This window comes from Clinocottus analis, unplaced genomic scaffold, assembly GCF_023055335.1.
Source record: "Clinocottus analis isolate CAN_PGR_092001 unplaced genomic scaffold, fCliAna1.0.p SCAF_24, whole genome shotgun sequence".
Lineage (NCBI taxonomy): Eukaryota > Metazoa > Chordata > Actinopteri > Perciformes > Cottidae > Clinocottus > Clinocottus analis.
Window position 1 is genome coordinate 9,724,161 of NW_027175976.1, and position 72,089 is coordinate 9,796,249.

Consider the following 72,089-nt stretch of genomic DNA (forward strand, 5'->3'; position numbering starts at 1 on the left):
TCCAGAAGAGCAGGTTCCACTCACAGAAGTGTTCCCACCACCAACGCTTCCCGAGTCAGGCAAGAGAGTATTGACTAACAGAGCAAAGACAAGAAGTAAATAGATTAACGTCCTAAAGGTTGATGCCATCTGGTTCAGCTGCCATGAATGTGTCAGCACCACGGAGAGCGACACGGCTGAGTAGGGGAGGGGAAGCTGTTCACTGCGCTGTCCATGGTTCTGTCCATGGTTCTGTCCATGGTTCTGTCCATGGTGCTGTCCATGGTTCTGTCCATGGTTCTGTCCATGGTGCTGTCCATGGTGCTGTCCATGGTTCTGTCCATGGTTCTGTCCATGGTGCTGTCCATGGTGCTGTCCATGGTTCTGTCCATGGTGCTGTCCATGGTTCTGTCCATGGTGCTGTCCATGGTGCTGTCCATGGTTCTGTCCATGGTTCTGTCCATGGTGCTGTCCATGGTTCTGTCCATGGTGCTGTCCATGGTGCTGTCCATGGTTCTGTCCATGGTTCTGTCCATGGTGCTGTACATGGTTCTGTTCATGGTTCTGTCCATGGTGCTGTACATGGTTCTGTCCATGGTGCTGTCCATGGTTCTGTCCATGGTGCTGTCCATGGTGCTGTCCATGGTGCTGTCCATGGTTCTGTCCATGGTTCTGTCCATGGTGCTGTCCATGGTGCTGTCCATGGTTCTGTCCATGGTGCTGTCCATGGTTCTGTCCATGGTGCTGTCCATGGTGCTGTCCATGGTTCTGTCCATGGTTCTGTCCATGGTGCTGTCCATGGTTCTGTCCATGGTGCTGTCCATGGTGCTGTCCATGGTTCTGTCCATGGTTCTGTCCATGGTGCTGTACATGGTTCTGTTCATGGTTCTGTCCATGGTGCTGTACATGGTTCTGTCCATGGTGCTGTCCATGGTTCTGTCCATGGTGCTGTACATGGTGCTGTACATGGTTCTGTTCATGGTACGGTTCATGGTTCTGTCCATGGTGCTGTACATGGTTCTGTCCGTGGTGCTGTACATGGTTCTGTCCATGGTGCTGTACATGGTTCTGTTCATGGTGCTGTACATGGTTCTGTTCATAGTACGGTTCATGGTTCTGTCCATGGTGCTGTACATGGTTCTGTCCGTGGTTCTGTCCATGGTTCTGTCCATGGTTCTGTCCATGGTGTTGTCCATGGTTCTGTACATGGTTCTGTCCATGGTTCTGTCCATGGTGCTGTCCATGGTTCTGTCCGTGGTGCTGTACATGGTTCTGTTCATGGTACGGTTCATGGTTCTGTCCATGGTTCTGTCCATGGTGCTGTCCATGGTTCTGTCCATGGTTCTGTCCATGGTGCTGTCCATGGTTCTGTTCATGGTTCTGTCCATGGTGCTGTACATGGTTCTGTTCATGGTTCTGTCCATGGTGCTGTACATGGTTCTGTTCATGGTACGGTTCATGGTTCTGTCCATGGTGCTGTACATGGTTCTGTCCGTGGTTCTGTCCATGGTTCTGTCCATGGTTCTGTCCATGGTGTTGTCCATGGTTCTGTACATGGTTCTGTCCATGGTTCTGTCCATGGTGCTGTCCATGGTGCTGTCCATGGTGCTGTCCATGGTTCTGTCCGTGGTGCTGTACATGGTTCTGTCCGTGGTGCTGTACATGGTTCTGTTCATGGTACGGTTCATGGTTCTGTCCATGGTTCTGTCCGTGGTGCTGTCCATGGTTCTGTCCATGGTGCTGTCCATGGTTCTGTCCATGGTTCTGTCCATGGTTCTGTCCATGGTTCTGTCCATGGTGTTGTCCATGGTGCTGTCCATGGTTCTGTCCATGGTGTTGTCCATGGTTCTGTTCATGGTACGGTTCATGGTTCTGTCCATGGTTCTGTCCATGGTGCTGTCCATGGTTCTGTCTATGGTGCTGTCCATGGTTCTGTCCATGGTTCTGTCCATGGTTCTGTCCATGGTGCTGTCTGTGGTTCTGACACCGTGATCAAGACAGATCAAAGCAGAAAGCTGATCATTTAGTTTCTTGTTTTAAATCATCGTCTCATGTGTATTCTTATTCTCGGCTAAATGTCTGCTTCGCGTAAACTAAATATTATTATTAAGGACATTATTTGAAGATTATAAATTTCTATGTAAGTATGTTACTATTATAACTAATTTTACTCAAAAATCAACAAAAGGTGCCAAAGGCACTTCAAAAACACTTCCTCAGTGAAAAACATTGTGGGAATTAAAATGTTTCTGTTTACTTTGCAGAATCAGATTTGACAATTAAAATGCTGAATAATTATTCATAAAACTATTCAACATCTGAATTGGAATTGAAAGCTATCCCTGAACAGACATTAGGTAACTTTAAACACGTCATGTTGAGAATTCTTCTCTTTATATATATATATATATATATATATATATATATATATATATATATATATATATATATATACATATATATATATATATATATATATATATATATATATATATATACATACTGCTGTCATTGTTTGTCACTCATGACGTCATCCTTTCTGATCAGCTGGTCTCTCTCCAGCGGCTGGATGAGCCTCTCCTGGTGTTATGGTCTCTTTTTGAATGGGACTGTCTCTCTGCTTTCATTACGTTCATGGCGCCGCTACACGCGTCCCTCAGCCTCCTCATCACCTTCATCATCAGTCTTCAGAGTCATCATTTCATCAGTAGGATCTGGACTCCACGGGGTTCAAGTTGCTGCTGCTCTGGGCTCACGCCCATTGATTACATTCTCACACCATCAGCTTCACTTTGTTTTACATCTCATGTTTTAATAAACAAGTATCTGTTCCCAGTCACCAGCACTTTACAGTTAAAGTTACTGCAAACAACACATGACGAGGTCATACTGTGACATGAACCCAGTGTGAAGATGTTTTATGGGGAGTTCATTTGGCGTTTTGTGGCATTTGACTTTAATAAACACAGCAAAGGTGCATGCAGTGTTGTTTATGTGTTTTTTTTTAAAGAGGAAACTGTCTGTCAGACACACACTAGTGTGTGAGCTGCCTAGTTTTCCCATAATGCAGCTCAATAGCATCTTTCATTCGACCCTCCCTGCTGCCTGCTACTTCCTCATGTCTCCTAAACCAGATGTAACCATCGACGCTCTCGCCGGCTGAGAGATTGTCTCTGTAGAGAGTAAACGATATTCATCATCATTTATAAATATTCATCCTCAGCTTGCGCCTGAACACTCCGTCATTGTTCTGTGTGTGTGACAGGTGGTTAATTTTTCTGTCTGACTCAAATGGGTTATGATGTTAAGGAAAAATAAGCCACAGGATTTATAGTCATCCTGAGAGGAGGTGGCAGAAAAAGTGTATTAGCTGCAGCAACAAAAACAGGTTGGAGTTTATTTGTGCAGCCTCTGAGTGACAATAAAGACAAATACAGTTGATAAAATGCGATGGCAGAAAAACAAGATGAGAGAAAAGATGCAATCGATCATCTAAACAAGTGAAATTAAAAAAGGAACAATGTGCCTACATAAACCTCTTCAGAGGAGAATCAGAAAGCAGGATGACGGAGACAGAATCCACAGAATACAGAGAGGCCGAGGTCTGAAGAGTCTTCAGAGAGCAGAGGAGAGTCAACATCTCCACTGAACCACCTCAGAGGGAAGGACTGACGTGTGAGAGAGAACGTAACGTTCTGGAGATAAAGCATCAACTCATTTCAATGTTGCTCACAGGTGGGTGCACCAAATGCTGGAGGAATACAGAGATCAAGGGCCTCATGTTTCCTCCTCACTCGCACATCACACTAGGGGGTGGAGGAGGCCGATGGGGGGTCTCTCTCTTTTGTTTGACTGTGGTTGGAGGTGTGACTCTCCTCATGTTCAGGCGGGTGGAGACGGTTGTTTCATTGAATCTTGTGTCGCAGGCTGCTCTGAGGAGCTCCTGGAAGTTTCCTTCCTACAAGAAGTAAACAGACGAGAGACATCTTTGAGTCAGAGAACATCTTCCATCATAGAATCCTGAATTACATAAAGGATCATCTTCATAAAAGCAACATCTTGGTAGACCAGAACTCCACAGACCTGCGTATGTGTAGATTATATCATCTCTCTCTCTCTCTCTCTCTCTCTCTCTGTCTCTCTCTTCAACTGCCATGTAGGACCATGTAGAACCCTGTAGAACCATGTAGAACCCTGAAGAACCCTGTAGAACCCTGAAGAACCCTGTAGAACCCTGAAGAACCCTGTAGAACCATGTAGAACCCTGAAGAACCCTGTAGAACCAGAAAGAACATGACAGTCAAGACCAGAAGTATTCGCTAACTCGTGTTAGAATCACTCAAGAAGCAAGTATGTAGATTATACAAAACAATATTTGAGATATTCTAACGTTCCAGTAGGACTGGTGCAGACTGACAACGTTCTGGAAGTACTGGGAGAATAATTTGGTTATGAGAGGGAATCCATTCCTTCTGACTGGTGGGTTTGTCATCAGCTGTTAATGAATTGTAAAGTCTGTATGATGATAACTGATAAATGTTTTACGAAGTCTTATCTTCACTCAGCACACTTTGTGATTAGTCTCAATATGCAGATCAGTAGGCAGACCTGTCATCACAAAGTGTCTCTGTGTGTTGTACTACACACTGCTACATGTTGTGATACTTCCTGTTCTGTGGCAGTTATCTTGCTCACGTGGCCGTACTGACGCAGTAGGAAATAAACTGTGAATGTGTGATTCATGTTATATGAATCACACATTCACATAAGTAGTGTTTTCTAATGAATCCTCTAATAAAAGACATAAGGATGGGTCACATGACTCAGCTCAGCTGTGTGAAGCCTGAAACCTGCTCACAGCTCTACCTCTAGGTCTTCACTGTAGCCCATGGTCCATGATGTTGGATCCCCAATAGCCCGAAAATGTGGACTGAAAGCCCATTTCTCCTCAAACGATCTGAAATTATGAAATGAGTGAGCCATGTGCTTCTGTTTGTGGAAGAGAAAGTGTGTCCTTTAGGAGCAGCAATGGGACTCCATGGTAACGGCAGTTTCAAGCCAATGGGACGTCTCAATGGACTCGTTGGATGGAGGGATAATAAGATGCCTTGACCAATGAAAACACACGTGTGACTGTATCATGAACATTGATTCAGTACAGTCCTCCGTGTGTTTGGCCTCTTGGTCCCTCCTATGAGCTGCTCAGTGTGTCAGTCGCCACAGGGTTGGAAAACATCCTTCAAACTGTGTGAACCAGAAGGACAGACCCAGATCACAGCGACAGCGACACCCACATGTGACGCGTCCTCACATCTTGTCCGTACAGCGTTCGACGTTCTTTACTTTGTCCTTGTTCATAAGAGTTACAGTTTCCGCCTTCTGTGCATCACATCGCTGCCAAGAAAATGGAGAAAAAAAAACACAGCAAAACTGTCAGTTGTCTCTCCCATTTGGAGTTGTGCACCTCAGGTATTGCACAACGCTGCTGACTGACAGGTGACGTCTGAGATGTGCGGCGTTGGAGCACTACATCTTAGCAGCCAGATGGAGACACGCGCAAAACAAAACGGGGATCTCAAGGACTCTGGCTTTCACGCTGTGCGCGTGTGATGTCGGCTAACACATCTCCGGGTAATAAAAAGCTCATCAGTATTGTATCCATAACCGAGCCAGGGAGAGCTGTCGCGTCTTCGTCATCGCTGGAAACTGCCTCTGTGCAACATCAGTGAGCTCTACTGACAGAAGCATCACAGGAAACACAGAGAGGGGATGAAGCCGGGATGCTGTACATTACAGCGCCGCCTTCATCGATGTACATCTGCATTCTGCAGAGACACTGAGCCATGTTCTGCCGCGGGCATACAGTCAGGTATTAAACGCTGCACACAGTTTTCAAACAAGTCTATTTTTAAACTCTCCTGCCAATTTGCAGTCTCTCTGGGTGATTACTACCAGAATAACTATGCTAATTGTTTAATAAGCGCACTTTGCTCGGCATCAAAGGAGAGATTTCTGCATATTATTTCCCACAAGTTCAAAGCTGTCGTTACGCTGAACAAATGGCCCTCACTGTGGAGGCTGCTTTTAAATGCACCAAAGAGAGCAGGGCTAGAAGACGGCCATGTAATTGTGTAATTAAAACAAGGTTATCAAAGTCGAAAGTAGCACTTTTGTCATATAGTTGCTATTAAAACGCTATAGGCTCCTCCAGCGCTCCGGGCCGACACATCTTAATTGGGCACCGGTGTCAAGTACTTAGGCGCTATCTAATGTGATTTCATTTATTCACTTTCTTCTCGACACAAAACCTCTGGCTACACAATGAGAAATCACTTAGGTGTGTGTGTGTGTGTGTGTGTGTGTGTGTGTGTGTGTGTGTGTGTGTGTGTGTGTGCGTGTGTGTGTGTGTGCGTGTGTGTGTGTGTGTGTGTGCGTGTCTTTTGGGTAAGTCCTTCAATTGTCCCTGATTTCTTAATTCAGAGGGAAAATTCAAGATGCGTCTGATTAAGTTGAATCTTTAATCTTTCTCTGCTTTCAGTGTGTGTGTGTGTGTGTGTGTGTGTGTGTGTGTGTGTGTGTGTGTGTGTGTGTGTGTGTGTGAGCCTTTCCGTCCTGCTGCCGACCTGCCATGCGGGTCTCCGGGGCCCTGCAGCAGGAGGTAACAGACACGGCGTCGGCCTCGGCTCAGGAAGCAGAAACCCTCGGAGGTCTGACTTGACTGGCAGTTAGTTGACAAGGTCACGATAGCAAAACTGGCTGCACGGTTCGGAGCCGCTGCATTAATCCGCTCACTCTGCCTGCCTGCACCCACTTTTGACATTTTAGCCCTTCCATTACATCACATCTGGCCCTGAAATGGGAAAGAAAAGGCCGGCGTTTGTCATCGGTGGGAACATTTTAGGATTAAACTCCTGAAAATAGCAAATCCTTGAGATCGCTAACCTTCCAAAATCCTATTGTGACAAAACCCAAACATACACAACGATAACCCCAACACAACGTAGCTTCAATAACCCTGACCACGAGCAACCAGCCCCTAACCTCTCCTCCTGTCGCTGTTGTGAACATTCTGAATTGATTGCTTGATAGTAGTTTTTTCTAATGATAACCAAGCACCATTCCAGTGTGTTGGGACCTCGTATATTTACAACACAACGGGGGCTGTTAGTAAAAGGTCTCAAGGCGCCAAAATATTCATCTTTTCCGGAATAGATCGTCCCTCATGAGCAATGAATCATCCACCCACTGTTATGTCAGATTTTGCAAAGAAAGAGAAAGTAGACGTTTCATGAATAGAATCTCTCTCTCTTTTTTTCTCTCTCTCTCTCTCTCTCTCTCTCTCTCTCTCTCTCTCTTTCTCTCTCTCTCCTTTCCTGTCGTCCTCCCGCTCCCCCTTTTCTCCTTTTCCTCCGTGTTTAATGTTTAATTTAAAGCTCCAGTGTAGAGCAGAATCAACAAGAGTGCCTCACACCTGCAGCAGCAGCAGCAGCTCCACAGCGCCCCCACATGGCAGCGAGGCCAGACAGGAGAGTTCAGCCACAGCCAGAAGGGCATCATTATTAGAGCTGCGTCCTTCCTCTTCAACACGATTCAATGGACGGCTTAAATAGGGACAAACTCAGTAATAAGATGTCTTTGTGTATATATATATATATATATATATATATATATATATATATATATATATATATATATATATATATATATACACACACACATATATATACATATATATATATATATATATATGTATATATATATATATATATATATATATATATATATATATATATATATATATATATATAGATAGATAGATATATCTAGATATAGATATATATATACAAAGACATCTTATTACCGAGTTTGTCCCCATTTAAGCCTTCTATATATATATATTATATATATATATATATGTATATATATGTATATATATACATATATATATATATATATATATATATATGAAAATATAGATATATAGATATATATACACACACTTTATCAATATTTAATGTGTCGTTTTTAGTGACAAAAATCACACAAAACAGATCAGCAACTCTACAGTTTCCTGACATTCACAGAGCCTTTAGTGTCGGGCTCATTGTTGTGTGTGCTTTACAGCAATTGCAGCAGTATTACAGCAGCAGTAGTTGCTCTACAGCAGCATTAGTTGCTTTACAGCAGCAGTAGTTGCTTTACAGCAGCAGCAGTTGCTTTACAGCAGCAGTAGTTGCTTTACAGCAGCATTAGTTGCTTTACAGCAGCAGTAGTTGCTTTACAGCAGCAGCAGTTGCTTTACAGCAGCAGTAGTTGCTTTACAGCAGCAGCAGTTGCTTTACAGCAGCAGTAGTTGCTTTACAGCAGCAGCAGTTGCTTTACAGCAGCAGTAGTTGCTTTACAGCAGCAGCAGTTGCTTTACAGCAGCAGCAGTTGCTTTACAGCAGCAGCAGTTGCTTTACAGCAGCAGTAGTTGCTTTACAGCAGCAGCAGTTGCTTTACAGCAGCAGCAGTTGCTTTACAGCAGCAGCAGTTGCTTTACAGCAGCAGCAGTTGCTTTACAGCAGCAGCAGTTGCTTTACAGCAGCAGTAGTTGCTTTACAGCAGCAGTAGTTGCTTTACAGCAGCAGTAGTTGCTTTACAGCAGCAGCAGTTGCTTTACAGCAGCAGCAGTTGCTTTACAGCAGCAGCAGTTGCTTTACAGCAGCAGCAGTTGCTTTACAGCAGCAGCAGTTGCTTTACAGCAGCTTCAGGGAGAGAAGCTCTGAAGCTCCTGCTCACCGTGACGAGTTGGGGAACATGGTCACTGTAAAAGCAGCAGTCACTGTAACACATTGGACATTTCACCTTCAACATCGATGGTTGCTGGCTGAGAGAAGAGTTTCAGTGTTTTCAGAGGACAGGGCTCCTAACCCTAACCCGAACCTTAACCTTAACCTTAACCCTAACCCTAACCCGACCCTAACCTTAAATTTAACCCTCATCCTAATCCTAACCTTAACCCTAACCCACGATGACGGGACGGTGTCCAGAGCCCCGGGTGTGAGGAACAACTCTACTGCGAGTAGAAGGGTTCAGTTATGGTAACAATAAGCAGAGTTAGCATCAACCAGACTAAAATAATGCAGCTTTGATGTTAACTATGATGGATCGCACAACCTGTTTCAAGACCACTAATAACTTTTCATATCTCACGGAAATGCAAAGCCAGTTGCTGAAGGGAAGTTAATTAAAATACAACAAAGCTTCCATTTGAAAATGCAGCATGTGATCCGTATTAAAGAACTAACCGTTGCACACACACATGAGTTATGGCCCCTATATATTATGTACACAGGTGGAACTTCAAGCACAGAACAAGTCCAGATGTTTCAGTTACTGACTCTGACGTGACGCAGTGGCTTGAATATAAAAACATGCAGTGAGAGACAACATGGATGCCGGTTCTCACAGACGCACTGGAGGCTTTACAACCACAGAGAAGTGATAATCCTGATAATATAACTTTCATGTGTGTAATAATCTGCTGCTTTTTGTCATAAACAACTTGAACACAATCTGTGATACATTTCCTCACATTTGGTAATAATGCATTACATATTCCAGTGTTATTACAAAATGTGGGAGTAACATTTTATAATGAACACATGATAATACGTGCATTATATAATAATCTACCACAATGGATGAAATCATCATAAACGATACAGCTAAATACACTTATATAATAATAATTTAGGTCATTAATACATTATGCTACTTGAGTCTAGACTGGTGGTTGACGTTATAGTTGACTATGAAAAAAAACAAGATCAGCTGTTTATCACGTTACAGATGTAAGATCAGGCAAACGCAGGGACTTCCTGTCAAGAGCAGACCTGGAGAACAAGATTCCCTTTCATTGGTCGCAGGGTGACTGCTGCAGCGTCACAGCGCTCTGGCTTATTCACAATGCAGTTTGCTGCAGTTGTTACAGGCAGCAAAAGGTCAGACACATCACTCCTCTTCCTCAGTCGCTACACTGGCTTCCTGTCAGCCGCAGAATTGAATATGAGGCAATGCTGCTTGTTTATGAATCAATACATAGAGTGGGACCGGGGTACATTGCAGACATGTTTAAGGAGTGCATGGCGGCCAGGCCTCCAGTCGGGGGCAGTGAGCTGAACCTTTTAGCATGCTGCTCCTGTCTGGAACACACTGCACATCCTCAAAGTGTCCAGATCTTTCAAACTTTTAAATCAGGACGGACCCATTGCTCATGGAATCTTTAGGTTAAAGCGACTGCAAGGGAGGAAGGTGGCCGTGTTTCTGTGCACCAGAGGCCCGCTAGAAACCTCTAAATAACCTCTCAACCTGTCCTTGATATGCTGAGGATTACATTTTATGTAAAGCACAAAGTACCTGAACCTACAAAGCCCCAGATTCATCTACAAACGAAGACCTTGTGATCCAGCACAAAGCATGCTCTACAACAAAGATGGAAATCATTTTTACTTTAAACTCCAACAATAAATAACCTATGGGACTTTTGTAATTGCAAGAATTTACATTTAATGCTGTTCATTTGACACAGCAACTACCGAGCTAATTCCTTAACAGTCCCATTCATCATTATGTGGTTGTGCAGCAGCAGCAGCAGCAGCAGAAAGTGGATAAAACGCATCCAAGCAACAGCTCCTATCTTAATCATCGGAGGATGACTCTGACAGCTTCCTGTTTGGAGCCGCGCCGCAGCGGATTAACTCGTTTTCTCAAAGAACACTTGGATATCTTCATCTCTCCGCTCTCAACAGGGAGCCCGGGCTCAGGCTCCTCTTGTGTCTCTTTTCTCGGAGACGTTGCACAGAGGCAGCGAGCAAATGTGTGAGAACAACATATTAGCATCATTAGTGGGACTTGTCCACATGTGCTCAAGATTATTGGACCGTCAAAGCGCCTAAAAGCACAAATCTGCTGAAGGATGCGTTTATCTGTTTGGCCTTTTATTGCCTGAAATGAATGCAGGCCAGGAAGCCGGGGCCAACTCCACCTGTATCGTCTCACTTTGGTCCTTAAAGATTGCAGGAACGATGCTGGCAACACAGGAAACCCCCCCCCCCCCCCCCCACACACACACACACCTCAGCCAACCCAGATGTGGACGTACTGAGGCACCCTTTAGTACCCCTTAGCACCCTTTAGCACCCTTTAGTACCCTGTTGCATCCTTTAGCACCCTTCAGCACCATTTAGTACCCTTTAGCACCCTTTAGAACCATTTATCACCCTTTAGAACTCTTCAGCACCCTTTAGCACCCTTTAGTACCCTTTAGCATCCTTTACTACTCTTTAGCACCCTTTAGTACCCTGAACACTTTTTAGTACTTTTAACACCCTTTAGTACCCTTTAGCACCATTCAGCACCGGTCAGTACCATTTGATACACATGTGGTACCCTTTAGCACCCAGGAGACCAACAGACCGTGTGAATCCCCAACCATGGCCAGGAAGTTATGTTGTGTGTGTAAACCGTACAAAGTAAACTTTTCTAAGTTTATTTGGGCAAAACAATGTACACATGGGGCAGCACGGTGGTGTAGTAGCACTGACGCCTCACAGCAAGAGGGTCTGTGGTTCAGATCCTGGTCTGCAGGTCCTTCTGTGTGGAGTTTGCGTGTTCTCCTCGTGGCAGCGTGGGTTCTCTCCGGGTTCTCCGGCTTCCTCCCACAGTCCAAAGACATGCTGCAGAGGTTAACTGGACTCTAAATGTCCCGTAGGTGTGAATGTGAGCGTGAATGTCTGTCTCTCTGTCTGTCCTGTGATGGACTGGAGACTTGTCCAGGTGAACTCTGCCTTCACCCCTTGACAGCTGGGATCGGCTGAAGCGGCCCGCGACCCTAATGAGGATAAGCGGTTAAGATAATGGATGGATGGATGTATACATGGAATGAGCTGAAATGAATCAAACTAGAAAAAAACAAGATGGTCGTCTATTCATACTTTGACTTTGGTTTCCAGCTGGAACTCCATTGGTTGCTGCAGTCTTTGGTCTTGGGAGACTGCGAGGTGACTTGTGATTGAAATACATTTGAATGCAACACTGTGTTATAGCCAGATGCAAATGTCTCAATGAAAGAACTTCTGGTGAAGGTCTTTCCACAGACAAGACACATTAAATGAAACTTTTCCAACCAATATGTCAACAGTCGTGTCCATGTCAGAGGTGATGACATTCAATGAAGCAGCTCAAGCTTCAAGCTGACAGATTTCTGACCCGAGAAACGTGAGTCATCCAGAAGCAGCGAGCCGAGTTTTAAAAACAGCTCTTTAAAGTAAAAAAAGACAAACCTTTTTGACACTTTGTGTTTCCCCCACAGTGTAGCCGGGGGCATCAGATGGCAGATTCAGGTCAGGCAGCCAGGCAGCCCTCTGTTCTCCTGGGGAGACGCTGTAAATGAGTGCAGCTAGTTTAGGGCTCTGGCTCTGCCTCACGACTACATCCTGTCATTCAGACAGAAGCTGCTGCTTCTGGAGAAACCCTCTGATGTTCCAGGGACGGAGGTGATGAGCATAGCCGCGGTGGGCCGCTAAGCCTTCTCTGCTGGCCTAAACACAATCTCAAAGTTCTAGCGATGTTTTAATTGACTTGTTTTTCACAAATACACTACATGTATTATAATTATGTTTCCCTATTAGCTTATTTTCTCATGTCACAGCTCCTGTCTGGTCTGTTCTTCAGCTCAGGCCAGCAGCTCGGCCTGACAGCTGGTTACGTAGAGCTCGTCCAACCAGATTTCACCTGTTGATTCTCTATGCAAGCGTAGTGCGTTAAACATGCTAACGGCCGGCTAGCTAGCGTTGATATCTGCTATCCTTCTGGACGTTGTGATTTGTCGTTGTGTCACAGTGTCACAGCGCAGTGACAAAAGTCCACGGCCGGTCACTGGATCACAGGGATGGTGACGTCATCTGACTTTGAGGTTTACTCTGTTGCCCCGTCGACCTTCAACCGCTGCGCCCTCGTGCGTGCTCATTGCATGGTTGAGGCCATGTGTTGTTTTCTTTTGCTCAGTCCCATTGAGCCTGCTGGGCCACAACAGTGTTCTCTGTTCTCTGAAGCCTTCAGTAGAGGATACATTTGACATACTGCAGTAAATGCTCAGCTAAGGACAGTGTAACGTAATGTTTTTTGTCTGGTTTCAACAAACTGTTTGGTCTCAGTGTTGTCGTTCACAATCAAGTCTGACAAAACTATGAAAATGATTTGTTACGTCATCTGAATTTTGAATGAATATTACTGACATTTCCTGCCACTAATAATTGACAGTAGTCATGACAGAAAAAATGCTTCTTGCTCTCATCTCAGTTCTAACAAGTGAAATATGTTGCAATGTGTTGGAACTCCTGATGAAAAGCCACATTAAGCCCCCCGCGCCTATTATCGAAAAAACAACAACAACACTTTGTTGTGGGAGTCTAACAAAGCAATACAAATTAATATCTTCCCACTATTAGTAACTCAAAAGTCACAAAATGGCTGGATATTTTTTTCTTTTTCTCAGTCCTGAGTCCTTCATGATCCGCCCATGTTTGTAAAACCGCGTCAAACCGCACATGCGGAACTCATTTGGGTTTCATACGACTTTAATTCTTTAGGATATTTCTGACACAAAATGTACAAAGTCTTATAACCTTGCCGTGTTTTCTGGCATCATGTTGAGCAAAAATGTAATGAATGATAAAGACGTGTCCATAACGGGTGACTGCACAGGCGAACATGTTTATGGACTCATACACTCTGGACGACGTGTGGAAATGACACAGGAAGCTGGTGCGCGTGTGCAGATGACCGGGCGTACGTTCATGCAGCCTGCTGCCACACGGATGTGCTGCTGTCAAGTGGGCTTGAAAGGAGCTCTTTAGGAAAGCAGTTTCCCTACAGTTGAATTATTCAAATAGCGTCCCCCGACTCTGATACTGAAACTGAAAAGATATTCAGGTGCCAACAACATTGCTAAAATGTATTCCACAGGAACAAGTTTGCACAGACCTCTGATAGAGGTTTAGAATTAAACATGATCCCTGAAAGTGCCATTGAGCGGCTCGATCGGGAGACGGATTCATTCAGCGTGTTCTCGGATGCCTTTGACCTTTGTGGTTCAGTCTGGTTTTATCTTTGCAAACCGCAGGCCTTCCCAATATGTCTTTCACGCCACCCTGGGCTCTCCACACCTTATCAGTTAGAGCACAGAATAATGGTGCAGAAAAAGCTCTCTGTTTGAGATTGATAAAGGAAGGGAGACGGTTTTCCCCATCAACACTCGGGGCTTATCTGAGACGCTGGTCTCGAGAGGTGGTTGGGCAGCTCTGAAGAGCACGTCTGGCCCCAGAGCATCCCGGCTGTTTGGCTGTTCACGAGAGGGGAGATGCATTCAGTATGAAGGGAGCCGCGCCTATTCATCACACATCAGGGTGAGGCCTCAGACGCTGGCTCCGCTCAGCGACAGATGGCCACACAATCACTGTGTTACTGCAACAAGGGCTACGTTCCGATGGAGCGACCAAGTGGTGCTCATCAGGAATAGCCCAACTATAATTGCCCTTAAAATGACACAGAGCGCCGTCATGGTGTGAAGCAAGGAAACTGTAGCTCAGATGCAGCCGTAGCCATGATTTAATTAATCAACCGCCAAGAACAACAATAAGAACGGAGATATTCAGTAAAAAAGAATGGAGTTGTAACTTCCAAAGCCGCCATTTCTAGTGCTTTCCCTTTGAATAGTAGAGTAGTGGAGGTAAAGGACAGATCAATGAAATGATGGCAAGTTTGTGATACATATGATAATATACTAATAATACACACACAAACGCACACACACACACACACACACACACACACACACACATACATGCATCTCACACACAGCAGCCCTTTGGACGGCATGTTGTTAATTAGTGAATTGGCTCCTTTACTTTTTCTGCTCGTTCACTTCAGAGGGTTTAATTAATATATTTGTATGGCTGTAGGAGGTAATGTGGCTCAATTAGTATTTAATTATGTGCTTTTATCATCTGCCTTGATTGTAAATAAGTAAATGTTCTGTGTTTCAATAGATGTGCAGATTGGTTTCTTGGGCGTCTGATAATGTTTTGAAATGGGAGCAAACTCAAAGATACATCATTGGCGTTGCTGTCTGGGGCTTTAGTCAAATGCACTTTAACACATCTACATCACCTAACCCCTCTCCTATACCCAAATAATTAAATCAACAGGGCCAATCCAAAATATGAATCGCCACTTAAAGAACTTGAGGAACCCGGCCGGTCACAGCTGAACAGAACCTTCAAGCGTCTTTCTGGGAGCACGACAGGAATGCAGTAACATATTCTTGACTCGTACTTGATCAGTGCTGCCCAGTGTGACAGTGTGATCCCCATCAGTGATTGGATGACAGGCTCCTCGGCTGTGATTGGCTGCGTCCCTTCTGGCACGGTGGATCCTTCAGCTTCCTTCGGGAGCCCTGAAGGAAGCTGATTGTGTCACAGACTGTCTGTCACAACAAAAAGTCATTTCATTATATTTACCAACTCTAGCTTGAAGAACATTGTTGAGTTACTTGTACTTTCCTGCTACTTCATACTCCAGTAAACAGAAGTAGAGACATGTACAGCCTTTATAGGACGAGTCTGATATTTGGTGGCGAGGCCAGCGCGTTCCGCGGCGCTCTCCTGAGGGACCGGCAGTATTCTGGATGAATCAGCTTCAGGGTGAGTGTCAGAGACAGCTTGTTCTCTGTATGCAGACTTCTTACCGATGGAACCAGAGCCTCTTTTGGATGATGCACCTCCCATCTGCAGCGAAGCTCTTTATTTACATCTCCTGCTTGGTATTTCTATAGATTTGATCAGAGAACTTTGGAGGAATGGGGATCTTATCTGCAGTCACCTTATCTGTGGGTCGTGAACAAACAATCCCTATATTGTGTACGTTCAGTCTGCTATGTATGAAACTGTTGTTGTTGCAGCTCTACTTGTTTGTTTGTAACAAAAGTGTTTATCAAAGCAGTTTGGGGCCAAGTGATTTCCCTGGGAGATACAAAAAGCCAGGCCGGGCAAAATGCAGGTTGAACTGGAGAAACTGTTAAAGACAGAAACTAAACTGCAATAGAAAGCTGCATATGAAACATTTTATAATACAATCATTAATACAATGGTGAGTAAATCTGACAGAAATAGTCTGTACGAATGTCCCAATCACTCTTACGTTCATCAAAGAGAAGTGAAGTGCCTTTTGGTCCTTTCCTCGTGCAACAAAGAGCTTATTAAACATGCAGCCACGCTGTATGCTGGTGTGCATTAAACAATGCCTTTAATGCCAAGAATCTGACAAGGGTCAACCCAAATAAAGTATAAATAACTGGGTTATTGTTCTACGACTCCATCAATCAGTTACCATGGAGCCCAAACTGTCACTAACTGCACTCCGAGAAGAAAGACTATAAATCTTTCTGAAAAACAAAAAAGCATCTTCAAAGAGAAGCAGACAGTCTGCATTTAAAGGACGACTTCAAGATGTCAAACAAAACAGGTGAAAAAGTTAAAGAAGGAAGCTAAATGGTAGAGACAGAACCACCATCACCTGATGGAGACAGAAGACAATCACATGAAAGGACAACGGTGATCCGAGTAGGTCTCAATTCACTGTCACGATCATTAAAGAGCAAAACGTTCATTAAAAAGGGTACTAAACGTTCATTCAGTATACCTTCAGTAGCTAGCCTAGCATCGAAGTGACAGGTATCACTTTGACAATTTAAAGATCTGAAACGATTGCCTGAGAGTCTGTGGAGCAGATCGTATCCTGACCGGAGCTGGATGACGCTACGCTATGATTGGCCTTCTGCATTCGATGGGCTGGACTTAGCAAAGGGTCAATTGAATTAATTGAATTTCACAACATTCTAACAGATTAAGAGTCTTATTTACAGCCGCTCTAGCTTCGGCGCTGCGTCATATGTTTGGCTAGCAAGTGTTAGCTAACAGGCTACATGACTCGTATGAATGTCAATCACAGACACAACCTGGAGGCTGTGTTACATACGCTCAGGTTCCATATTTACTTTACGTTTAACAGCCATGTCATTAACTTCAGCCTGGTCGCTACGGTAATAGATGTGATAATAGGTCGGACTGCCTCGTTGTGCATCATGTCGCTAGCTATCTTGGAGCTATCTCCCCTCTGATGTAACGGCCGTTCCTTACTAGTTTCAAATAAACGGAGACACATTTGGAATATGTAGGTTTAAAGCTGTGGAAGAAATAAACAGCTCCAGATGGACAAGAGTCATAACTACTACTGCTGAAGGCTTACTCTCATCAATACATAAACAGATGCCATTTTGGGGAAACTGTTGCTCTTCAGACTCATTTGAATTTAAGAGGTGCACATTTAATTTCAATGAAGTGGATTTTAATCATGTATCTGGTCCGTTTATGAGACTTAATTTGAGCACCAGGAGCTGTCGATGGTATGATCTTTAGGTCAGCTCCCTCTTTACATGCAGGCATGGATGCAAGCTCAAATATTGGAATTGCATGAGCCTCGTATGTCTAGTTATGTGCAGAAGACATTACATGTCATTTAGCTGACGCTTTTACCTAAAGCAACTTACAATAAGTGCATTCAACCGTGAGTACGAACTCAGAACAACAAGAATCAAGAGAGAACAATGTCTTCAATAAAGTCAAACGACTATCAGTGCTATCAGTAAGAGCACCGAAGTGCTGCTGCTACTGTCTTTATTCAAGGTGGAGTCGAAAGAGATGAGTTTGTAGACACTTCCTGCTGTCCTGATGTCAATGGGGAGCTCATTCCACCATCGAGGAGCCAGGAAGCAAACAGTCGTGACTTTGTCGAGTGTTTACTTCGCAGTGACGGAGCAACAAGCTGATTGGCTGAAGCTGAGCGGAGCGAACGAGCTGGTGTGTATGGTTTCACCATGTCCTGGATGCAGGTCGGACCCCATCTGTTCGTAGCACGGTACGCAAGTACCAATGTTTTGAAGCGGATGCGGCGGCGGATGCTTTGTACTTGTACATGTGTAATGACAATAAAGTTGAATCTAATCTGATCTAAAATCAGTCGAGCTGCTGCGTTCTGGATGAGCTGTAGAGGTCGAATGATGTTGGCAGGAAGACCTGCCAGGAGGGAGTTACAGTAGTCGAGGCAGGAGACGACCAGAGCCTGGACCAGAACCTGAGCTGCCTTTTGTCTGTGTGTGTGTGTGTGTGTGTGTGTGTGTGTGTGTGTGTGTGTGTGTGTGTGTCTGAGGTCTCTGACCCCATGCGGCTGAATCCACACTTAATTATTATGTTGAAAATGGCAAGCCCTATTGTATGACTTCTTTTCAGCTAATAATTTCATATGTCAAATGTTGTTCTTACCAATATTAATGATGGCCGAAACTATGAAAGAAAATAAGACCTATCTTGTGAATAACTGGAGTTCTGTGGCTCAGTATCGAGCGGGTTGTCCACTCTTCATATGAGCAACGTTTTCCATTTCCCGGCAGTCTCACTCGAAGTGTCTTTAGACAAGATACTGAAGCCCGAATGACTCCCTGAAGGCTGATCCTGTATGAATGTGTGTGTGGATAAGCGTTACCTTAGAGCCTGGCTCCTTGAATCGGTGTAATAATGTGTGTGTGTGTGTGTGTGTGTGTGTGTGTGTGTGTGTGTGTGTGTGTGTGTGTGTGTGTGTGTGTGTGTGTGTGTTGGCTTCTGTCCGTCCGGGGAGAGGGATCCTCCTGCTGCTCTCCTGAAGGTTTCATCCTTTTTTCCCTATGGAAGGGTTTATGGGGGAAGTTTTTCCTGATTCGATGTGAGGTCCTGGGACAGGGATGTCGTATGTGTACAGATAGTTCAGCCCTGCGAGGCCAATTTGTGAATTTGGGCTCAACAAAATACACTGAATTGAATTGGTGAATGTTGACATGTAGTGTACAGCGTGTTGAGTGGTGGAAGACTTGAAAGCCGCTCTGTAGAGGAACCATTGACCATTTGTCATTACATCCCACTTTGAAAGCCTTTACAACATCTTTAGGGCCCTTTGTAACTCATCCTACTTTCGCTCCTACGTTACCTCGACAACCAAAACCAGCTTAATGCTGAGCAAACACTCCCGCTGTCTCAGAAAGTTTAATGCAGTGGAGTCAGACAGACTGATAATGCAGAACATGTCCCCTATTATTGCTTTAATGCTAAAATGTCCCGCATTACTTCTGGAGCCAATTTTGAAGCCGGATTGATTTCACTTTCCAAGAGTGAGAGAAAGTCGTAATTTGCCTCCATTAGATTACATCTCTAATTTCTTTTCTGCTTGTAAAAAAGGGGAAAGTGTTTTTTGGGGGCAAATTGAGGCAGATGGATAATGAGAGCTGCTGGCTGGCCCCGGGCTCTGTCAGTCTGGATCCCTCAGTGGCTGCTGTCCTGCTGTGTTTGCTGTGCAGATGAGAGCAAGAAAAGACCAAATCCATTTGTTGGAGATCAAACACCTTCTGTCCAAATCAAGTCATCTCAGGGTACCAGCTCGTCGTGCTGGGTACTGTGGATGCTGGTGAAAGCACTACGACCATGTTGGCTCCGTCTTATTTGCAGTAACAAAACAAAACATTGATAGGAAGCTATTAGCCCTCACAAAGCCGCACAGTGGATGACACTTTTCTGACTCCAAAGCTGCATCCTGTTCAACTGGAGCCAGCGAGGAGGAAGCTAAGTCCACATCTGGATGTCAGTCCAGCATGAAGTCCATCCTGGCTCAGTGAACCTCACAGAAAGACCTGCAGAGTCTCTGTGAGTGTGTGCCTCGTGCTTTGCCTCCATCTTATAACTGTGGGTGTTTCTTTCACGGTGATGACAGCTGAATAGGAGCTTGAAGAAAGACCAGCTTCATATTCTACAACACTCAAACTGACAGAGTGACGCTGAGCGGCTGAACCTGTGGAGTAAATGTTTCAAGGCTGTCTAATAGCCACCGCGGAAACTCCATGAACCATAACTTATTATTGTGTATCCTGAGGACGTTTTTTATCGACTTCCACTTACTGCAACTAAATCAGTGCTTGGCAGGAAAATGTGAGAGACAAGTAACATGTGCACTGCTGCTGTCACTGTTGGGTCCTCTCTCACACCCATTTCTCCTTCAAGGAAAGTTATAGCGCACATAATCCAGATTAAATAGACCACATAGAACACACTTCTGACATTGTTTTTTAAAATAGTCTAATCTGTTACGTATGTTACGTTAATTGGCCATGGTAAAAAAGAATATTAATTATTTAATTATTATAAAATTATGTTTTTGTTTGTATTTGTTTTAATATGCGTTGGATTAAACAACATCAGATATTTTAGCTAAATATCATTGAATCAGCCATATCAACTGATCATAATTATTTAAATTCCCAATGTGATGACAACAACAGAAAGAAAGCTTTTTTTAATTGAGCACTTCCTTCAGATCTGTCACAACTTGGAGCAGCCATCTTGGAAAGGTTGTTATGGGAACACAAAATCACAGTTAATGCACAACTGCATGAATGTAGAGAGTATGAATGCACTTTGGCAGCAGTTTAGTCTAACAGCTGATCACGGCGTTAGCTCGCGAGCTAACGATGAGCTACAAAGACCTACTTTCCAGTTTCCATCGCACGTGTCTCACAAGCATAGTGAGATGCACCGCCAGTTTGTCCAAGTGTTACACAAAGTCCAAACTTTTTGCAAAGAGGGCCAAATTTGATAAAGTAAAGATGCCCGGGGGCCAATAGTTCCTTGTGACATTTTTCTAAAGCACAAATGTTACATGAAAATACACACTTTCACTATAACAATTATCTTTATTTGTTAAATGACAATGTAACCAAATGTAATATAATGTAACCAATTCTGCCTTTCATTCAGTCAGATGAACAAACTGTAAAGAATACCTTACATTTCTATGAGTTAAATAACATTGCCTCGTGAACATTTTTAACAAGAATTCAAAGTAATGTGCAGTGGTCTGTTATCATTAAACTTTAAAACAAGTGAATTTTGCCCATGTCTTTTACAAGATCTTTTCAGAGGGGAGGGGAGGTCTTACTCTCTCCGGCCAATCACAGGGAAGCAGCGTGCTTGTTAGCAGGGTTGTGGCCTGTGATTGGTGGAGCAGGGGGGGCGTGGCTTTGGAGGAAGTGCCGTGTGTTGTTGTTGTACGTGAGTGTGGGGGATGCTACGTGAGCCTGTTAGCTGTCCCGCATTGAGCTACGGTTAGCAAAGAGCCCCGTTACTTGAATGTGAACATTGCTGCAATAAACCTGCGAGTTAAGGAGACCAACGTCGTCATTACTGCGGACGTTACAGCAGTTACGTGTCATCAACAGCTTCAGAAACGAATACATCTGTTCCTCTGGTTTGCCCTTTAATGATTTTTAGGTCAAGTAGCTCCTCTGTCACGTTCATGTTGTCATTAACTCTTCTTTAAAAAATCTGTAGTTGTGCAATGTCAGATGCATCGGCGCTTTCATCGCAGGCTAATGAGAAATAATCAAAAGCTGCTCCTCCGTCCCCCAGTTGCTCCTGAATATCTGACGCTGTGTCCTCAACTCTCCGTGCCACGGTGTTGCGTTCCAGGCAGACTCATGAATTCTAGCTTCTTCTCGGGGCAAATGTTCTCCACTATTATCATGACACCGTTTTTAATAAACGTACCTTCATTAAAAGGTTTGCCATGTTTAAGAATTAACAACTTAACTAGCTTTGGTGATGTTTTCATTTGACTCACTGGCTCTCGTGAGGAGTCGCTGTTGCGCTGCCAGGCAGCTTGGAGTTGCTTCACTTTTTCATCAACCTCACTCCGTTAGCTTGTCGTACGTGTAGCATGTTTAGACTCGTAGTGTCTCTCTACGTTGAAATCCGTAAACAAGGCAACCGTCTCTTTACCAATCAGACAAACAATATTGCCTCGATTTTCATTGAAGTATTGTAATTCCCACCGCTCCTGAAGGCGGCGGCCCTCACCGCCAACTTTTCTCTTTTTTTGCCGCCGAGAAGGATTCGCGGCACAGACGCAGAGCCAGATGACATTAGAATGGTGCGGCCACCTGGCGGTGAAAGAAGGAATTACATCTGTTACGTTATAAGATCGAAGCTGCGGGTCGTATGAAATCTGTCCGCGGGCTGTGAATGGCCCGCGGGCCGGACTTTGGACACCCCTGAGCTACAGATTCTTCTTCTTCTTCTTCTTCTTCTTCTTCTTCTTCTTCTTCTTCTTCTTAAGTAAAAGTGGCGTTTCACAACCAGCTGTACTCGGTGCATAGAGAGCCACTTACAGTACCGGAGTGTGTGTGCAGGGTCTATGACGCTCTCTATAAGGAATCACACAGTGCCAGGCGTATAGGGAGAAGAGAGAAAGAAGAGACCCAAAGAGAGACAGACGTGAGATGTGATTGGATAAAGAGCGTTAAAGCAGCGTTCGACAGCAGAAGGCTTAGCGGGCCCTGACGGCCCGCCGCTGGTAGACGGTGTATCTGTGTTGGTCCCTGTCTCTGTTCTTTAGCGCTGACTCAGCTCTGCGGCGATACATCTGGCTGTGCGACACTACAGTATGTACTTAAGTACTACAGTATGTACTACATGTAATAATTAGTACAGTATGGACTTCCTCGCCATCACTCGAGGAAGTCCACCCGAGCTCCTTCTGGTCTCCCCTCAGGCAGGAGGCTCTTTCAGGCTCAGTGAGACACACTGCTGCTGTTTCATGTTCAGATGTGCGATTGGGTCTCACAGTCTGCACACGCTGGAGGCCTTAGTGAACAATAATTAAGCACTCAGCTCCTCGAAGCTGAATTACTGGTTCTGTGCCCCCTCAGAAAAGTCATGCAAGGATACCAAATGAGTCCATAATTATCTAATGAACGCATGCAAGTGAGTAAGCATCCATGGAAAGTTATTCACTATTATCTTTAATGATGATCCAAATATGGCAATTATTAACTAATGATTCAGACTCTCGGTAAGCTTGTGGTTCAGATCATTGATTCTGTTCACTGAGCTGAACCACCACACACACTGTCTGTGAAAGCCACATACAAACGGATCGTCAACCGCTCAGCTCCTGCTGTGCAGTGCATGTTGTGTTTGTCCTCTGATTAAATGATTCATGTCAGTCCCGCCCCTTATCTGTCACGCCTGGAGCGCACATATTCTGTTGTAGCTGTGACATAAAGGAGTCGGAGGTGTCATTGTATGAACGGTCTGTAACTGAGCCTGGAAAGGAGAAGTGAGACTGGAGGAGGCGGCTCCCTCTTCATTCACCATGGTTACCAGTTGGTCAGCAGAGAGAAACGTGTGACTTCTGGGTCTGGAGTGTGCAGATGGCATCATACACTTTGGGGAATACGGGTTATTGTTGGAAGTATCTATCTGATGTGAATTGTTTTCCTCTCCACTGTTTATGAATCACAAGAAAATGGTTTTGGCAGGATAATCCTTTACAATTCCTTTTTTTGTTTCGCCATTCGTGAAACCACAGAACGTTTATTCATTAATATTCATAACTGGCTCGGACACAATACATAAACCTTGTTTTAAATGCATAGAGAAATCAGACTTCACCTGGATGAAAACATGAATGCTTTTCGTCCCGTTTAGCGCATGAGGTAGTGGTGCACTTCTGCCTCTCGTGGCCAATGTGAGTATTACAACAACAAACGCTTTTCACCAGCCAAAACTTTCTTTTACAAATGAAAGACAAAAGCAAAAGAACGATCTTTAAGAAAACAATTCACAGAGATTGTGTTTTTGACTAATTGGTCAAAAACACCAATTTCATTTCCCAAACACAGCTTTGTAATGAAAGTTTATTGAATGTTCTAGAACTCATATGAAAAGAGGATTTGATATTTCATGTGTAATTCTTTATAAACATGTGTTCAATAGACCAAATATGGGAAACAACTTTTTACTTTAACAATCTGAGGAATTGTAAGCATTTTTTTAATCAGTGTTTTCTCTTTGAGAAGTTAAAAGTTCTGTCAAAACTGTCCAAAGTTATAATCTAATTTTTAGTTATTTTGGCATCCGTCACAGTTGTTTGGCCACATGTAAAAGCAAACTTCATCACTTAGTGTTAGCGTCTTGCTAATGCCACTCATTTATTAGCTCTGTTTGAAACTAGCGTTAGCGTCTTGCTAATGCTATTCTTTCACTAGCTGTTTGGGACTAGCACTTTCTATTGCAACCACATGATGAATATAGTTTTGTATTGTATTGAACATTTTGTCAACACTTAGAGTAATAAAATACACCTGTCTCAGTGTGTACATATTGTGATGATGAATACAAAACGTTTGTTTTATTGGTGACCACCAACGCGCTCTCAGAGAGAGTTCTGGGAACAAAATGCGACCACAATGTTCACAAACAATATTTACACAGACAATCACTCTCCTATGTTCACTTTCTCCTCCATGTCTTGTCATCGACTCACTTTGAAAGAGCAACAGCCAATGAGAAGTCCTCGACTCTCCTTCGACCAATGGCGTCCCTTCATCCCTCGGCCCCTCACTGGGACAGACTTCCACATCAAAGGGCTGCCCTGCTTTGGTGAGAGCGGGAAGATTTCTTCTTCTTAACAAGCTCTCATTAAAAATGAAAAAGTCAAACATAATATTTGGGGCAGGAGGTATCCTAGGGAGAATGCTATGGTTTCAGTCGATGGAACAGAACACTCTCCAGTTTCTTCATTTCAACAGAAGCCTTTTACATATTCATTTTGTTTGCAGCAGAACTGACGTCACTGGGGACCATCAGCAAACTGTTTATTGACATAATTAATCTATGATTTAGCACCATATGATTTACGGTAATGCCCATTTGTGAGATTGGCGGCCTCATGAAACTCTATGGAAGCATCTGTTCAGTAAACTTCTTATTCTTTTAATATATGATATAAATACTCACCAAATGTGGCTTTATTTATTGATATATGCTTTTGCCATCTGCTATAATCTTTTAGGAACTATTTTATCAAATAAATCTCATAATCCCAGACAGGTTGAGCGTCTCCATCTTCCTTTATACAGATGTAGTTTCCCCTCAGATCTGGAATGCCAGAGTACACATTATCAAGAGCTCGTTATGATTGAACATATAAAAAGAAATTGTCATAACATTGAATCCATAATTGGAAACAGAGTCGTGTCCATCATGTCAGAGTTAGCTGTCTTCTTATTAACAGCTCCATTCATGACTCCATCCATAATCCCCGTTGATATAGTCTCACTCTACTAAAGGCTTAAATTATGCAGTAGTAAAAAGGTATTTAAGTCCCTCTTATATCCTCTTCCTCTCTGATTCCTCCTTGAATACAGAGAAAGGTCATGTAAGGACAGGAACAAAGAGAATACATTTTTAGAACCCAGACAGGGATTCTTACCTCTGGGTAGAATTGTGAGAAGATGATTTTAATATTAAGCAGCTTAAGCCCACGTCCTCACTTCTCCGAGCCCGTCACCATCATCCTGATATCACGGCAGCTGAAACGCGGCCAGGAGGCGACGTGACGAGCAGGAGGGAAACTTCTTGAGAAGGAGGGTTGGAAATGAAATGTGTGCGGCGGTCAGAGGGGGAGCACGGTTTGCAAAGGCAAATTACATAGCTGGATGACCATATCACAGTATGGCTGACTTCAGCAGATGGGAGAAGCCTTTATGAGACAGATAATATGGTGGCAGCTCACTAAAACTCCCACAGAGGAGTCGCATTGGTGCATCGCACGACTTATGTTCGGGAAATACATAAAGACTTTAATGGTCAATGGACAAGGTTAACATTTAAATCTGCTGTTGCTCATGCTTCAGGGATAGCAGAGCACACGGTCACGTCGCATGGAGAGGCATCAGTCCAAAGACAGCTGTGGCCAAGCTACTGAAACTGCCATTGGATTTGGAATCATATTCATAATCTCCACAGGATGACTCTTGGTTATTTTAGTGTGCTAACAACCTTCCTCTAGTGGCAGCATGCGACACTCGCTCCCTCCCAACTCATCAAATACCAACTTGGTCGATATTCAAACTGGGATCTTCTCGGTTCCCCTCTCTCGGGACGTGTCAGACACAACGTCTCCAGTCCATAAAGACGTTATATCTTTTCTAAATGAACTTCTGTGTTCACCGGTCAATTTCTGCATACGTAATCTCTTTTTTTTTACTACTTTATTTTTACCTTTTCATCACAAACAGAGAACATATGAAAACCGAACAATAACTACAACAGAAAGGTTCTGGTTTGCTCTGTCCTCTCAAAAGCATGACGTTCAAGTCTTTTCTTGTTCTACTGTTGACGTGTAAACATCCTCCATTTCTAACACTTGTCGCGACATTGCTCCTCTTGAGTTTTTATTCTATGGGTTAACATTTCCATCTCATTTATTTCCGTCACAATTTTCAAGCATCCATCTTAAGATGGTGGTTCTATTGTGTAGCATCTCTTGGTGATAGCCTTTCAGCAGATACCTGTCTTCCCTTGAGACAATGTCTGCTGTTATGTTACCGAGATAAGAACTGCGTTCTTCCTAAAGTCCACAACCGTCTCAGGAGCGCTGAGCTACAGGTGGTTCTGGCTGCACCAGGTCACCAGGTGGGCCGTCCCCCCCCTGCAGGCGGGCCCGTCCCCACCAGAGATCAGTCCAATGAGATGTGGTTATTCCGTGTATCTTCAATGTATTGTGGTGTGTAATCAGCATTGCAGCCGGGACATTAGTTTGTTTGTCTTGTTTATTTATCTGAGAGCCTCTAAATGCCTTTCTTTGAAAATGTAGATTTCATTTAATAGATTTTTAAAGAAAATTAGAAAGGTTTACACATTCATAAACTAGAATGAAGTTTTGCAATCCTTTCTTTTCTTCTGATCACTGAAGTCATTTTAATGAACTTAGTTCATGGAAGCAGATTATTAGCTGATCTCACTGAACACATTCTTTGTCAACATAATTATTAAGTCTTCCTCATCAAGATAAGTCTCTCACATCAACTGAATGAGAAGAGCTCCTCTAAATCTAAATCTCCGAGTGGAATCCTATTTAAAGCCGCTCTCCTCCTCTGTGTTTGACAGGCAGCTTCAGAGCAGCGCGGTATCATAGTCGAGTGCCAAATAGTTTCACAGCTTGAGGACGCGAGTGCAAATGTTAGGCCACCTCTGTCTCAATCAAACGCATCTTTATTCCATGCATGCAGCAGGCAGTCAGAAAAAAAGAAGAAAAACAGGCCGCAGCATGAATAGCAATAGCAGCTGCTCTGCTTTGCATTGCTAATGTATCTCTGAACGTGCAAATCAGGAAATCGGAATTATGTTTGATTAAAATTAATGTGCTTGCATTACACATTCTATGTCTTTTAAATAGCTCTGATGTGCAGAATTGTGCTGATTTATTTAGTCTGGAGGAGGATGAACGCCATACTGAGGAGAGCTATGTCAGTGTAAAATACAGATTTGTTGGACAGACAGGACTTCAAAGCGAGCAGAGCTGCTACACCTCAAGTCATATTTAGATGAATAAGTCCCGTCACAGTATCCAACCAGAACTCCAGCTCTCTCCTGCCAAGTCTGAACGCTGAAGACCGCTGACTCAGTGTGGAGTATTTTAAGTTTATGTTAGTGGCATGTGTGTCTTGAGTTTCCTCTTTCCCCCGTGACACATTAAAGCTGTACTCATATAGCCTCCACGGCCAGAACTTTTTTAAAGGGGACGACACTCATTTGGGTATTTAAATACAATATTGGATGTAAGCAGCACTAATTAATAAATGTATCTCAACAGTGGGGATAGTGTAGCCCTCAGAGAACGCTCAATAACTCAGTTTCACTCAACTCCACTGAGCTCAACTCCACTGGGTTTAGTTTTGAAATGCACAACTTTACTGCTTTGTTTTAGTCTTTAATAACTTTTAGCAACCTTGTTTCCAGAAGCAGCAGGCAGCTGTATTTAGACCCACCCCCTGAATGAAGGTTTAAAAATGCTCATTCTTTCAGTTATCATGCCATCAGGCTGACCCAGTGAAACCAGTCGCCGGTGGCTGATGTGCCCGAGGGTCCGCTGGCCCCATATATCTTATAGTGACTTTGAGAGAGGCAATGTCTTGAAGAACATGTGTGATAATGCCACAGAATAACACTTTCAAACAGATGTGCAATGAGATGATCTCTCATTTTGTAGCTGCTATCTATCGGCATCAATGTGCAGTCCATTTGAAGTTAAGGTGAGCAGCATACTGTATGTTATTTCATGTATAAAATGGCAGTATGCGATACTTTGAGCATGATTTTCCTTGTCATATTTCTGACTGAAATGAAAGTTCATGCAGGGTTATTAAACCATTAAGGCGCACACATTAGAGCATGGATGTGTTCACATGCAGCATATGTGTTGATGACTTTTTGACCTTGAGGGCTGAATGAAATGTCAAAGGGTCATCAAATACTACTACTTTTTAGAATGTGTGTATCCGTAGTGTTGGCATAAATGGTATACATTTATAGCAATGAGAATATGTGTTGAACAGATTGTTAATCACATTCAGAGTTGTCTTCTGGGAGAAACTTATCTTCTAAATAAAATGTCATTTGTGAATTCTACAGATTCTAAAACATTAATCAACTGTGGTTTTCTGTAATTTTGATATTATTCATCTGTTATTTGGAAGCGGGGTGGCTGAGTTCATCAACCCTGTTTTATCACCACACCCTTCCTCGCATATTATTGGTTAACGTCCCGGGGCAGCGTCGCTTTCATTGGCTGCATTTTGTCAACATGCGGCCGCTGTCTCCCATCGGTGTCAAGTTACATACAGGCAGGTCGAAATGACAGGAAGTTAATTAGTTTTGAACAAAGCGCACGTGTAATAAATACAATTAGCTGGTGCAGTTGCTTTGTCAGAACAAAAATATTGATACATTTTGTAATAGAACAGCTCGATCCTCAATGAAAACATGAACAGTATTTTAGTTTCTGTGATTTACCCAGTAAACGTCCGCGTGCTGGTTCATGTATCTTTTACTTTGAAAGTTGTAAACGGAAACTATTTGGACACCGCTAATGTATCGCTTCCTGGTTGATGTGGAGACCGAAGAACTACTGGGTGAGGTCTGTTGTGGTAGTGGTGTAAATAATGGGGAAAAGCACTAAACTTGTGTCGGAAAAGCCTCGGGTTTCAATGAGTTAATTTGGTTCTAAACTGTTTAATCCCGGAGCTTCCCTCGCGCCGCGTCCCTCGCGCCGCGTCCCGTCCACAGCTCCAGTGTTGCGGTGCAGCTCCCATTTAGCCTCCTATGAAGTGTTAGCCGCTAGCGCTACATGCCAGTGCAGTGCACCTGTCACCAGCTTCTTTGTCTTTCCCACGTCCGTGGCTTCACCTCCTACCGACCATTAATCAACCGACCGTGTTCACATAAACGTTTCCTCCGGATTCTGCTCACTTCTCCGATGTGGGAGGCGTCACTGTCCGAAAGCAAGCCGCCCAGCCAGAGCTAACGTCAGACAAAGAAGATGAACTGATGATACCCTGAAATATGCATGATATGAACTCTGTATGCGTCCCGCTGCAAAGTTGTGTCCCCCAGTAGTCAGCTCGTCGCGATAACAAGACATGGCGTCCTCCAAGGCAAAGGTCGGGGTCCTCAGTGAGCCCAACTCCCTGAAAGACAGTAAAAGCAGCGCCAGCTGTTCGGCTGGAGAAGCAGCAGCAAACAACCGGACATATTGCCTCGATGACCTGGAGACCATGGCCACAGTGGGTGAGTTCACGGACACGTCACACACACGGATTCCCCAGCACTGGACTGTTGTCTTTTGGGGCTACTGTGTAAATATAGTTGCCAAACTTCAGGACCAGGACAAGCACAACCATATGCAGGTGGACATGAATTTAAAAACATTGAACACGATAATGCAGTAGTGTTGGCTATTACATCTCTGTACGATGGTAATGAGTATTAAAAACTGTCGAGCAGCGCTACAACTATTAATGATAACAATAATCATGTACTCATCTGCTCAGTATTTTCTTGATTGATTGTAAGTAATAGTTCCAGAGAACTTTAAGATTCCACTTGACAATTTTTTCGAGCCCAAGTTAAAATATGGAAATGCTCATGTTGTCTAACCAGCAGTCAAAACCCCAATGAGAAAATCTGCACATATTTACAGTAGAGCAGCTGGAACCAATGGATGTTTTTTTTTTTCATTTTTGCTTGAGAAACGACACTGAATGAGTCAATGCATGATTGTTGTCAATAGAGGTAATCTGTCAATTATGTTCCTGATTAAACTATTAGTTGTTTGATCCATAAAATATCATAACTTAGATGATGCCTATTAGAGTCTAAGGTCATCAACGTTTGTGATTAGTTTTTTTTCTATTTCATTGACGCAAAGTTCTTGTGTTGAGACTCTAAAGGTTGAATATGTCATCAAATGATAAAAGAGTTAACAGATAGAATAGTGATGACATGCAGGTGTCAGTTGTAAACTAAACATAGCTTACACCTGAGTGATGCACTTTATATGTGTTATGAATATCTTACAGACTTCAATCTATTCTTACTGGCCATTCATTGCTTTTAATAACTACATTTGTGTGAATCCCAGCAGCTACAACAACCAGTAACATTTGACAAGACATCCAACCAACCTATCGCCTGAAAATCAAGTCCAGAATATCACATTTGATTATACTGTATGAGTTCAAACATCATGTCAACATCATATTTCTTCATTTGTTCATACTGAGATAAATGTGACAGCTCCTTTTGATATAGATTTCCTCATGGGAACTGATATTCTCATATCAGGATATCAGTTGTTTATCAATGTCACCCAGTCACAGCTGACTGCTTGTTTAAACTGGCTGGGGCTGGTCCACCACCATCTGTACAGCTAATTGTTAGTTGTGTGGAAAACTGCACATGCCGTGCTGGGATCAAAATAAGGAAGGGCAGAAAGGGAGAGGTACTCAGCTAAAGTATAGAATGCGCCTCAGGGGAGCCAGCGTCTTTCACATGCAGTGTTGAATGCACTGCTTCCAAAAATGCTTTTTTAGGTCACATATACTTTCATTAAAGCGTGTGGCTACATAGTCATGACACTATTTTTAACCATTTAGAATCGGTAAACATTCCATGTATTGGTCATATCAATCGTATATTGTAATTTAAGTAAGGGATAACGTCCATTATCAGGCATTATAAGCCTCCGCAGGCCATTAATGTCTGATAATGGACATCCTAAAGTGCTTTATCCAGCCTAATGCCCGGTTGCTTGCCAAAGGGAAAAAAACAGAAAAGACAATTAATTTTATATCAGGTTTTGCAACCAGAATTGAAAAGTGTTTTTTCATAAAAAACAATGTGTCTCCATGCCGTGGGAGTACTGGTTTACAGCATGCAGAGTCTACACCTTTTAATAGGGTGTTAAACATTTAATGAATCCAAAACCACATAACAACCAACCCAGTTGTGTCTATGTTTGTTTTTTGTGACATTTCTGGCCATAATGGGGAGTGTGTAGTCCTCAACTCACTCCAGACTGCTACAGCCGGCAGCAGCGAGTTGGTTCATGAAGGATCAGTCATCAGCCTGAGAGCGATGACTGTTGAGATTATTCCGTAAGTCCGAGGTGTGTCTGCTGGCCACTCCGTGTTGAGAGAAGCTCACATGCGAAGCGCAGGGTAGTCCTTGTTCAGGCCACAACCCGCCCTCCAGGGAGTTAGTCACTGTTGGTGGACTCGTCCAAACGGGAGACGTTTGAGTCACGCCTATGTCATGGGATTACACAATTTATTCAGGCTTCACCATTTTACTCTGCTCATGGAAACACTAACAATCACTTTTCTGCAGGGAAAAGAATGCATGTGAGACGAGAGCACCAGGCTTCATTCTTGAGTAATGAAGAACTTCATGTTTCATTTGGCAGTCTTGAACGCCTACACACCTACAAACTCAAACAAGACAAACCTGTCAGTGTTTTATGGGCCATCTGGATAAAAAAACATGTGATAACAAGAACATGAGATTGAGCCGTTCTCCCTGTATCACTTGTTGACTCATTAGAATTTACCGCCCACGGCTTATTAGAAACTTCTTTTGCAAAGGTGCACCTTTTTTTTTATTGGTCTTGCAAGCCAATCGGAGTAGACAAGGTCTTTTTTGTAGAGACATAAAGAGATTGAGTGTTTCAGACAGAGGGTGAAAACATACAGTATATCAGTGGCGGGCCGTGGGTTTCAGACCTAGGCCTTCAATAAGTGCCCTATAGTTCACATCACAGGCAGACGAGGGGAAAAAAGATTCCCTGGAGTTACTGTCACAGACCAAACCACTTAATACACGGCATGTTCATACATGTGTGGACAGACACCCGACCTGCGGAGGCATGTGGCACCACCACGAGCATGAAGGGAGGTCACGAGGAGAAAAAAAAGAAAAGGAGATGCTCCTGTTGACACTTCAACCATTACGCAGCGCCCGACGCGCGCCGGCCCTCACTTTTATTGCACCACGGGGTTTCAGACCCTCTGACTCGCGTTTGTGTTAGACTCCCTGGTCCGTGTTTCAAGACAGCGCACCAAGGACAGTCCGCCCCAGTCGACAGTCGCTTCACTGACCAATCACAGCGCATGTTAATGGTCACACGTCCAGACCCTCTAGAAGTCTGTTTCATTCTTACATCGAGGAAGACAAGTAAAATGTGATTAGATCAAAAAAAAATGCTGTTAAACAGGTCCAAGAAGTCATACAAGAGGCCTGGAGGAGCAGAGGAACAGATGGAGGCAGCTGTGACATGAGAAATCAGCTAATATGCAAAAAATATAATACGTAGTGTATTTGTGAAAAACAAGTGCAATCTTAAATAGCTAGAACTTTTAATTATAAAAATAAAAAAAACATTTTTAAATGATAAAATAGCTATAACTTTGGGATTCTGTTTAGGCCATCAGAGAAGGCTTAAAAGGCCCTGACGGCCCATATATATATATATATATATATATATATATATATGTATATATATATATATATATATATGTATATATATATATATATATATATATATATATATATATATATATATATATATATATATATATATATATATATATATATATATACATATATATATACATATATATATATATATATATACATATATATATATATATATATATATATATACATATATATATATATATATATATACATATATATATATATACATATATATATATATATACATATATATATATATATACATATATATATATATATATATATATATATATATATATATATATATATATATATACACACATATATATATATACATATATATATATATATATATATATATATATATATATATATACATATATATATATATATATACATATATATATACATACATATATATATAGACTGACAATTATATGAACATTAACCCAGTAGAAACCCCAAATACAAGTCTGAACCTGATAATGAGCGTAATGTATCCCCTCTTATCAATCTTTACTCAATGTAACACTAAGACGTTATGGCTTTAGTTATTTCATCCTCAGCAGGATGTTTCAGAGCTGGAGGAACATTATGTTGATAGGACCAAAATTAGATCTGTTACTTGTGAGGTTGTTGTCGTTTGTTTGAAGTGGCAAACAGGGAAGCGTCTTCAGAAAAGAACAAAATCCTTTTGTAAGTGTGATTGATATTTTTATGAAGTATAAAACGCATCTCAAGCCACATCTTTTTGAGAATAAAAAAGCTACAGAAAAGAGATACCGTGGGTCTTAAGATGGTTTATTGATGGCGGGGCCAACAACCATTACAACCACTGAACTGGGAAGAGGAATCAGGAGCAGAGCGCGGTCAGCAGGTCTGAGGAGACCAGAGATGGAAAGTCCAGTCCGTGTGTTTCAGTGACACTTTGAGTCCCGTAGTTTGTTGGAGCCCGTTTCTTTGCAGGTCCCAGGCCTTTGACAGTAAAACAAACAATGGAAAATAGAACTAAACCCACATCATGAAACATCTCCCAGTCTTCTACAGACTGATCATAAAAAGCCAGATGGTGAATGAATGATAGCAAACACCACAGAGTGATGACACTGCATCCCTCCAGCCGTCTTCATTAATAGTGATAGTTTGATTTAACGCGCATCCTGATTTATGATGTCACGCTGCCTGTTTATTGAAGACGTCTCGCTCAGCAGTATACATTAAGCTACACGCGAGCAACAAAGCCGAGCTTACGGCCCATCAGGGAGGTGTGCGGCAGCGAGCGGCGCTCATCCCTTGCTGTTGGGAGAAAGCTCCGAGCTTATGAGCCGCGTGCAAAAATCCAATTTGCCAAGCCATTTTGTCTGATGAGAGGGATTTGCTGCCTAAAACAAATCAGCTAAAGCTCTTTATCTGCCGGCTGTTGTTTAATTGTCATCGGAATCATGAGGCAACTCTCTCGCGCCTTCGGATGGATGTGCTGCTGTCGCATGCGGCAGCAGCCTTATGACCCGGAGAATACCCCTCCAAGGCAACAGGCTAATGAACTCTTCAGCGACGCCGGCTTCCCGACATGATACCCAGGGTTTCGTTGGGCCGCTTGTTTTCCCCGAGCCCCAGAAGCCGAGCAGGTGAAGAGGAGTCGGGGATGACCCAGTTTCCAGGTATCGGTGACAGCACATTAATCTCTGAAATCACCTGGTCGCTTCTTGGTTGAGTCTAATTGTCAGCTGCCTTTGTCACCGTCTCAGGAAATAGCAAAGGAGCAGCCGTATGAGCTCTAACATCACTGACGCCATCTTGCTCTTCTCTCTCCTCCGCGAGTTCAAACACAGTGCGGGCTGTGTGCAGGAAGCAACGGGAAGTCTTACACCAACTGAGCACATTGTCATGCAGTGAGGAATAGTTACACAACGAGGTCAGCTCCTCCTATCACCTCTTCAAAAACGCCTCTTTTTTTGGGCTATACAAAATAAACTGGTTTGAATTGCACAGGTGAGACAGTGGGCGGGGTTTGAAGCCCTCACGAAGCATCAAGCAGAGCGTGTATTTGTTTTCTGTAGGGATGTCGGGATTACCAGGGGTCACCATAAGAGTTATGTTTTTTATAAATATGTAGTTTCTCGTGTCGGCAGTGAAGGAGACTGTCGGATATACAATGAGCAGAAAGTCATGTGATCACGCTGATCAATGACACAGTTTGACCATCGTGTTTCCATTGAGTTACATTGTGGTGCGTTCATGATCCATTGAGTAAAATTTATGAGCATGATGTGTTCAAATGCAATCTTCTAAATTGTAGTTTTGTTGAGAAAATTGAATAAGTCCAGTGGTTTAAAAGAGATGTTTTCATAGCAATACGGAAAATAGATACTAGACATTAATTCTAACGAATAATTTTCATGGCAGATTTTTTCAATTGACATTTGAGCTCAACATGGACACCACCAGGGACAAAAAAGACCCCAAGAAGTGTTGTCAGGACCGAGGCCAGACCTGTACGAGATCCTCGTCTTAAAGACAGTTGTAATACTTTAATAAATACCTATTTATTAATAAATACAGACCACCGAGAAGGGAAAGGAGGGAAAGGAGGGCAGCGTCTTCACAGCGTTGCTGTGAGAGGTAGAAATGTCAGCTAAGAGTGAGGTGATGAAGCTGCCAGGCACCCGGGATCTTGTTTAAAAGCAAGAGCTTGTATTTCATGGCATTAACATTTACAGAAGGTACGAGACATTCGTCTGACGGCTACGGTGTCGTTGTCGCTATGGAAACACCAGCACACCTGGGACAAAGGTTCATGGTTCGTAAAGCGAACGAACGAGACAGACGGCTTTTCATAAGAAGGCTGCAGCGGCTGTTACATCACGCACTGTCATCAGCACAGTGAATGGAGTGAGGGCCAGTTGAGGCCCCGGGCAGCGGGGCCCTCTACCTCCTCCCCACAAACTGGGTCTTCACTGGTCGGCCCATCACACAGTCGAGATATATTCTTATGGTTTAGCACAGCAACTCAACACGTTCAGTAGAAGTACATACTAGAATCCTACATTCAAATATTACAGACATGTACACAATTAGTGAAGACAGACAGAGGAAACATCCATGTGGTGCCTGAAGGCAGGCAGTGTACATGGATATTATTATACTGTGTATCATGACATAATTCCATTGGAGGCTGACTCATACTGGATGTTTACATAAAACATAACATCAACTAACAGATAATAGCAATACATTTATGTATATTGTTCTGTATATAAAAATCCACTGAAGTGTTTAAATTGTAACTATGACTCGTCACTGATGCCTCGTCAGGATGGGAGCTGTGAGAGGGTCCTGGGATGGGGAGCTGTGTGAGAGGGTCCTGGGATGGGGAGCTGTGAGAGGGTCCTGGGATGGGGAGCTGTGAGAGGGTCCTGGGATGGGGAGCTGTGAGAGGGTCCTGGGATGGGGAGCTGTGCGAGGGTCCTGGGATGGGGAACTGTGAGAGGGTCCTGGGATGGGGAGCTGTGCGAGGGTCCTGGGATGGGGAGCTGTGTGAGAGGGTCCTGGGATGGGGAGCTATGTGAGAGGGTCCTGAGGTACGTAGCTGTGAGAGGGTGTGACTAGCAGCGAGAGAGGCCCCACTTGTGGATTCATATGGAAACCAAGATGAAATATTCTTAGTTTCTGGGACTTTATGAGAGTAACATTTTTACAACCAAATTCTTTAGACAAACAAAGCCTTTAGAAATGACAAATTTAACTTGACATCACAGATGCACCATGGGATATTGGTTTAAAATTGCTTTGAAATCAAGTATTTGGTTCACAGTGAAAATTAAGTGTTTTCATTTTGTCCAAACCTTCCTGTCAAAAATAAGATCTTAACTCAGATGGGTCATAAACATAAACCAATGTTTTAGTTTTTGGAAAGACAGAGATGTGTCCTTAAGAAAATAAATGATGTAAAAGCCTCTTGAGTCTCATTCCATTCTCATCCAGCAAACACAGCAGAGCACGACAGAGGACTCTGAGAGGGAAAACTGAGTGATGTGAGCAGAGCTGAGCGCTCGCTGCTGACAGAAAGTTATTTGACCCAATATTTGGATAATGGATGAATCTTTCAAACCACTTCCCCTGTGGGGGTTTGCTGTTGGTCAGAGATTCAAAATAGTCTTTCTACTCGTCTAATCCTCATGCGTCACTAATTATATCACTTTTTCGGATGACTGACTTGGAAGACCTTTGATGGAGTCAGAACCTCGCCTCCTAATATCGACAAGATCCTTCTGTTTGTGCTCAACATCACTGTTGTTGTTTTCCATCATTAATGATGAATGACAGGTTTGAACATCAGTGAAGTACAACTCAGCACACTGCAGAATCAATACATGTAGGGCGTAAGCTAAGCGCCAGTTTGTCATGGTCAAGTTGTTCCCCAGCGCTGTGGTTAACCCCTCCACCCCCTCTGTCTCCTCCCTCAGGCACGGGGACCTTTGGCCGAGTCTTCCTGGTGAAGGACAAGAAGAGCCGGGCCTTCTACGCCCTGAAGCAGATGAAGATCCCGGACGTGATCCGACTGAAGCAGGAGCAGCACGTCCACAACGAGAAGGAGGTGCTGTCCGAGGTCAACCACCCCTTCCTCATCCGACTGTGAGTCCACTCACACTTTCTCACACACACACACACACACACACACACACACACACACTGAGGGAACAGAGGTGGAGAAAGAGGTCAAAGTTCATTGTCGTGTGCATTCTGACACTTGGATTGAGATTGGAAATCTCAGGGGGTGGCTGAGTGGTTAGCGTGCCCCTCTTTCAATCAGAAGATCGGTTGTTTAAGTCCCGGCTCCGTGAGTCCATGTCGTTGTGTCCTTGAGCAAGACACTTAACCCTGAAGTGCTCCCCGTTGCTATGTCTACGGTGGATAGAGCAAAAATGAATTGGCTTTGGATAAAAGCGTCAGCTAAATGAAATGTAATGTAATGAAACACATGTCTCTGCTCCAGAAGAAAATGCATCAGTCCCTCTTCATTCAAATGACACTTAAAGAAAGAAGAAGCAGCCTTGAGAGCTGTACATCATACAGACAGCATGCAGATGAATACTGAGCTTGATGAAAAAGCTTTTTGTTGTTGCACACCTTTGTCTCAGATCTCCATCCGAGCTTTAACGTAGTCAGGTTAGCTCGTTACTGTGCAGCTGTTGTTCACCTCCTGTTTGAGTAGCTGCAGAGAGGGGAAGGGGAGGGAGGTGACGACAGAGACGGTCATTTCATTTAAAAGAAAAGATCAGAAGAGTTGTAGGCAGGACGCGGTTATTCTATCTTAGCATAAAGACTGAAGCTAGCTCTGTCCAAATTAAATTCCTGAACACGCTCAATCTCGTTTGTTCAACCCAAACAACTGAGATGTCTCTTGGAGTCATTTGACTAATTGGTAGTTTTTGCTATTTTACACCAGCTTGGGACATTTGTCTACAGTTTGTGAGGCGCATACAGATGCTACCCTGCTGTTTCATGCAGCTCTGCGTTTGATGCAATGCATCCCAACACTGTTGCTCATCAGTGACGTATCACAGACCGTAATAAGCATTACATCTACGGAGAATAATTACATTATTGTGTTTTTTTTAACAGTAAAAGAGGGAGATAATATTGATATATAATTTAATGGCAGTATTTTGTCCTCTAAGCCAGGAGCTCTCAACCTTTGGGACCTTTGTAGAAGATGAACGGGGCTGTAAACTTGTGTTATGTCACTGTCAGCTGCAACCACACGCATAAATATTCTGCTCACCTTCACCCATCACTGTCTGCCATTATGGATCCATCCGTCATCTTTTCGCTCCATATGCTTTCAAGTTTTTACTGGCACAGAGTCGTCCTCCAAATCACGACCCGGTGTGTGTCACCGCATCCGGGGAGGTGGTCTCTACTGATAATGTGTCGTTGTCTCTACTGATAATGTGTCGTTGTCTCTACTGATAATGTGTCGTTGTCTCTACTGATAATGTGTCGTTGTCTCTACTGACGATGTGTCGTTGTCTCTACTGACGATGTGTCGTTGTCTCTACTGACGATGTGTCGTTGTCTCTACTGACGATGTGTCGTTGTCTCTACTGACGATGTGTCGTTGTCTCTACTGACGATGTGTCGTTGTCTTTAATGTCGTTGTCTCTACTGACGATGTGTCGTTGTCTCTACTGACGATGTGTCGTGGTCTCTACTGACGTTGTGTCGTTGTCTTTAATGTCGTTGTCTCTACTGACGATGTATATTGTGTCACACATTTAGATTTAAAAGCAACTTGCTTAGTGAATTACCTAAACATAGTTTTTTAACTTGAATCTAACCGCGTGTCAGTTCCTCTGCGGCCCACCGAAGGCGCTTTGAGGCCCCGCGGTTAAGAACACTTTTTTTAAAGGGGTAATACATATCATTTGGAGCATTAATGAAGGTGCACGCTGTTCTCTCTGTCTCCCCTTTTGCTGTAGTTTGTACTGTTAGCGCTGGTAGCTCCGAGCCGGCGGCTCTCGGGCGTTGCCACGTTGAGAGGCCATTGAAATACCCCAAATCTCGTTCTATGCTCTATTAAAGTGAGGCACACGGTTTAAAACGCCAGTGTTTTATAATCACATTAAATATTCACCTTTTCTGTCCACCGCCTCAGTAGATTCTATGCATAATGAATTCAATCCGAACCCTATCCCGATAGCATTTCCATAATACAATATATCTCCCCACTGATACAAATCCACTGTAATATGGAGACTTAAGGAGCCCACCTTGAATAACAATTATCCTCCATCTATACTTTGCTCTAGTTTCAATACAGCTCATGTCACAATGTCTGAGAACAGGGCTTAAGTGTCATTTCCTCACAACACATGTTGTAGTTATTAAGTAGATTAAATATTTATGCATGAATTTAAATATAATCATTACAATGTAATGATTATATTGTTTGTGTTTGCCACGTCAACCCTGTACGACACGCATGATATGATGTCAGGTCGTCCTCTCAGTCATTCGTCAGGACTGCTGCTCACATTATGAGATGCTCTTTTGGAGTTATGGTAATCCATTAATAAAGGCTCACTGTTGTGTTGTCCATGTGAAATGGTTGAATCGCTGCAGTTTGTCGTAATTGATGTGTCGCTTCTTGTTTCCATCCCGGCAGCAGCAGCCTCACAGTGTTGTGGTACCGTCAGAGAGACTCAGCAGCCAGCTGCTGTCGTGTTGAACATCGGGAGCTCTTACAGGAGAAACATTCCAAGATGCTTACTGAAACCTTAAACTGCGGCTCCGTTCGTCTTCCTCTTTGCTTTGCCTGAAGTACACACTAACTCAAACAGCCCCGAGATAAGATCAGGAACATGAAATGTGCACCTCATTTATTAAGAACCGACACTCACTGGATTATGGAAACTGATACGGCACTCAAAAAGCAAAAAACGTTTGAGATAAGGTACCCTTAAATTTAGAACACTGATCAAATAAATAATATGTAGCGAGCCATTTTACCAACTCTGTGACGGGGACGGTGTTTCCTTATGACCTCAAACATCTCTGAACTGGTACCTTTATTTATCAGCCGGGCACTAATCTGTTCATCAGGATCCAAGTGAAATAAGCGTCTGAGAAACAGAGAGACTAAAGGTCACAGGCTCTATTTGTAGCCTTTAATTTATCATGTGGCATTATGTATCTATTGAACTATTCTGCACAACATTTCTCTCACGGTATTAAAGGTCCTGCTCTACAATAGAGAGACCGCCAAACATTCTAAATGATAAAGGTTTTTTCTTTGTATTGGTGCGTTCCTCAAGATCTCTGGAGCAGCCTAGTCCTCACTGCATGACAACAAGCACCATTTGATCCTACATTTCTATTTTATAATTATTATTATGTATCGAGAGGAATGTTGAGTGTTTTTCTTTCATATAGAAATTGAACGCTCTGTTTCTTCGGACAACAACGCTCTCATCTCACTACAGAGCATCACATTTGATTTATAAGTGCACCTGATGTAATTGACAGCTAACAGGAAGTAAACATGGACTCAAGCTGTTGCAGAGCAACGCAATCCCGCAATTGTATTTACAAGCTTTTGTATGTTAAAGCTGAACGGGACGCTCGATGGTAGAAGGAGGTATCCATACAGTATCTATCTCAGCCAGAGGAAGTGGAGACAGAGTAGCCGTGCAGGAAAGAGTCCGTCGTGGTCTCTGTGGCCGGCAGCCAGCACTTCTGGGAAACGTGGAGCCTCCTCCATCTTCATCAGTGCCAGAGCTCTGGATCGTATTCCTCTGAAGGGCACTTGCAGCTGAAATAGGTGTAGCTGTCTGAGACAGATACAGCTCCTCATCTGATCTGATTTCCTCCAGTCATCAGAGAGCCCTTTAGCTCCTTTACCCTCCAGTGGACTCACAGCACAACTGTGGGCTGACGTCGTGTTAACGTGTATTAAAACCACCGCCTTGTGTTTCCTGCTGCTTCTCAGGTTCTGGACCCACCACGACGAGCGCTTCCTCTACATGCTGATGGACTACGTGCCGGGCGGCGAGCTCTTCAGCTACCTGCGCAGCCGCGGACGCTTCAGCAACGCCACCGGCCTCTTCTACACCTCGGAGATCGTGTGCGCCATCGAGTACCTGCACTCCAAAGAAATTGTGTACCGCGACCTCAAACCGGAGAACATCCTGCTGGACAGCGAAGGACACATCCGCCTGACCGACTTCGGCTTCGCCAAGAAGCTCTCTGACAGGTGACGGAAGTGATTATGTAGAAGTTATGAAGAAGGAAACAGAAAAGAGAGGAGAGGCAGGGTAGGAGAGGACAAAGGGACATGGAAAGAGTAGGTACTTTGACTAAACCGTGGAGTTTAAAAGTGATTTAAAAGATAATTGGAGCTCAGACGGGTCAGTCCAAGTCTAGGAGGCCTGATTAAGAGAAGAGGTCAGAACTAGTCTGGACTCCAGATTCGGGGGAGTCAATGTCTCCTTTGGTCTCTGTGTTTGTGCTTCAGAGATGCTCTGTTACACGCTGCGCCTGCTTGACATGGGATGCACTTCCTGTCTCCTCAGTGGGCGTGTTCGTGACGTGTTTGCCGTACTTAGCATTACCAATAATAGTCAACAGATCTCACAAGACCGTGCTGCTGAAAGTCAATTCACTCCTGAAGGACAGATGTCAGAATGTTCTGAACATACGTATGTCGCTTGTGAAAACTGGTCCGATATTTAAAGAATCGCCTATAATCTGTGTTCACTTCTCCCAATGGAGACAGGAGATCAGGGGCGGGGCAGTGGTGAAACCCATGTGACACAGAAACAGGAACAGGTGAGAGAAATCTGTTTTTGGAGTTTCCTACCAGTTTAAAAGGGGGTCTCGCGATGACCATTTGTCACTATTTTCGGACGTTTGGTTGACGATACAACCAGTCAGTCAATCACTTCAGATTGATCCATAATGGATCAGAACCCAGTACTGGTGTGATCTGGTTGGCTTCTAGCTGCTCTCCTCGCAGTAGACGTACACAGAGACTGGGTCAGAGATAACAGCACGGATTAGATCTCCTTCATGCCGTTCAGATAAAAATAAATAAAAAAAAGGTATCAGGATTCTAAAGTGTTTTGTCATTCAGACAGACTTCTTGTCCCGCTTCAGAGATTAAAGTTAGGAGCTACATTCATTACATGGAAGAGGTGGAACAAGATGTGCATTTAATCTCCATTATCTCTGCAGCCTTGTGCTGCTGCAGCCACTCCGTTTACGACTGGTATCAGGGCTGATCCCAACACAGGGCCGAGCTGACATTTAGGGGCCGCAGCCCTGATTCAGACGTGATGAAGCCTGCGTGATGAGGCCTGCTGGTCCTAAACCAGACGGGTACTTTTCCTCATGTTGTGGTGTAGCAGCTGAATGACAGTCGCGGATTCTCCGCTCTCTGCCCGTGGTGTTTGATGCCTGATTGATTGTCAGTAGAAAGTGAACCACAAAGCGGCTGTCACTCCTCACTGTGGGTCTGAGCTCATACTGTACATCGCCTCAGACACTTTGATGCAGCTGCTGTGTGTGGATTTGGTGGAACTTTGTGATGGAACTTGGAAGAAACGTGTCTCAGACTCTGGAGGTCATGTATGGGTCTGTGTCTGCTTGTCCCAGTGTTCATTCCATAAAGACTTGGGCCTGAAAAATGAGTGATTGAAGAGTTAACAACACTAGAAAGATGGAAGAAACACTCTTCATCTGCATCGAGACTATTGGACATGTTTCCCACTCGTCTCGGCTGTGGGTGTGGTTCTGTTAGCTGATAGCTGATAGCCAAACACACACATGGGTTTGCCCCACTGTGTCTTACTTGTGGCCCCAACCATAATAAATATGATGTAAAAATGTTATTCTGCTAAGAAAAAAGGATATTTCTTATTTGTGAGAGTATTTTACTCTCACAAAATGGGATCCTGTGGTAGAGGAACAAGCAGAGCCATCGTGCTCATGCCTTGTGTGTTTTCAGTCGCTCTTCTGGGAATCTGAGGGAACGTTCCCAAGTCCAAGAACCCTCTGCAGTGCCACTGAACAACAAACTTCCCCCGGCTGGTGTCATTTAGTCAGAATTAGATCTAGTCGGCCTCCTGGCGACCTCGGCAGAATTGAAAAGATGCACTTCAGGAGAAAGAGACGGCTTTATTTCTGCTGCAGTGTTTCTCCCGAGCGTTCCACCCGGACGCCGCGTTGACCCCCGCTGACATGTAAACATAATGGAGTAAGATTACATTTTCCCCCAGACTGGGAGAGCAAATCAGATGGGGAGTAGATACATCTCTGATGTTCAAGTGACCCACTTATATAAATGGAGGACGGCAGAATTGCCTCGGATAGGAAGACAACTGCCTCATTGCCTCCAGCTCTCTTGTACTTCTCATGTTCAGGGCGTGATGGAGCGCCGCCGCGGCCCCACAGTGCCCCCTGCTGGCAGACGGCCTCATTGAGTCATGAAGGCACCAGCGGCGCTCTGAGGAGCAACACCGGGCGTCTTCTCCCCGCGTGTCTCTCACCCATACCCCTCCCACCCGCGACATGGGCAGCCTCCTCCACCCTCCGCCGGGGCCGACATCATTTCCATACAAATTACTGTCGCCATGGCAACTGGCCGAAAGAGGTCATTACCCAGGTGATATCGGTGACAGACGATGAAAGGCTGGCGCCGGGCCAAGTGCTCTTCATCAGAGGACAAGTGGCTTTCACAGCGAACACTGTGCATGTTTGTTACACGGCGTCAGTCAGCTCCAGATGCCAGTAATCTGCTCCAGACTTCCTGTCCTGGTTCACACTCCTGTCCAATACTCATACATGTGTAGATATTACTCCTGCATCCACGCACAGGCCCGTCTTCCTCATCACATCATAAGAGACCACACAGCTGGTCAGGTGGCACGGCGAGATCCCGTTCCCGACGTGTGTTTTCCTCGCTGTTCATCTGGAGCGTGTCCTTGAACACACCGTGTGGAATGATGTCAGACTGTGGCTCATCGCTACGTAGTCTTCTAAACATCACATCTTCATGTGGGTGTCCCACTTTGACAACAGTGAAGCCTCTAAAAATAGCCGAGTCATTTTAGGGTAATTGCTCTTTGCCAGCCGTCTTTTCCCTGTTTCAGAAATGTTGTGATCTAATGTTGGCTTCTTGAAAACAGACGAGAATAAGACGAGTCGCTGCACTGGAGGAGATGAGAACCATTACTCCCGCGAGAGCCAAAACCAATATTCTATGAATAGATTGGTTGATTGGAAGGAAATCCGTCAGCCATTTGATAATCCGGGGAGAGTGTGAAGAAATGTGAGAATGAGCTGCTTGTCCTTGTCTGAAGTTGTAGAACCGGAATCCTGTTGAAAAGATGAATCGACTCATTTGGAAAAAGAAAAGGCACATTAATTCGACGATGAAACGGAATAATTAGAACAACGAATTAGGACAACAACAACATGAAAAGCAGACAAGCAGTTAGGGAAACAAACACATCGACGATGTCGGATCAGCTTGTGGCCTAAGTGGCTTGATTTGGGTTGGAAACAGGTCATCTGATGGGTTTGGGTCCTGGGTGAAGAGGGAAGGAGAGCAAACCATTTCAGTGGAATCTTCACATTGGAGGAGCCACGGCACATCTGGTTTATGCTTGATAAATAACTTGAATGGTTAGTGAGCAATCAGAGTATTATACTCAGTCGACTAGTAGATTAAAGAACAGCATCAAACACGCGCCTCATAAATAATGGAGCTTTGTCTGTTGAACAGGACCTGGACTCTGTGCGGCACCCCCGAGTACCTGGCTCCAGAGGTCATCCAGAGCAAAGGTCACGGCCGAGCGGTGGACTGGTGGGCTCTGGGCATCCTCATCTTTGAAATGCTGGCTGGGTAAGTGCTGCACCTCACCTCCACCCTCTGTAAACACCGGGGGGCGCTCTCCTCCACCAGCAGCACTCACCAGGAGAGTCTAGACCTCCCTCTAACAAACACAAGCACAGATCATCTGGTGTCAAACATCTCACACACACACACGCACAAAGCCAGACAGTGAACGCTTTGAGCAACTCTTGACTAGAGTAACTTTGACGATCATTTCTCAAAACGACGCACAGAGGGTGGACACAATAACACGAACACCTGTACACGTGTGATGCAATCGTACATCACAACCCTGCAAGAGAAAGTGGGGGAGGAACCGGAGCGGGGGCGGAGCCTGTGTACATGAAACAAAGCAACGTTCTATTGATCATGCTCCTGTTCTTACCTCGGCGTGGGGAATCTCCTCTTTCTGTGCTCGTTGGCTACTTGCAGAGCTGCAACAAATGATGGTGAATGGGGATCATTGTTGTGGAGAGGGAACAATGCCGCTGATCCGCTTTAGGAAGAGCTCTCGTTGGTTTTCTGTCGCTCACCGTGAATAATAATGTGGGTTTTCTCGTTAGTGTTTGAAGAGAACAGACTTGGTTTAGATCGACTCTAACATCGATTGGGACTTTGTTCCACACACACACACACACACACACACACACACACACCATATGACATTTCTGAATACAACAGGTGATGAGTTAACCCGGTTTAACAGCATGGCCATACCTGAATATTGGCTGGGATCTTCTGACAACATCACTAAGTTTTCATGGCGGTGGCCTCTGTCCGTGTTCAGAGCATTGACTGAAAACTAACTCTGGACATGACATTACAAACAGGATCACACCACAGTGGTCTCTCAACATGTTGATGGTTTGGTTTGTATTCATAAAGGTGTTCAGAGCTGTGTCTGTGATGTCTGCCTCCACCCCAATACACTGGAGGTTAATGGAATTACATGTGTGCTGCTCTGAGCACTAAAAGCGTGACAGGACATGCTTTTTCTTAGAAGACAAAGTCCCAGTTCACATTTAGTTCACTTACTAGACATAAAAACAAGTTGTTCTGCACTGAGATACACAAGGACGAAAACACCTGCAGACCAAATGTCATTTCTATCAGCGTGTAGTGCTAATTCATGCTAACAGGTTGAACCGTCGTAAACATAATGCGTGTGAAACATCAGTAAGCTAATGGAGGAATTGCTTTGCTACCAGGCGACAACCTCCAGGTCAAGTCAATGTAAAAGCCTCTGGTTGTATAGAAGTCTATGCTTCATGTGTTAAAGCTGCATTCTCTCTCCTGACCACCAGGGGGCGACTCCTCTGGTTGTATAGAAGTCTATGCTTCATGTGTTAAAGCTGCATTCTCTCTCCTGACCACCAGGAGGCGACTCCTCTGGTTGTATAGAAGTCTATGCTTCATGTGTTAAAGCTGCATTCTCTCTCCTGACCACCAGGGGGAGACTCCTCTGGTTGTATAGAAGTCTATGCTTCATGTGTTAAAGCTGCATTCTCTCTCCTGACCAACAGGGGGCGACTCCTCCGGTTGTATAGAAGTCTATATGAATGACTCTACTTCTCTCTAGATGTACTTCACATGAAAGGTATATGTTTCATAAGGGCCGCCCGCATCCTTTGATGGGAGCTCCCTGCTTTAGCTTCCAGATATGGAGCAGCTTCCTCGTCCCCCTGAAAGGTCAGCTAGCCTCACCCTTCATCCCCTTTAACTCCTGGGAAGAAAAGCTACCTGGCTTTGAATTCATGGAAAGAATGCAACTATCTCCCAGCATTCATCAGCTTTGAAGTGTTGCGGTCCGGGCAGGGAGCGGCCGCGGTGCACACCGCTGGCCGTGTCAAGGGAGGGGCTCCGCTGAGAGACCCTCAGACAAAGAGCTCCCTTCATCTCGCTGTATTGTGGAGCTGTTCTTCACGGGGCCTGATCCAAGAATGTAGCGGCTGCTTCTGAAAGGTTAGCGGTGGCAGATCATCCACCTCTGGGGTGAAGTGCAAGTTGAAAAAACATTCACCACCCAAGGGAGAAAGCCAAGGGAGAGTGGAAGGAGAATAATGGGTCTTCTCTCCATAATCCTCCCTGCAGGGCCAGACCCCGGCTCTAAATGTAAAGCAATCATCCAGCGTGTGTAGTTGTCATTATACATGTGGCTGTGTCTAACGGAAAAGCTGAGCCCCCCACAGATGAAGACCTGCTTCACTCTGTGGGGTAGCTTCCTGTGGTCCACTCAGGCTCAGGATCACTTTCATGTTAATTATAGAAAAAAGTTGCATCAAAGAATCCCAATTTAATCAAAACGTGTCTATTCCCGGACCCAATTTTCTTGATCGAGTGCATAAAAATGTAATTAACTCCCGTCCCATCTCTCACTTCTCCCTGTCCCCCGGTCAGTCCTCGTCCACCTCAGTTCAGTGGAGCGTCAGTACAGCAACCTCCATCCTCTAACTTCTGTGGTGCTTTCAAACTCCCATTGAAGAAGGAAAGAGGTGCCATCAGGACTGGCGTTAGCCCAGAAGGGCGGCGAAAGAGGAACCTTCTTCCTGGTTTGGCTCCAACGTAAAGCTCATTAAATAAAAGAGTGAGAATATGCTCAGAACGTCCACAGACGTAAATGTTTGCATGTGAGAGGTTTAAGAAGCCAGAATCCCAACTGTCTCTCTCTTTACATTTTTATTGTGACATGTAACTATACATTTCTAGAAAATATGGTTGACCTTTCTGATGCTCCCACTCGGGGGCAGCAAAATCAGAATTTTGAAATTTGACATATTGTGGATTTATTATTTCTTCAGTACAGCTGGGAACCTGTGACATCATCCACCATTTTTGTAGTACTCACGATGGGTCTCAAGACCACTTCATGAAGTTCTCCGTCTCGTCTTGGAATCAACTCTTTTCTCTGCCGCAGGATTGTATTTCAAAAGCACAGCTGTGGAGATATTACTAACCGGCCTGTGCATTCTGTGATTTGATTTGTTAACATCATTACTGTGACTGCTCAGAGAAAACAAAGGGAAACTCCCACTCATAATCAATCTACAGTGCTTTTTGATTATTTTATCAGGACATTTTGTGGTGTACATACTCACACATACAGGGTAATATCAGTCAGAGAGGAATCTGTTTAGTGTGGGCAGTTTCATGGGAATGTGGATCTTTCACATCAGTTTGAGGAGTGCCTCTGGTTGCGTCCCCACATTGTTTCTTCAGTGTGTCATGCAGTGTGGGTCTCATTGGTCTCGACTTAGTCCTGACTTGGTCCTGAGACAAAGTCTCGGTCTCAATACACTCTGGTTTTGGTCTGGGTCTCAACCTCTTAAAGTCTCGGTCTAGATACACTCTGGTCTTTACTACACTCTCCTCCACTAGTAAACTTTATATTTAAGTCAATTGGTGCCATGATGTCATTCTTTTCCCATCTTGCCACAGTGACCCAGATTCTCCAGCTATGACATCACACAAGTGGAGTCTGTGGTGGCCGGCCGTCTCCCGGACGCCCCCGTCCCACAGACTCTGGAGCGCTTCACTGGGAAGGCGAGCGGCATGTGACAAACTGGTGCGATTATGCGCCTGTCTGCTGCATTTAGAGACCGGTCCCATTATGTAATTTGTGGGTAATGACTTGTCCAGAGCGAGGGAGGGGGGGGGGGGGGGTGGGAAAGCACTCAGTGGAGTGCAGCAGCAAAAGGCCTGTGGGTGGCAGAAGCACACGCACAGAATCACTGAATGAACTGTGAACAAAGGCGGCTCTGTCTGCAGCAGAAAGTTATCATCCCCCACCCCTCACTGGTGACCTTTCCACGTGTTCACTCTGCTTTCAGTTCAAACGGATCCAGGTGAGGGATGCAAGCTCTTGCCTCCTTTACCTGGTCCTTGCATCATACTGTTTGTGCTGTGTGCGTGTGTGGCTTCAGAGGCTGATGTGTGTTTGTCTCCACAGGTACCCACCGTTCTTTGATGACAACCCATTTGGAATCTATCAGAAAATTCTGGCTGGAAAACTGGAATTCCCGCGGCATCTGGACTTCTATGTCAAGTAAGACACCAAGAGCCAGTGAAGGAACACGTCATTCATCTGAGTGCATTTGACAGCCTCTGTTCTCATTCAGCCACTTCACGGTCGCCTTTTTTATTACATGTAAAAGACGTCAGGTATTTTACTGCTGGATTTTACATCGCTAAACATAACATTCAAATCTTTATTTACTATATTTTAGGCAACTAACCAAAAACATTCTAAACGATATTTCATCGCCCTTAAAATAATAATCTAATTTTAGTCGACAAATACTGGAACCAGCCTGAAAAATGTGTGACTTTTTGACTCGAAAATGTAAAATCTCTAAATTGCCCCGAAAAACCTCCCCAAGAAGCAGACCTGAGCGTCCTCGGCTGTGGCTCCAGCCCTGGGACCAGGTCACCTGGTGGTGCAGCCCAAAGCTGACCTCTAGTCTGAAAATAAGGGTGACTGGTGCACCCCACCCGGCCCCCCTCCACTCAAGTGACTATTACAGCAATGTTCAAACAGTGGATGGTGTCTCTTAAGTGCTGCAGCGTCCCTTTACCCCGAGGTCAAGGAGCTCCCTGCAGCTAAAGAGCAGCTTCAGGTGGACCTGCCGTCACTAATGACACCCAGCCCCCCCCCAACACACACACACACACACACACAGCCCACTCCACCCTTTACACCAGCTGGAGGGCGCAGGAATGTGCAAGATTACAGGCTCAGCGCTCTCTGGGTGTGTGCGCACGTGAGTGTGCACACACTCACTCAATCAGCTCTGTCAGCGCCGGCCCCAGAGAGGACAAGACACACGCGGCTTCCCCCGATAATTCAGCTTCCCGTTCTTAAGCCATCTATCTTGGCGCCAGCAGACAGAAGGATTTTTAATATTTCCACCATTTATTTCACTCTGACACAGTTCCATGTCACACACTCCCATCCGGCACTGCAGAGGACTGCAGGCAGACAGACTGCTGGTCGAGCAGGGACGAGACCAATGGAGACCGGACCCAGCAGTAAAAGTCTCGTCATTAGTCATAAAAGGAGTTGGGTGTTCAGGATGTGTTGGACGTGTCGGCCTCGTGTCGACCTGACCTTCCACCCTCTGCACCACCTCCACGCCTTCATGGACTGGGAGCTGGTAGTTCATGAGACGTGTGAGAAGAATGTGTGAGAGGCCCCCTGATGAGTCACACCAGCCCAACTACCAACAGACGCTGGCACAGTGCTCTAGAGCAAGACCAAGAGCCGTTGCACCGCTGCAGTGAGCTGGCACAGGGCCAACAGCGGTGTGTTTGAACCCTTTGAAAGTGACGCTCAGCCACTCGTTCATAAAGTGTTCTGTGACACGTTCATGAATAATACAGAGCAGCAGGTCTCCAAGTCTTTGGAGTATGATGAGTCATGTTTTAACAAACACAGGACTTTCACCCAGGAGACGGCTGTCCGTGTTCTGTGTGAAGTCCCTCTGGGCCGCTCTGCTGCCGGGACACCTCAGGAAGGCCTGGACGGTGTATCTAAAAGTTGGGCACACGCGTCCACTTGGAAGAAAAGATGAATGGATTTGGTGGTCGAGGTCTCTGACTTCCTGTCTGTCTCGTTCAGAAGGCGCTCTCAGGAGCCTTCATCACTTTTAGTTCAGGATGTTTTAGTTGTTGTTCCTCGGTTTTGTTGCACAACTTTCTGACTTTACATGCAGCAACTACACAACAAGCACACATTACTAAGTTACCCTGAAGCACAATGTCTCTGGAGAGTAACTAGACCTGGAGAGTAACTACACCTAGAGAGTAACTGAACCTGAAAAGTAACTGGACCTGGAGAGTAACTAAACCTAGAGAGTAACTAACCCTAGAGAGTAACTAACGACTTAGTCTCTTTGTTAAGAGAGTAACTAAACCTAGAGAGTAACTAAAGATCGAGGGGAACCTAAACTTCACAGTTAGCCATGTTGTGTTAATCCACAATGAAAGTTGAATTCACATATCATGACGGTGTAATATGAGGGCAGCCATCTTGTTGTTACTTGATAGCCTCTCTCTCTTCTCGCGTCCCGGTCCCATCTATTCCAGATGAATGCTGCTTCATAAAATCCATGAAAAGTCATAAATACAAATATTTCCCCCAGAGCTGATTAAAATATTTCTCCATGACACATCACTCCGAGGCCCTGTCTGGAAGCAGAGGAAGGATTTAGACAAAAAGTGAGAAATAGCTGACTTGTCAACATCCAGCCGCTGTATTTATGAGGCTGTCGGCAGCTCGTCGGCTGTGAGATACGGCACCTTTATCTCCATCTCCCTCTTCTGCACTCTGCAAAGTTAAGACCGCTGTGAATCATCTCCACCCCCCACATGTATGTCTACATCACACGCACAGGTTTACCGTGTCAGAAAGTTCCTGTCGGCGAAAAAAAGTGCTCACTTTGTTCAATTAAAAGATTGTGAAGGAGACACGGCTCAGTTAGCCGGCCCTCGTCACCTTCCACAGGCCGGCGGCCGCCTTTGGTGAGGAGGCATCTGTCATTATGACAGCTGCAGAGAGAGAGACTGTGCAGCTTTGGATTCACTGACTGTTTCTTCCCCCCCAGAGACCTCATCAAGAAGTTCCTGGTCATTGACCGAGCCAGGCGGCTGGGCAACATGAAGGTGAGTTGCTGAGACTTCATGACTCCACATGGCAGCTCCCTGTATGTTACACTGTCAGGTAATCTGAGGAGGACGGGACAGGAAGTGGGACTGAAGTTCCGCGTGGTTCCCATTAGATAGAAGGGAGGCCGCCTTTGCCGTGTTAAGGATATTCAGCTGTCTGTGATGCGAATATTGTGCAACAAGCAACAAACAGGTAGAGTACAGACATATTTGTAACACAATTTGAGATGCATAACATCTGAAATGTGTGCACAGTGGCTTTACAACCTGTCCTGTATGCACAGGTGATCATCAGGCTCACCACTGAACTAAAGCAGTCCAGTCCATTAGAATCCACATGGACATAAAACTATTAGAAATACCTTTAAACGTTACATTCAGCATCAGAGGCACTTTAACTTACAATACAATCCAGAAAACTAGATCCTCCAAAGCGCTCTCACAGTGGAATCAATGCGTTTAAAACATTGCGAGCAGTAGAACCTTCACGAGGGAGGATTTATGTGTTTTATATTGTTTATATATTGAGTATGCATTGTAATCTTGCCCCCAGGCTGCGTGCAGCCTCAGAGGGCCAGACAGAACGTCCACACATTACTCACTGCTGCTCGGAGACCTTATTGCCGTCAGCTCGCTGTAATAATTGAAGATGAAGATGAATGTATCAAAATTTTGAATAGATTATGGCAGAGAAATTACACGAATATGACAAATGAAAGGGAAGCTGTAGAGGTTAGGGTCCCCGAGAGGAACAGCATCTTTATAAGCAGCCGATTGTTTGGGCTTAGTTTCACTTCCTCTGGATGAGGCGAGAGGCCCCGCCTCCTCCGGAGTGCCTCTGCTCTCTCGGCTCTGCAGCTTTGAAGATGAGTTTGACTTCACACTCTCTTAAGAGTTGAATTGTTGAAGAACAGCTGTACTGTATGTCTGACCTGAAACAAGTTAGGACAAGAAGCTACAAAAGACTCTCGGACTCATCAATAATTACACAGAGATGTGCAGAGAGTCCTGAGGCATGAATCCCCTCATCTCCCGTGTGCTTCTGACCACGAGAAGAAGCACTGACCTGCTTCCTCTCAGCCACGCTGCCCCACCAGCCACCAGCACGTCTCTCACTCGCACACATTTGATTTTGTCTCCTGATCTCTTGGAAGAATTTCCGAGTGGGAAACAGTGTGTAGGTGTTCCAGTTGACGGGGAGGCTGCCACTTCTTCACGCATCGTCAGCGGGAGCCGCGAGCCTTCCCATTCAGACTGGAGCGTTTCAATTAGCGTCACTGAGAGGAGCCGCTCTCAATGAAACAAATACTTCTCTAAGCCCGGTGATTAACTCCACATAATCCAAGACAAGATGCTATTATTGATTTGAGGCTGCCAACATTGTCCTGCTGAGCACATCAGTGATGCAGTCAGACAGATGACAGACGCTAAAGCTTTTAAAAATGCATTCATTGAATTTGTGTTCATCTAATGCATTAATAAACTATTGATAGACAAGCAACAAAGTCCTCGTAGTGAGGGGGCGGGTGTCGGGGTGGATGGGTGGACCAGTCACAGGACTTTTACTCAGGAGACCACAGTTAGTGTCCTTTGTGAGATAATCCTCTATTGGTCCCTCAGCGGGGGGATTTGCAGGATTACAGCAGCAGAGTGGACTCTGCAGACGAACAAACAAGACACAATATGCCACGCAAAGCCAACATACAAGTACAGGTCCAACAGCGTTATAATAACCGTTGACAGCTGTGGTGGCAGCTCAGAGAGGCTGAACTCAATGCTAACACGCATGCCAACTTCCTCAGAGCACAGCCTTAGCATGCTGCTGCTCAGCAGATATAATGTTGATGCTCCATGAGCACACATGCACCTCACACAGCGGGCGGCCCGAGGCCACGCCTCCCTCCCACGAGCAGACCCAGGGCTCACGTCAGGTCAGGGAAATTACATGGAAATGAAGTGCAACCCACAGATTAGCAGCAGGAGCTCTGATTGGTCAGCTGTTGCACATTAGTGAGGGTCTGGCCCAGCGCGGCCCCCAGCACGGGCCGCCAGGGCGGGCGCCCATTATGGCCCCCAAGCACAGGCCCCCAAGCACGGGCCCCCAGCACGGGCCCCCTAGCGCAGGCCCCTAGCGCGGCCCCCAGCACGGGCCGCCAGGGCGGGCGCCCATTATGGCCCCCAAGCACGGGCCCCCAGCACGGGCCTCCTAGCGCAGGCCCCTAGCGCGGGCCCCCAGCACGGGCCCCCAGCACGGGCCCCCAGCATTACAAGACTGTGAGTAATGTGGTTAATGATTAATCTGCATACGGCGTGCTTTGTGTCCCAGAATGGAGCGGATGATGTGAAGAAGCATCGGTGGTTCAAGACCATCGACTGGGAGGCCGTTCCTCTGAGGAAGCTGAAGGTGAGCGGCTGTAAACCATCACGGTGACATGAGTGGACCTGGAGTTGATCCAGTCAACTGTTAATCCATGAAGTGAGCTCTTCAGTAACTGGAGCCAGTTCCCGCTTCGCTTTACTCGCTTCTCGTCTGCTGCTCTCATTTTATCTCGTCTGCCGCTGTCGACGCAGAGCTGATTGAAACCTCCAAAGTTTGTTTTATTTCTTCATTTACAGATCTGTACAGTTGAATTAGTCTGATGTAAAACCCAGCACATGAAGGATGTTACACAGTATATTATATTTGATATTTTGACATTGATCCCAGCTGACTGTCCCGTTGTCTCCACAGCCTCCCATCGTCCCTAAAGTGTCCCATGAGGGCGACACCTCTAACTTTGACGTGTACCCAGAGGACGACTGGAAGAAAGACCCTCCCGTGTCCCAGAAGGACTTGGAGATCTTCAAGAGCTTCTGATCCCTGAGCCTGCTGTATTTATTGGTGGAATATCCTGAGAAGTGACACAACATAATGTATAGTAACTGTTCCAGCTACTATCAAGGAGAAACCCCCTATTTATCAAAGCCGGGAGCCTCATTTTACCCGTAACCACGGTTTCCCTAAAGACAAACTCCAAATGATTGATGCTGTGACATGTATCATACCACAGAGATGATTTGCTTTTTATATTTTTATTTATCTGACTAAAGTCAAACCTTTGCTGTTTTCATTTTGTATCACTGTTTTTTCTCTGAGCCTGCTCATATGCAAAAAAACGATGTGTTTCCTTTGAAACCAACAGACTGTTACTTTCTAGGTTTTAAACAATGAGAAGAATCAGGTCTTTTTTTATATTATTGTTTTATATGTTATCTCTTTTTTAAAATGTCCATGCAGTCATATCTAACGTGACTCCAGACTGGTGCTGTCTCTGTCAGCTGGCCAGTAGTCCTGAATGCAGCTTGAGTCTGATTCTTCTGTATTAGCCACGAGTCAGACACGTCATCTGGACCGGCAGCACTCGTAGAAAGGTGCCTTACGTCACAGCGTGGCGGGCACGGTGACATCGTGCTTTCCCTCCTCGCCCCCCGGTGATCACCTCGTACAGAGAGGTGCTGAGTGTGCGGCCGCGTCTGTCCGGCTCTGTCAGCTTTATTCACGGCCGAAGGACTTTGTTATTAGCGTACGGCCACAGCTGTTGCACAGACTCACTTCCCTCCTCATCATCATTATCATTGTTACCGTGGCTGCTGGGATGTGAGCTCCTGTAGCGCTACATTACAGTATTCTTCAGCGTTCCACTTTATTGTGCAGAAGGTATTTACGGACACATTTGGCCTTTTTTTTAAAGGAACTTCCTCTGATTTCTGTGCCTCGCGCTGCTATCCCACTGAAAGGATGCCACTTGGACTTCACGCCACGTCAGCTGACACGCTTACTGCGGCCGCTAGAGGCGGCCAAAAGGCCAACGCGATGCTTGAGGTGGACACACTGACTCCAGCCTGTCTGTGGCTCCAGCCTGTCTGTGGCTCCAGCCTGTCTGTGGCTCCAGCCTGTCTGTGGCTCCAGCCTGTCTGTGGCTCCAGCCTGTCTGTGGCTCCAACCTGTCTGTGGCTCCAACCTGTCTGTGGCTCTAGCCTGTCTGTGGCTCCAGTCTGTCTGTGGCTCCAACCTGTCTGTGGCTCCAGTCTGTCTGTGGCTTCAGCCTGTCTGTGGCTTCATCCTGTCTGTGGCTTCAGCCTGTCTGTAGCTCCAGTCTGTCTGTGGCTCCAGCCTGTCTGTGGCTCCAGCCTGTCTGTGGCTTCAGCCTGTCTGTGAGTCCAGAGCGAGAAGCGGTGACGCCTGCTGTGTTTCAGCGGCGCTCTGAGAGCAACACGGTTCCTCAGCATCATGCGAGGAACACAGGAACATACTTGAGAAGATGCTGGGGAGTCACCGTGACATGACTTCCTGTTCTGCAGACGGGACGTTAGACCATGGAAGTACTTCTGCTGTATCTCTGGAGTTGAGGCTCATTTTCTCAATTTTACATAATTACTTAGAATCACCTTTTAATGGTACACTAGAGGTACGGCGATTGTTTTGACTGCTGTAAAACCGGTCCGATGAGTAGCATGTCTTTTCTAATTTACCCGTCGCTAAGCCCCGCCCACTGCTCTGGACACAGTGTTTTGGCTCTGGAGCGGTTCGCGGTGAACGGTTGTGATGTGAGAGAGGAGCCGCTGTCTGAACAAAGCCTCGCCTTCTTTCCAGTGAACAGCTTGAGGACAGTTAGTGACGGCGAGCTGGCTGACGACACTGAAGTGGGTCGCCTTCACGAGTTGTTGCCCGGCTGTACACAAGTGAACGTCTTTGTGTGTTCCCTCACACGGCTGATTGTGAGCCTGTTGTGTATTTATCTGACTCCTGCCTCCTCATCACACAGGTTCCTGTAAACTCACTCCTCTGGTCTCTTTCACACGCAGGTGAAGTGTTGTGGAGCTTTCTGAGACAGTGTCAGTGCTTACGTTATGAAATGAATGTTGATCGCACGACGTAACGGCTGCAGAGCGACGACCCCGTCAGCGTTTGGATTGGTCCTCCTGGTTTGGCTATGCAATTATGTACAGCAACATTATTCTCTATTAACAGATATCTGCATATGAATGCAAAAAGGCAATACTGGAACCCAACGGCCAGCTTAAAATGAGCCTGTAACACAGGATCAGGTTGGGAGGGGTGAGTTCAGCTGCTAGCAGCTAGCGGGGACATGAGCTACATCGTGGACACAGCCGACACTCTACTGATGTATTATACATGTGGAATAAAACACGAGGATGCTCTGGAGTGACAGTATCTCTGACATGTCTTCTTACGTATACTGCTATATCTGTGATACAGTCATATTAACCAATATTATCAGTCCTCTACTCCATCCCTGCACAGCATATCTGGCAGCTTCACATAGAATCCGTCGTCATAGTTTCATACAGCCCATAATATGCTGTTGATTGAAGGCATTGGCGTCCTCCTCCGTCCCTCATGGTAAGCGTGCAGTGGACTGTGGCATCATGTACAGAACAGAAGCATCACTGCTCTCCACAATGTAACATAAACATCACTACAATGGGACGCGGCTACCCAGAATGCCTTGCTGTCCAAACAAGCTTATTTTGCCTTTTTAATCATCACATTCACATCTGATGGGGCCAGAAAATAACCACGTAGATCTAGAGTGTGGGCACTTTCACTTAAACTCGGCCCTCTGGTGTCTATGGACCGGGCACCAGGTGTTCCCGCAAAGCATTATGGGTAACGCTGTAACCCCCTGGTGACACCACGCGCCCCACATCGTATGTATATGTTGTCTGAGTAGAGGACGGCTCTCATATAGAGCGGTTTGTATAATGCATGTGTCTTTAACCCAAACCAGCCACGTATGTGTTACCCAGCAATATCTTTATATCTCTGCTCATCTGTTGTTTTCTACCCTCCATAACAATGCTATCAATATACACTAACTCCTTTTGTACCTTTCATGATGGAACTTTAAGCAATGGCACATGTTTGTATTAGGACCTCAGGGTCTTTGGAAATGTTTGAAAGTGATAAGAAAGAAACTTTTCTCTTCCTCTGGTGTCCCGCCTGGTCCTTCCTGTCCTCACTCAGTCTTCACCTCCTTCTGAAGGTCAACCTCCTCCTCCTGTAGGTCAAGGTCAGCCTTCTCTTGTAGGTCAAGGTCAGCCTCCTCCTCTTGAAGGTCAAGGCCACTCTCCTCTTGTAGTCCAAGGTCACCCTCCTCCTAAAGGTCAGCCTTCTCCTCCAAAAGGTCAAGGTCAGCCTGTGTAGCCGGTCTTAGCGTTTATATTCTCGAGATGAAAATCTGACATTTAGGAGATGAACTCGTCGTTCCAAAATGCAGCGATTGTCGAGTCAAAGTACACAAAGGGAGACGCACACAGTCGTCCTATTGGTTTACATCACACTATACAGGGAGACAATCAATCTGGGCCTCTCCTCCGGTTTTACTTCCATTGACAACCAGCTGAAAGGTCTGAAATTATTTTTCACTTATTATTTGATATTATTATTATACACCAGACTAAAATATGTAACATTCATTAAAATGATCAGTACCAAATTACATACGTTCAGTGAAAACTGAGCAGTGAAAACAGAGAAAATCATCTTCACATGGTCTCGCAGTGCGGCTGCTCTTCCAACCGGCCTGCGCAGCGCCCCCTTCAGGGCGGAGTGGGATGTGGATTTGGGATTTAGAGCGTAACTCTAAATCCTAAATCCACATCCCTGGCCGGTTGGAACGAGAGCAGCGGAACCTGCTACTTCCTGTGGAGACGCTCTGGGTGGAGACGCTCTGCTGGAGACGCTCTGGGAGCAGCAGTGAGGAAGAGGAAGGCAACAACAACCCATCTTCACCCTCACTCGTCAAATACAGCTGCTTTGTCCCACAGGCCCTGAAGGGGGCCTCCGAGGGGCGTGGCCACGTTAGAGGCTAGAGGTTGAACACCCACATAGGCCCACTGGCAGAAACATCCCAACACAGCAAAAGAAGTGGAACATGCTGAAAAGGATAGCTTTAAAGAAGTTATTTATATTTTTTAAGTCTCAGTTTTGGAAAGCAAGGCGTCATTTTGATATGAAACTCTTCAAACTTGCGTGTTTAGACTCACTGAAAGTCACGAGTTCTCTCCTTCAGCCTGATGAAGGAGTTGAGGACTTTCACACAAATGTGTGCATGAGGTCGAGGGGAAAGTCTGAGTCACTTTCAGTGATCCTTCATCGTCTCCTGACTCGTTACCTGCAGTTCCTCTCTTGACCATGTGGAGCCGCCAAAGTGTGACATCGCCATCAGCTGGTTTCTACTGACCTGATGGCGGTGCTGGATGGTTGACATTAATAATGCTCGGTAATGATTAAGCTCTGACAGCAGCAAGGTGTTGGTGGTTAACCACCTCATGAGCAAAGCGCTGACGTGGCGTTTCCCAGCAGTTACCTACGTGTTTTCATCTGTATCTCTTTAAATCTAATCAGGATTTAATCCTGTACTTTAAATGGATTACGGTGAACTTTAATTTCCTCCGTCCATCTCTGTAAACTCAACGGTGGGGCCGAGTTAAAGTGCTGAGCGCGTGTTTGGTGGAGGCTTATTGTGTTTACAGTGGAAAGTGAGTCATGTTGGTCTGGAGTCCCCGCTAGCCTCGCTATGTGAGGACCGCTCTGCTCCAAAGGCGGCCTAATGAAAGCCTCATGAAGGCCTTCACATGGATTTGAGGAGTTACTGTGGGAGTGCAGCCTGAAACCTCCCAGAAGGCCTCAGCGATCAGGAGCTCAGAACAAGTCCTAGTATCTGGTGTCGACACACACACACGACATGTTCACACTGTATTACCATTTTACTACTTTATTACGGTATTTTTCAGATATTTACCGCATACAAAATGTGATCTAAACTTTACTCGTATGCTACATGTTCTTGGAGGAAGTGAAGGTCATAAGTAGGTCGACAGAACCGCCACAGATACCGGACTCTTTTACTTTTCATGGCAGCGCGTTTGAACTTTTCACTGATTGCTGTCAGGATGTAAAGAAAAGTCTGAAGTTAAAAGTTTCAAAGTTTTGTGAAGAAAAGCCTTTGAAGATCATTTCCACTGCAGCTGGAAGTCCATCCTCACTGATGAGGTCACGTCAGACCAGCTGGGGAGGGGCCACACTTCATTAGTGCTTTTGCAATGAGGCCAGGGGCCACAGGGCAGAGGGGGCCACAGGGCAGAGGGGGCCACAGGGAAGAGGGCCTAGAGGGAAGAGGGGGCCTAGAGGGAAGAGGGGGCCGACAGGGAAGAGGGGGCCTACAGGAAAGAGGGCCTAGAGGGAAGAGGGCCTAGAAGGAAGAGGGGGCCTACAGGGAAGAGGGGGCCACAGGAAAGAGGGCCTAGAGGGAAGAGGGGGCCGACAGGGAAGAGGGGGCCTACAGGAAAGAGGGCCTACAGGGAGGAGGGGGCCTACAAGGAGGAGGGGGCCTACAGGGAGGAGGGGGCCTACAGGGAGGAGGGGGCCACAGGGAAGAGGGGCCACAGGGCAGAGGGGGCCACAGGGAAGAGGGCCTAGAGGGAAGAGGGGGCCTAGAGGGAAGAGGGGGCCTACAGGGAAGAGGGCCTAGAGGGAAGAGGGGGCCTACATGAAAGAGGGCCTAGAGGGAAGAGGGCCTAGAAGGAAGAGGGGGCCTACAGGGAAGAGGGGGGCACAAGGAAGAGGGGCCACAAGGAAGAGGGGGCCACAGGGGCCTCTGGGTCAGTGGGGACACGCTTCCCTTTTAAATAGGACACTTCTGAAAACATGAATGATCCTGTTTGAAACTCCTAGATTACTTCTCAAGTCTGGACTCAAAAGGTTCTTGCAGACTCGCGGGAGGCTCCGAGCAGACATGACAATCACATCACGAACATGATTCTGATGCAACAGCCTCTGACAAACCAGTTCTTAGAATTGTGTCCTGATGTGAAACACAAATAAAGTGGCAATACGCTTCAAATGAATGAATAATGAGCACTTTGAGCCCAAAGAAACCAAAAACTTTTTTCAATTACTCTGTCAGACTGCACTGATCCCATAAGAGCTCGTCTGAGATGTGAGACGTGACCGAGATTTCCACCCCTGATATATTAATATTTGAGCCCTTATTCTTGATAATAGATACTGTAGAACACATGTGGGCTGTACAATCGTCCATGTGAGCCTGCTGGACCCAGCAGCACAGTCCAGTAGCTGAGTGGAGGGTTGATGGACTGCACGGCTCCCGTTGGACTCTACAGGTCCTTCAATAACCTGCAACATGATGTTTACTTTCCAGAAAGAGGAAAACTTCCTCAAAGTCAAAGCTCAGAAGTTCCTGTGCTTAGAGGACTCGGCTCAAGCTCAAGTCTGGCCTTGGGCGCTTAGTGGAACCGGAGCGGCTCGGCCCACCACGGTCCTGCAAGAGGTCAGAACAGGGTCATGGACCAGCAGAGGTTGAGCTGCTCTGCAGGTTTCACCAAACTGTGATAAAGGCCTCTTGGAAAGCAGAGACACAAACAGCTGGAGTCTTTCTGTGGACCCAACACAGCGGCCAGCTGAACGTGTGCCCCCACGGTGGGACGCGAGGTCTTGAGAGACAAATGGAAGACGACTTAGCGGCTCTTCATGTCCACTCACACCCTAACCCTAAGGTAGTGCTGCAGGACCGAGTCCTAAAACACAGAAATGAGTCAGCAGTTTTTACTTTGGTGGACATTAAAGTCGACGTATTCACTGTAAATCTGGTGCGCCTGTGAGGTCTCCCTGGTGTCCCGGGGCCCTGTGAAGCCCCACCCGGCCCAACAACAGGGTGCGCTTGTTTACTTGCCTTGTGATGTCGCCCTAATGACAAGGCAGCCCTCAGGGGTGGTGGAGCCGGCGTTCACCTGGAACTCCTATCATCAGGAGGAGGAGGCGCCGCCACACCCCGCCGGGGGCCGCCCACCCGCCTGGACCCGGGTCACCTTTGTACCGGTCCTGCTGAGGAACTCTGCTGACACACTCTCTAAAGAAGTGTACAGTATGTAACCTTATACCACATCGTCATCAGCAGAACAATTCAACTCAAGTCTTAGATTTATGATTTTACTGGCGCTTTAAATTGGAAATACGTCTCAATAATGAATTCCTTATGGATGGACTGTGTCCTGCTTCGAGAAAAGACTTTCCCCTTTGAGTATAACACCGTGTTGGGTTTGTAAAATCAGAAAATGTGAATTCATAATAATGCATAAAGGACACAGAGATGCTTGAGAGGCTCGTGGAGCTGAGTGAGTCTGGAGGGTGTCGGTCCACTTCACAATAATTAAAGTCTTTTCACCTCCATTGAGTCAAAGAACTGCATAACCACTCATTTATAGATCATAGTTACAACTTCAAGCGTGACCAGTTCATCACTGAAGCTGCTTTGTGGTCTGTTTGACTCTAAATGACCATAATCTACTAAATGCTGGATCGAAAAAGACTTGAAACTAGAGATTGAGAGCTGAGTCTTTCCCTGGTGGTCACGAGAGAGAATGCAGCTTCAACACATGAAGCATAGACTTCTATACAACCAGAGGAGTCGCCCCCTGGTGGTCAGGAGAGAGAATGCAGCTTTAACACATGAAGCATAGACTTCTATACAACCAGAAGAGTCGCCCCCTGGTGGTCAGGAGAGAGAATGCAGCTTTAACACATGAAGCATTGACTTCTATACAACCAGAGGAGTCGCCCCCTGGTGGTCAGGAGAGAGAATGCAGCTTTAACACATGAAGCATAGACTTCTATACAACCAGAGGAGTCGCCCCCTGGTGGTCAGGAGAGAGAATGCAGCTTTAACACATGAAGCATAGACTTCTATACAACCAGAGGAGTCGCCCCCTGGTGGTCAGGAGAGAGAATGCAGCTTTAACACATGAAGCATAGACTTCTATACAACCAGAGGAGTCGCCCCCTGGTGGTCAGGAGAGAGAATGCAGCTTTAACACATGAAGCATAGACTTCTCCATCGTGATGATTGTCTTCTGCTTGCAGATATGTTTTCTCGTGCATGAGTTTTGAGGCTCATAACTGTCAAAAGGACAGCTCAGGAGAAGCTGGAGGACAAACTATCGGAACAGTAAGAAGGACTCGGTGAGGTTGCTGCAGATTTGAAACGTCATTTCTCATGCGCACCACAAACTGCATGCCATTCACCGTCTGTATGATGGATAGCAAAAAGTTGAAAAGGTTTTTTTATTTTTTTATTTGTGTGAACCAACTCTTTGGAGTCCAGACATATGGCTTGCTTATTACGAGCACCGCTAGTTTATCGGCTCGTGGTCATCTCTCGATACATTTGGCACAACATCTGAACGGACAAACAGTTTGGCTTTTTGTTTTTAAGTTTGCCCGGAAACCTTTTTCAAAGACTTGGATTTTTGCTTTTTCCATTTCCAGCATTTCTAATGACTGGTTGGATTTTGCCAAATTCTGAAAGAGCTGGGCGAGGCGGCTCGTGTGCACATCACACGGGAACTCCTCTCAGCAAACGGACACACATGCCTGGTGCTGCCCGTCCGTCAGCAGCAGCTCAACAGCTGGATGTGATTGAACCTTTCTCTGCTCCGTCCGTAAGTCCTCTGGAGACGGACACACACACACACACACACACACACACACACACACACACACACACACACACACACACACACACAGTCCACTCTGTCTTCCCAGCTGTCTCTCTTGCCTCAACCCTCTGCAGAAAGCTCATTTTCAAAGCACCAGCTTTCTCCCGGCTTCCCTCAAATACCTCCCATGTGTTTTTGTGTTTTGAATCTTGGCCTGACGTTTCTTTCCCAGCTCTGTTGTCCCTAGGAATCATTTCATTGATGGATTTTCAGATTAGCCCCCCCTCCCCCCTCCAGATGCTACTTAGCTGTCCGGCCATGCTTGTTTGCACATTAAGCCCACTTAGCCTCGTGACCCCGTGACGCGGGGTAAGCGTAGCGGCGTTGCCCTGGCGCTCGGCGGGTGCTTTGCTGTCCAGCACAATGTGGGATTCGCCGCTATTGGAGACATCTTCTTGGCACCGGAGGAAGGAAACATTAAACACAGGCTGATGGCTGTAAGACAAGAGAGAACCAGAGTCAGAGATTCATCATCCTGCTGGCCGGGAACACGTCCAGACGCCGCCGCTGAGCTCACTGGCTCACCAACACGATGACTCATCCACATCCTGACGGGTCTCGTCTTTACCGAACGGCAGAGCGGTGGCCATGTCAGCAGGTTAGCAGCGACAGAGGCACAAATGCAGCTGACCAGTCACAGAGAATACGACCGTACTTCCCTCAGACTAAAGTCCAGGAAAGAAAATCATCCCCAGCCAAGTCCTCCTCATGGACCCCGTTATGAATCATGAATAACTCAGTGAGACACACACGTTGTGTTATCATGGAAACCTGCTTACCTCAGACCGCTGTCATCCGCTTTATGAGCCTCCTCTGTCTCTCATCACCATTTATTACTCTGTGTGTGTGTGTGTGTGTGTGTGTGTGTGTGTGTGCGTGTGTGTGTGTATGTGTCTGTGTGTGTGTCTGTGTGTGTGTATGTGTGTGTATGTGTGTGTGTGTGTGTGTATGTGTGTATGTGTGTATGTGTGTGTGTGTATGTGTATGTGTATGTGTGTGTGTGTGTGTGTGTGTGTGTGTGTGTGTGTGTGTGTGTGGGGGTGTGTGTGTGTGTGTGTGTGTGTGTGTGTGTGTGTGTGTGTGGTGTGTGTGTGTGTGTGTGTGTGTGTGTGTGTGTGTGTGGTGTGTGTGTGTGTGTGTGTGTGTGTGTGTGTGTGTGTGTGTGTGTGTGTGTGTGTGTGTGTTCTGTACAGTACACAGACTGCCGGCTGCTGATTGAAACCTTTTGGCTGGATTTTTATTAGACTTTCTGGAAACACTTAATAAAACATATGAATAGTAAACTATAAATATTCTATTAATTTTAGTATAATTAAACTTACTTCAGTATGTATTTTACTGTTCATAAACAAGGCAAACTAATACTATCTACTATTGTTAATACTTGGATTCATTAGTTTGTTTAATATAAAATAATTAGTCAACAAAAGATACATTGATGATAGAAATGATATTGGCAGTATATTAGTTTAAACTATTACTAGATATTTGTTAATGATTACCAAATGTGTTGTACATCTTGTACATAGTTTGTCATATATAAACATTAAAGGTCTCATCGTATCTTATATGTAATTTATAAAGATCCTCTGCTGGTCAGTCGGTCTGAGCACACTGTGTGTGTGTGTGTGTGTGTGTGTGTGTGTGTGTGTGTGTGTGTGTGTGTGTGTGTGTGTGTGTGTGTGTGTGTGTGTGTGTGTGTGTGTGTGTGTACGACGCCCCTAATGAAGACTGAGATATTGGTTGTGACATTTCTGTGTGGGACGTCGTCCTGAAGCAGGTGTTGCTGAGTTTTGAGCATGTTTCCCACTTCCTGTCCCTGTCTGCCTCCGTGTGTGTGTGTGTGTGTGTGTGTGTGTGTGTGTGTGTGTGTGTGGCGGTGGTCCCTGTGATCCCCTCCATCTGCTCCTCCAGCCCTCTCTGCTGCTCGTGAGGCGTCCATGTGTTTCTGTTTGGGAGACGCGTCCTGTAACTCCCATCACTCGGAGGTCTGCTGTCCCATCTGCCTCCTGCGGAGCGGCCCATATTTTTTCATGAAGCACTATCTGTATCTGTTTTTGTTCCCAATTATAAAGTGTGTGTCCTCTGTAATTGTTTATGTTCCACCTGGGAGGAGCAGCGCCTGCTCCCAGCATGCCTGGTGTTCGACTCCGTCTGTCTCAGTGTGCCGGGCGGCCTTGATGCCGGGCGAAGTGTGGACTCATCTTCCCCTCGGGAGCCTTTGGCTGGACTGTTCCAGGAGGCGCTGCTGTGGTAGGAGGCGGAGCTCAGCTCCAATCATGCAAAACAACATTTTCACAATCAGGTTTGGTCAAAATTCCTGTTAACCCGTTGAAACCTGTGGAACCAGTGTTGTCTCCAGACCTCCTTTTCCCTGTTTGAGTCGTCGTAGGAACCCCAAATTAATTAACACTTGTGTTTATTGTATGTATTTGTTGGGCAAAGTCTTGGCGAAAAAAATGTATATCTGCAGAAAAAAAAACACTTTGAAAAGATATTTCGATCGTAAGTTTGAACGTCCAGCATGATGTGAGCCAGATTCCCTGAAAACGCCTCCTGGAGCGTCAATAAGACACCTTTTAGGAAAGATTAGGACCTAAATCTACTTGTATTGTAATCATAGATATGCTCTAGATTTTAAACTTAGCGCCAAATTTAGCAGAAAGTTTGATCAAAAGTAAATTGAGCGAATGGGATTGTCAGGACGAAGTCTTGAATCAGCGCTGGTTGATTTGTTTGGGCCACTCGGGCAGCAGAACATGCTGCCAACACCATGTTGACGCCTTCTTAAGGAGGCATGAAGAACACGTTGGCAAACTGTGTCCTGCATCCTCACTAACTGTAACTGCATCATGTTTCTACATGTGGAGTCCTGTTTGTGTCCAACGTCTCCTATTAGCTCTGATCTCCACCCAACGTCTGAGAAACATATCTGGCTGGTTTATCAGAGCTTTCTCACTGAAAACAGATGGCAGCTTTTAGGCATTGAGACCAACTGAACCAAAACAATGTGCTAAAAGAGGCTCAGCATCAGAGGTGTGAGCCACGGTTGACAAGTGCAGCTTGAAAGCATTAATGATCAATCATGGTGTTGCAGGCACTGAGTTGCATCATATAAGAGACCTCAGCTTACCTTGAGCAACCTTTCCCGTCTCTGGCTGCCTGCTGGGCCTTCGCTGTGCCGGGGGAAACCCGGCCAGCATGAATAGAGCCGTCATGCAAGGGCCCGAGGGGAGCGCGGCAACACAAACAGGCTGCTATCAACACAGCGACGGCTTCACACCGTCTGACGAGCCTGTCACAGGTACTGCTGAGGTTTCAGTTCCCTGGAGTCTCCCTGGACTGGACTCCCTCACCGTCCTCTCTGTTGAACCTATAGGAGGAGACGTCTGTTGCTTTGCGGGCCGGGCAGGGCCATGGGACATTACAGTACAATCCAATTTCTGATCCCAGTCCAGGAAAAGGTCTCTACATCCTGCTTTTGATCAGCAGGTCTATTTCTCCTGTAATAAATGGATTCCAGTATCTTTCCAGCAGCTGTAACTAGTTAAGTATGATTTCATCCTCTCTTCTCGCTCTGCAGAGGTCACGTCCATTTCACTTTTATACTCCTAAAAGCACCTCTTTACTTTCTTTTTTGCCCACTTTAGGGTCTCATTGGCAGTCCTCCTGCTTTCTCTATTAAGTCTCTTTTTTTTTCGCCCCACAAACGGCGTTCGTCCTTTGCTAATGAGGTCCTGCCGCTCACGCTGTTGTGGGACGAGGAACCGGGGAGTCAGAGTTATGCTTCAGAACGCTTGGTGGACAGATGGTTCCCATCAGCTCTTGGTCGTTTCCTGCGTAGGTGTGGCTCCCTCACCTCGGTCTTGTTGACCCATTAACAGACAGATGCTGATCTGAAGGGATGCACACGCAGGTATTACAACATGCTGGGGAAGCAAGAAGCAGCCTCTGACCTTTAGCGACCTCTAATCACAACCCGACAGAGCTTTCACTTTCTGCCAAGCTCTCTGTTGCATCTGGGTGAGCAATGGCCTCACATCATCATGGAAGGGCTTATTAATGCTAATTAATATGAATGGTATTTGGAGATTTTGGACTGTTGTTGGACGGCCCCGTACGGCCAAGAGGAATACGATGTCAGCTTTGATACAAGCACCATGCTGATGCGCTGATATCTTATGCTGCATATTTCCATGCTTTGTACATTTCCATGTAAATTCAGTGTCTCCAGGACTTTATGTTGTCATGCTTCAAGCGTCTCTAACAGCCTCGAGCTGAGTCCTGCTGCTCATTCCTTGACTGGAATAAAACATTTTCTCAACACATTGGTGTAAATCAACAGTCCGGGCTTCACATTGGTACTTTCCCTTTATGAGCTGCTCCTTTCATTTCATCCACTTACGTTGACACCAACAGTTCATCCCGAACGTCCCACCATCACTTCCATTACAACACATTTCTGGCTCAACAGAAGCCAGTATTGGCAGAGTGACAGCACCGTAACAACACTGCTTCCTGCCCACAACAAGTGCTGCCTTCCAGCAAACCCTCAATCCTTCACTGCACTGATAATTATACTAAACACCGCTTTTCAGGCAGCTTTAAAAACAGCCAGCAGCTCCGCCACGTCTGTTACTCTGCAAACTCGGAGCCGTACGAGCCGTCCTGGACCGCTGAGCATTGTTCTCTGGAGACGCATCTCAGCGCTGATGGAGACAAATGGGCCTGGCTGGATTCCCCGGCTGAGGAAACACAGAGCTGGCCAATGCTCGGGGGAGCCGGCAGGGAGACACTCAATGGAGAGGAGATTTGCCGAATGAGCAGATTGCCTTATGTTTGAAACCATGCTCCCTTATACTGATAGCTCCATGGAGGCCTCTGGCTGCAGGGAGGTCCATCGAGAGTCCATCTCTGTGATGTCACCCGACGTGAACCTCAGGTCACAATGACGACCGCTCTGTGACACGATGAGGAAATCCAGCTGTGAGCCCTTGTTGTCAGGTTGTCAAGAGCAACTGGGATGAGATCGTCCAGCGACCAGACAACTAAACGTGGCAGAATGCATGCAGCATCCTGCTCAGAAACAGCTGGCCTGCTCTCCCGTGAAACTCTAGCTTGCACATCGCTTTTCCCCACATAGCGTTCTCATGATCCTTCCTCTTCTTTCTGTCCTGGAATGCAGACAGGGGAGTCATCCACAGCTGATCTGCTGCTCCCCGGAGACAGAAGGGGCCTCACGGCTCCTCTTCAACTGATACCAACACATCTGGAGAGCCTTTGATGCCTTTCTGAGGTTTTGTAGTTATTCATATCACAAAATCTTCTGGATTTACACAACTTTGGATTTAGCAAGACTGAGGATGACTGAGACGACAAGTATGTAGCACTGTTAAAATAGTTAGAGGCTGCACAGCAGACCATGAACAGCATCAGGAGCCCAACATCACGTTATGATGCGCATGCAACGAGACAGCAGTGTGTTGCATTAACAGTTAAGAATAACACAAATCACACAAAGCAGCACCGCTGCAATGTAAACCCAGAGCACACAGCCTGAGGACACCATGATGAGAATGATGGAATTATCTAAACATCACTCAAATAACTGATATCCAGCGCGAGGGCAAACATACTGTCAATATAGAAATGTCAGATATGTTGGTCATGTGACCCTTTCATCAGTTATTATATCCTATAAAGTCATTTTTTATGGGAGAAAATGGAGCTTGTGATCAGAACCCGGAAGGAAGCAGGAAACAGGAAGAAGGAAGCAGGAAAAAGAAAAAAGGAAGCAGAGGAAAACCTAATCAGTAGAACAGGAAGTGCAAGTTTAACTGTTTAAAACATATATATATATATATATATATATATATATATATATATATATATATATATATATATATATATATATATATATATATATATATATATATAACATAATATTTTATGACAAGATTGAATCATAGATTATATCCACAAGTACACTGTCTAATTATTCATATTTTCATATTGTATTGCACACTTCCTGGTGCTCGTGATGATGAGGAGGGAAGAGGAGCGTAGCCTACAGAGGAGGCTGTGTGTGAGTCTTACTGCTGCAGTGTATTTCATTCACGTCCCATAAGGTGAAGGTTAACAGACATTAGAACCGTGGATCTCGTCCTGGACGACCTGCAGTTTCAGTTTCTCTCCTGCGTTCTCACGGCGCTCGTACCAGCAGCCCGTTCTGTGCCGGCCGCCCTGTGAACGCCTCTCTGGCCCACGTGTGTGTGTTGCTTTGTGTGTCAGCATATCCTTGCACACGTCTGTTGGCGTGTGCCTGTGTGTTTAATGTGTGGAACCCTTCACATTCCTGTAATTAGCGTGCAGCATTAATGGCGGCGAGCGGCGCTCCACCACCTGGCAGCCCGCCGCCGAGCTCCCCTCCTGACCTGCGGCCCGCATGAGCGGCGGCGTCCTGTCCTCATGGCGGCGGCGGGAGACGGCCGGCGTCTGGATGCAGCACAGCTGCAGCACGGCGAGCAGAATACTAAACGGCTCGCCGTGAACGCAGGAAGTGACCCAGAAACCTGTGGCTGAGCGCGGAGGGGCTGCTGATGGACGCCTGATGAGCGCACGTGGCCGTATTAAATGATCATTCTGCTTTAGTCCAACGGGGAGTGGCTGCAGCAGCAGGTCTCTGTCTGCTGAATGTGTTACTGCACTTCTCTTCAGGAAGCGCTCATGGAGTTTGTTTCTAACGAATGACTAAAGGTCATCCACCTCTCATCAATCATAACCTTCATAGAACATAAGGCCGGTGTGTTTCAGCTGCTCTGGATGGACCCGGTGTTGGTTCTGAAAGAATCCCCTGAGGACAGCGAGGCCCAGAGGGAGGAACATTTAACCCTCGAATGCTGTTCGGGTCTGTGGGGCTCATTTTCTGCAAAGAACATATATATCAGACAAAATGTTCAGCGACCGCACACCGTGACCCCTCCCCCCCCCACGACTCATTGATATTACACACAGGGTGTTCTGGCTCATAAAAGTGTGGAAATTGTGTACCTGAATTAAATTATTAACCATATTTGCTGTTTGTATTGCTTCTAATTGGGACGAAGAAAACATCTGTTGAATATTTTAACATAAAATTGTTTGATTGTGTTGGTTTTAAAAAAACAAAACAAATACAGCGGGTCCAACAGACCCACAACACCTGCTGAGTAACAAACAAATGAACACTATACGAGGTTAAAGATGAATAATACAGAAGAGAGATTAGAGATTAGTCCATGACTTTGCACATTTTACAAGTTATACATGCACCATAATCAATGTGTTGTTCAGAATGTGTGTGTGTGTGTGTGTGTGTGTGTGTGTGTGTGTGTGTGTGTGTGTGTGTGTGTGTGTGTTTGCTGAAGCTGAGGTTTTCATCATGGGCTGCTCTCTCTCTCTCACTTTGAGTTCAGCTCTCTGTCTGATTTGCCTCTTCTCTCTCTCTCTCTCTCTCTCTCTCTCTCTCTCTCTCTCTCTCTCTCTCTCTCTCTCTCTGATGGGGAAGCGTCCCGGCTTCATAAATAAATGATTTGCTTTTGAATGATTTTAGTTTATATATGTGCATTTTTCCTGTGCAGCTCTTAAACGTATGCTGACTCCCCAAACTGGTGCTCCATCATCAAGACTTTGAGAAGTCAGGACTAAGACATTACTGGCTCGGGTCTTTTTATGGACAGTAAGAAAAATACAGAAAAACAGCAAACGTATCTGTGTATGCATCTTCATTACCAGTAGAAAGATGGAGTTAAAGCACAATGTCCGTCTGGCTCAATCAAAGAGTTTCCTCTTGATTGAAAGTGACGCTATGTTGTAATAACTCAATGCTCGTCATATTATCCAGATCATGTTCTAAAATAACAATAACACACGAGGAAAATAAACATGCATTATGGTTATGACATATTGATGCAGTGGATATTTGCTGGTATTGGGATGCAGCGCTTGTTCGGTCCTGCGTGGCTGAGAAGGAGCGAGCTGTTTGTTTGTGAGCAGCTCTCTGCCTGCGAGGTGAGTCTGAAGAACTGAAGAACAGATGTTCTTCTGGTCCCTCGGTGTGTGTGTGTGTGTGTGTGTGTGTGTGTGTGTGTGTGTGTGTGTGTGTGTGGCTGTCTACATCACAGAGCAAACTTCAGTGATTTCTAGATCAAGAGCATCTTGAGTGCGTGAGGTGTTCAGGGACTGAGATTACCGTTGGCAGAAACCTTCAGACAAAGATTCAGCCAGTCTGTCAGTAACGTATGCTTCAAGCTCCGTCTTCTCCACTGAAGTGGCAGATAGAGGAACTCAGTATTGTGCAGCTTCCATCCATATCGAGTCAGAAGTGACCTCACTGAGATCAGAACAGAATGAAACGCGGCAGGCGGACGCAGGCCTCA

General features: G+C 45.4%; 2 protein-coding genes across 2 annotated transcripts; both read left to right on the forward strand.

The window, feature by feature from the left end:
• The first annotated feature begins 777 nt into the window (after positions 1 to 777).
• Positions 778 to 3,950, forward strand: LOC137794323 (ATP synthase subunit a-like). Its single transcript, XM_068591074.1, has 2 exons — positions 778 to 1,728; positions 3,906 to 3,950. The coding sequence occupies exons 1-2, from the start codon at positions 778 to 780 to the stop codon at positions 3,948 to 3,950; spliced, it is 996 nt and encodes a 331-aa protein (XP_068447175.1).
• Positions 3,951 to 29,118: 25,168 nt separating this feature from the next.
• On the forward strand, positions 29,119 to 58,082 carry prkx (protein kinase X-linked). The gene is made up of 8 exons (XM_068590440.1): positions 29,119 to 29,789; positions 37,502 to 37,670; positions 41,527 to 41,790; positions 45,322 to 45,441; positions 49,379 to 49,474; positions 52,032 to 52,089; positions 54,419 to 54,496; positions 54,824 to 58,082. The coding sequence occupies exons 1-8, from the start codon at positions 29,642 to 29,644 to the stop codon at positions 54,947 to 54,949; spliced, it is 1,059 nt and encodes a 352-aa protein (XP_068446541.1). The 5' UTR covers positions 29,119 to 29,641; the 3' UTR covers positions 54,950 to 58,082.
• The last annotated feature ends 14,007 nt before the right edge of the window (positions 58,083 to 72,089 follow it).

Excerpts from the sequence above, each read along its gene's own strand:
- LOC137794323 (XM_068591074.1), top strand. The coding sequence starts at position 778 with ATGGTTCTGTCCATGGTGCTGTCCATGGTGCTGTCCATGGTTCTGTCC. Across the intron at positions 1,729-3,905 it reads TGTCCATGGTGCTGTCCATG|GCTGCTCTGAGGAGCTCCTG; the intron begins GTTCTGTCCATG and ends CTTGTGTCGCAG.
- prkx (XM_068590440.1), top strand. The coding sequence starts at position 29,642 with ATGGCGTCCTCCAAGGCAAAGGTCGGGGTCCTCAGTGAGCCCAACTCC. Across the intron at positions 49,475-52,031 it reads CATCTGGACTTCTATGTCAA|AGACCTCATCAAGAAGTTCC; the intron begins GTAAGACACCAA and ends CTTCCCCCCCAG. Across the intron at positions 52,090-54,418 it reads GGCGGCTGGGCAACATGAAG|AATGGAGCGGATGATGTGAA; the intron begins GTGAGTTGCTGA and ends TTTGTGTCCCAG.